The sequence below is a fragment of the Rhododendron vialii genome, chromosome 3a (genome assembly GCF_030253575.1).
Source record: "Rhododendron vialii isolate Sample 1 chromosome 3a, ASM3025357v1".
Lineage (NCBI taxonomy): Eukaryota > Viridiplantae > Streptophyta > Magnoliopsida > Ericales > Ericaceae > Rhododendron > Rhododendron vialii.
Window position 1 is genome coordinate 21,569,886 of NC_080559.1, and position 72,089 is coordinate 21,641,974.

Below are 72,089 nucleotides of genomic sequence, written 5' to 3' on the forward strand. Positions count from 1 at the left end.
ACTTTATCAGTTACCATTTTCCCATTACTTAACATCGTCTACGTGAATCGCTACTCGTAATCACCCACTGAATCGACATCCATTCTAGCACATACAACATGATGCGATCAATAACAGCTCAATTCATAGAATGATATATTTCAATGAGATAACAATATAGCAATCTATATGTGCAAATAATTAAACACGTAAGGGATTCGGATTTGGCCAATGCCTTTGGGTTTGCTTAAAATTTTTATCGAGCAAACATGTTCATCAGTAATTCTATCAAATTTCGTAAGCCTTGGGGTATTAGGAGTAAGTCTAGGGTAAGGGTACTAATAAGTGAATTTAGAATATAATCTGTAATAACTAAATTTGTTAAGGTCTATGTTCAAATTTTGTTGCACTACAGCTACAACCTTTAGCCGTTTATAGTTCTAACTTTTGATAATCGTATTTTCATTTAATCAATTTCTTAGCTAATGCAACACTTTATTTTATACGTTGTTTCATTCATAAACAATTAGGTCTAGTATTACTTACTATGACAAAATATATCTATTAAACACACTAGACAACAACAATGGATCATAAAAATATTATTTTTATTTTTATTTTTGTTCAAATTTGTTATTAGCACTTATTCTATCATATACTTTATTATGTTCATTAGTTTACTAAAAATAATATTTACTTATTTTGTTCACCGTATTATAATAACTTCATTCTAGGCAAAGTAAATGATCATAAGCATATATTCATAACATCCAGGAATTTGCTCTCATATTTTGAGTTCAAACAATTGAATACTAAACATATTTGGGGCTAAATCTGCAGGCATACAATTTTCAGGGTTGAAAGTGTAATATCAGTGCAAAGTTTCTACAAACTACCACGTGTAGTATACACGGAAAAAAGAAAAAAAGAAAACAGAGTATAGGGTCTGATCTTTTCGTTTCAACATGGATGTTGATTCTCGCCACTTTTAATTAATAGAACTAATATATAGGGGTAAAAATATACTTAAAGAAAAGTAGGGAAACGATTATTCTATCTCGATTCCGGCCAAAAAAGCGAGTAACGATTCTGGACAATTTCAGACCATCGGAGAAGATGATAGTGACAAGGGACCTCGGGGCAGCCGTGGACTGTAGTGGTGGTGATTTTGGAATGTTTTTTGATGGGTGGAGTGATTGGAGATCCGAATTTGTAGAGTGGTAGAATGTAAAAAGGATGTGAGAGCGAGGAATTCAAGAGAGTTGAGTGAGAGAGGATACTGATAATAATAAGAAGGATAGGAAAAAGTGCCACATTTGGTGGGTTTTCAATTCTAATTTATGTGGACGCGTGTATGAGAGAGAGAGAGAGAGAGAGAGAGAGAGAGAGGGGAACAAAATCCCTTAAAATTTGGGGTGTAAGTTTGAAGGATAAGGATGGAGGTGGTAGAGTATGGGAGGGAAGTGGAGAGTTAGTTTGAATAGGATTCTAGTTAGGGTTTAGATAAGAATGATAGGAAATGAATATGGATGAATGTTTATCTAAAGTATAAACATCATATATATTTAAATGGATAATATCAATTATATATGTAATCATGTATTTTAATTATTCAATCTAATTAGTTATTGATTTAGAAATTTAACATTATAAATTTGTATTTAAAAAATGGGTCAAAAATTCGGGTCGTCACAAATCGGGTATAGTGAAAATGATTGGAATCAAGTACGAAGAGAAGCTTATTGAAGAGATTCAACAAAATTATTATCTATACAGTGTGATTTATCCAGCGTATGATTGAACAAACCATCTACTACACTTACGGGATTGCTTCGAGCCTAGGGCATTGGAAGCACATTGGATGGAGGTTATGACTTTGGGAGTTGTCATTGCAACAAGGTACAACCTTGTACTGCATACATTTGAGGAAAATATTTTCGGTTGTTTTACTCACTTGCAAGTGAGATCCCCTCCAGTTCCAGTCAAAAGCCGCCTGAAAATTGCTATTGCCCGCGTTGACCATCACTTCGTGCAAGTTTTCTTAGAACCTCATTACACTGTACCACCCATCCCAACATGGAAGGAGGAGCATGCATCAAACGTAGATAAAGGATGGACTGCTAATTATGAAACACGTATGCATTTGTGGTACGAAGTAATAAGTATAAGCGCGACGAGAGCAGAGTTTGGAGGAAATATTGATTAGAATTTGTGTTTTTATGTATTTTCATGTTTTGACAATATATACTCAATTATAATAAAATGAAATTTTTTTTAAATTTTTTATTGCCTATTAGAAGTTATTTTAATTATTCATTATTCAGACAAATTAATTAACTAATTAAAATAATATAAATTTATTAAGTATAAAGTCAATTTTAATTGAAAATAGAATTTGAGTTAACAAAATTAAGATTAAAGAGTGGTTCTTAAATAAATAAAGATATGAAATTAAGTAAATAATTAAAGTAACTAAACAAATAAAAAATTAAAATAGAATTAGGGGCAGGGGAGGTGGGTGAGGTTAAAATGGGAAAGGAGAAGGTGGGCTCGGGGGGATTGTGTGTCGGGAGGAAAGGACCTCTTTTCCATCTACTCATGAATGAAGTAGAAAGGTGGAAAAATTAAAGTTGGCCAAATTCGAATCAATATTGCTCCACACTCACGTGGATGTTTCCCACGAACTACCAACCACCAACCCAAATTCCAACACATCTCATGGTACTTCTTGGATCCTCAATCCATGCGTCTCACCATGTAAGAAAAAAAGCAGCATCATTTAATGCCACGTAGGATCCAAATCATCCCCCTAAATAGGAAAAATTTTCAATGCCGAGCAAGTACCACGTTATACCCGCTTGTGCATCTGAACCGTCCATTGCGTGTTTGAACAACTCATATTTGGAGAGAGAGAAAGTGTTGAGGTGAGAGGAGAGAGAGAGTTTCAATCCGAGTCGTTCAAAAATGTGCCGGATGGCTCAGATGCGCCGAGCGGATACCACGTAGGATATACCCGCGCAGCACTGAAAAATCACTCCCCCAATTAACCTAAAGGGCTTGTTTGGATGAAGTATTGAGAAGGAGTATTAGTTTTCCCCCTTCCTTAGACTGTGGATTTGGCAACTAAAAAACATAGGGGTATTAGGTTTTTCTCCTCTTCTTTTGTACTGGCTAATACCCCCTGCGGGGAGATTATTTATGAGTGGATTTTGAGGTGTTATTAGTTAATATCCCCGGATAAAGCAGAAATAATACCCCATCCTCTTCCATTTCAACTACAAAACAACCTTATCCCTTCATTTTATCCGTTATTCAAATCAAGTACTATTTTATTTCCCCATTTTTAATACCTCATCCAAACCAACTAATACTATTTAATCCTCCCTCCATAAATATCACATCAATATGGATCATCCTTTATTAACCAATATCTCCTACTATTTTATCCTCATTTATAAATAATACCCCCAATCCTTATCCCGCATCCAAATGAGCCCAAAATTACTTCCACAACACGAATATTTTTCAGTGCCAAGTGGGTATTAGTCTCTCTCTCTCTCTCTCTCTCTCTCTCTCTCTCTATCTCACCTGTTTCCATTGATGCATCTAGCATGACAAATTTCCTTAACTTCTCTAGATTTTGCAAAGAGCTAAATTAAAGAAAACAAAGGAAGCTCAAGGTGCGATGGATGATGAAGAGACCAATGGCGATTCCACAAGCAATTCTCAAGCTTCAAGACCCATCCATGAGAGAATTTACTCTCCGCAGCCTCATCAGTTTTTTCATTTGGGTTTTTTTTTGGATAAATGTGTCATTTTATGACCAACCAAATTGAAAAATATAGGGTGCAAAACTCACTATACAGACTACTTTACACAAAAGAAAAGCATCCTACTACAAGCTACCAAACAACTATACTAACTCCTCGGTAGAGATTTGCAGATCCAATAATTCTAGTAGAGATGTTCCAATGAGCACAGAGTCTCATTTGGGTTTGGCAGAGTCATATTTTTTGCCTCTGAGTTTCTTGTTTACTTAGTTCAATTTTTAGATTTTTCATGCAAATATTGGGGACCTACGTTATGGGTCTGATGCAGTTTTTTTATTTACTCAGCCAAGTGCGGTTCTAGCAAAAGGGAAATCTGTTGTATTTGTGTTCTTGCGTGATGATAATGGAATTTGTTATTAGATTTTGTTTTCTCAGTCAAGTGCGGATCCTGTTTGAAATTCACACCTATGTCCTATGTTTTTTTTTTTTTTTTTAAATTTGTCACTCTTTTCATGCTTGAACGCAAGTTTGCATATGTTTTCTCAATGAGAGGGAAGCTAACTGATTTCATGTAAGAAGAAGTTGATGGTAATGCAAAAGTAGAAACTTAAGAATTTGAGGACTATATATCCGCCCTATGAACCAAACGAGAAACACGTTGAACTGTTGGAGGTCGACTTGGTAAAAGGCTCATTCAAGTTTGATTTGGATACTAAACGAACTGAACCTGAGTCTCAATTTAGGCTTGCAAACCTCGACTAGGCAAGCTCAGGTAGTCCAATTTTCCTTGAGCTCAAGCTTGACTGAAATTCATTTAAAAACTTAACGAACGAAGCCGAACATTCTAAAACTTAGCTCGATTCGGCTCGTTTGCAATCCTAATAACAAGCAGTTTTCGAAAATCCGAAACACAATCAATAATCGGAAACAGTGGATGCGAAATTAACTAAGCTAACAAATCAATATGAAAAATGGTAGTGATGTCTTCAATTGGAAATTGAAACTGCAAACAAGCATTACAACCACAACATTGGCTTTAGGAAGCAGCAGTTAGACTTTCTGAATTGATAATGCATACGAAAGTGTTTCCTGCAAATCTATTTCGGCAAAATTCAATGCCTTGGTGTACAAAAGCTGTGTGATATCTAACCTCTTCAGCTTGATATTTCAACAAGCAACTTATGCACATACATTGACAACTTATAAAAATGTAATCTGCAAATGCTTCATCAAGATAACTAAATTCACATATACACTACAATTTCTCTAAACAATAAATCAGGAAATTAAGACTATTCCGTAAAACATAAGGCAACTGATTTCAGAAAAATCAAAGAAATTTTAACATATGGAATAAAATGAAGAATGAAAATTAGGGCAAAATGAGTCATTTTCCGTTGTCAAGCTTGGGAATGCAGTTCCAGATCTCCCTTTGTAGACGGACGACAGTGGCAATGCTGGAGAGAAAGAAAGAGAGAGAGAGAGAGGATGAGTGGCCGTGGGTGGCGTCGTTTATGAGGGACAAGCCAGAAGCGATGACGATGTTGGTCGGGGATAAGCTAGAAGTAGGGCTGCAAACGAGCCGAGCCGAGCTTTACGGTATTCAAGCTTGTTTATTAAGTTTTTAACGAACACGAGCTCGAGTTCAGTGAAAACTTAACGAGTCGAGCGGGCCTTGGCTTGACTCGAGCTCAAGCTTGTTCACGAGCCTCAACGAACCAACAAAAAATGTATATATATATCTTCGCATAGGCCTAATACAACTAAAAATATTTTGATTGTGAAGGTATATAGCTTTCATTTTCCTATGGAGCAGGGATGTACTGGCGTGCGTGTGCTCTAGCCTCCCTTGGTTGACTAGAAAGTGAAAACGAAAAAAATAAATTATGAAATACTAACAATAAAAATCCTAAACTTAAGTATATATACCCCGGCTCGCTAGCCGACTTGAGCCAAGCTTATCCTAGCTCGAGCTCGGCTCGTTTACAAAACGAGCTGAAAAAATCGGCTTGAGCTCGTTCGTTTAACTTCTGAGCCGAGCTTGAACAAGCCACTAACGAGTCGAACTGCGATCCGCTTGCAAACGGCTCGGTTCGTTTGCAGCCCTAGCTAGAAGTAGTGGCAGTGGGTGGCGTTGGCGCCTTGCTAGTATTTGGGGAGAGAGAAGTATGAACCTTTGAAAAAAATGGGAATCGCAGAGGAGATCGAGGGTTCTTTCCTCCCATGGGTAGGGGATGTTAAGGAAATGAATCTCACATTGCTTGGGAGTGGAATGAATGATCACTTAATAGCATCTGGGACCTCTCCACTCATTGCCAATTAATTTTGAAATAGATATAAAGTTTCTACTGTATTCTTGTGGGTTTTGAATATCTTGATCTTCTTTCGCCGTCACTCATTCATCCAAATTTCAGGTATCCATCTTGAAGAGGGAGAGAGGGAGAGAAGTAGTGGCAGTGAAGTTTTATGAAGGAAAATTAGGGATTTTAAAATTTGGAAAAGTAATTAACGGTTAAATTTTGGAGAGTAATTTGAATGAGAATAGAGCAAGTGGAGAAGTGGGGGCCACATGATAGGACCCACAGTACCAAGTAGGATCTTTGTTGTCTTCTTTGTGCACTTCTTTGCTAATAGCATTTCTAGTCTACATAAGTCCAAATGCAGCTTCCGGAACAAGCCAGAGTCCACCAACTTCAGACCACCTTATTTTATTCAATTCTACACAAATTTCATACAACTCCAGTATACATAGTTACAGTATACATGGGTTGGGTATATATAGAACTAACTAGTTTCCCATTTTATCACATACTGTTGAAATACTACTATAAACAGACCTCAACTATATATATATATATATATATATATATATATATATATATATATATGGAGGGGAAAGGTGGTTGTTCGGGGGTGGAACACGGGTGGTAGGACTCCGAAGCACAGAGGTTCTCAGATTCCGGTGACATTGGAATGCCCGCTGGCGCCGAGGAAGACACCAGCGTATTCGAAGCGGCAGAGTACTCCGCCGAAGCAGGGCTATTTTCAGCCGCCTGATTTAGAGGTTTTATTTGCAATTGCATCGAGGAGAGAAGCTTATGCAGACTAGAGCAGCTTTTCTAGCTAGGCCTTGTGTTTCTGGCTGTGTATATATATATATTATATTAGAAAAAGCTAATTCTATGAATTCTGGATGTTTTGTGTATGGTTTAGGTTCCGTTCGGGAACGATAAATAAGTACTTATTTTTTAAGAAAGCAATTTCAAGCTCAAAAATTATGTGCTTACTTAAATAATTTTCCTATCACTATAGATCTTGTTTGATAGATCTCATTGAGATCTTTAATATGGTGTAAAAAAAATTAAAAAATTATTTTTCATTTACGTTATTTTTGAGTTTGAAAATGTGAAATAAATATTTATTTTTTAAGAAGGTGTTCTGGAACGGGGCCTTAGTATTCCCGCTTTTGAAACTCTATAGTACTACTCCTATATTAGAAAATAGATTGTACTCTTGTTTATTAAAGTATTTTAAATGTTTGGAATTTATAGGAAAAGTTTCTAACGAAATTTAATTTCCGTTCTTACCTTCTGGTAATTGCACACAGTTGGATTTGATTTCTTTCGTTTCTTCCTGTCCGTTTGTTGCTGTAGGCTTTGATTTCCAAATTACTGGAAAAATGCGAGTATAATGCACGAAAGTGGGTTGGAGCGATCGAAAGTGGGTTTGACACTTCTCTTTTGTTTAATTGTTGGTCTTCCATGAACTGGGTATAATGAGCGTAGTTAATTCAAAGGTTATTGAACAGAGCACCCATAACAATCAGAGACGAAGATATATGTATGTTTGGATCCTGGGTTAGCAAATAGAGTAGTAGATTTGTAGATCCAACGAAACATGTAAAAGAAAAGATATACTCCTAATGAAGCGGACCTTTCACTTGTGTACTGTTAGATTTGCCAAAGTGGGTCATGTTTTTTAGTTTTTGAAAATAATTGAATATTGAAACCTGCTAGCTATTGCTCCATTCCTATTAGATATGCATGTCTAAATCATCATGGAGTGGAAAGGAAAATTGCTTTCCCCCCCCCCCCCCCCCCCCCCCCCCGACACACCCCCCGGCCCCACCTCCTTTTTCCCATTCTACCCCGCCCCCCCCCCCCCCCCCCTCTCGCTCTCTCTCTCTCTCTCCTTTCTTTCTTTCTTTTTTTTTTTCTTTACCGTTTGGTTTTTTTTTTTCTTTTTCTTTTCAGTTTCAGTTTCGTTTTTTTTTTTTCATTTTATTTTCAGTTTCGTTTTTTTTTTCATTTTATTTCCTTTTCTTTCTTTCCAGTTTGAATTTTTTTTTCTCTTTAATAATAGGTTCAAGTCTAATTCTAGGCTTTGTAAAGTAATTGAGAGAAAAAAAAAAGTGTTTTAATTGATCATGTTTATCCGACTGTTTTATTTTTATTTTTTTGACCTTTATAGATTAAAAAATATAGTTACTAAAATAAGTGTTTCAATTTTCAATCCGTTTGAACCGGTGCAAAGTTGTTATTTTTCTGATCATTTCATCCTAAATGGATCTAGTAAATTTTTGGCTCCAAGGCCTTTCAATGGACACCCTAAGAGAGTTTTGAAACTAAATAATGAGTCTTAGAGTATTTGTTGAAAGGCCTTAAACCAAAAAATTCATTATGACCATTTAAAATAAAATAATAATAAAAACGATCTTTGCTCTGATTTAACTGAATTGAAAATTAAAACACTTAATTCTTGAATTATATTTTTAAATATACAAATGGTGTATTTATAGAAATTAAATAAATAAGGTATAAGTAATTAAATAAAAAAATAAATGAAAAAATAGGTGGGACCCGGGGGGCTCAACTGCCCTTATTGGCACAGTAGCCCCTACGAAGCCCCTAAAACGTTTCCGTTTTAGTTATAAAAAAAAATAGAAACCAGCCATTTGCAATCCTATGGAGTAGAGACGTGATTTGAAGCAACATACTACTGAATCAGTTAAAAGGATTTATGCTAAATAATAGTTAACAAATTTATTAAATTGTACTATAGTTAAAAAAAAGTAATCCTAAATATAACATTTGTATTTTGGATTAGTATGTCGTTTGCAAAATACATTTCGTAATTAGTTCCCGAACACTAATTGTAATCTTAATTGAAAATAGAATTTGAGTTAACCAAAAAAAAATAAGAAGGGAGGTAAATGGGAAAAGAAACAAATAAAGAAAATAATTGAAAAAAAAAAAGGTTCAAAGTGGAAGGAATAAAAGGAAATAAAGAAAAAAAAACGAAAAAAAAAAATCCTGCCGAAAAGAAACAAAAAGACAATAAAGAGGGAAAAAGAAAAAGAAAAGTAAATGGACGGATGGGGGAAGCAGGAGCAGAAGGGAGGAAAAAAAAAAGTAAATGGGAGGAAGGAGGGGCAGGAGAAGTAGAATGGGGGGAGGGTAGGGGGTAATATGGGAAATGGGGTGTGGGGCCGGGGGGTGGGGTGTCCGGGGGGGGGGGGGGAAAGCAGCCCTCAGTGGAAAGATGATTTTTTGCATGTCGAAACTAAAAGAAATTGGATGGGACTGTTGTAGATGGTTAATCTCTAGAGAGAGAGAGAGAGATAGGTCCTCTGCCGCTAGCCCCTACGTTGATGGAAGCAAGATTAGCGGAGGGAGGAAGTGAAGGATTGGTTGGGCTACCCAATAATGTGAGAAAAGAATTGTATGTGTGTGAGAGCAAAACTTCTCTGATGCTCCCAAGTGGTATGGGAGCATCATACTCCCAATGAATTACAGCCCTTGGATTGAATACAGATAAATCACAACCCTTGGATTGAAACCAAAAAACTAAAACTAGGGTGATTTTGTTGAAAACGAGGTGGTTTTGACCAAAAAAAAGGAGGATTACTTACCACAGAACAGGCAACTTATACCATTACTAAGGCAACACTTACTATTGTATAAGGTAACATTTACCATACAAACAGGCAACACTTATTACAACCGGTTGGTCAGGTAACAAGTTGCCATTAAGTAAAAAAAAAGAAAAAAAGAAAAAGAGTTCCCGATTTTTTGGCGGAAAAATTTGCAGATTTTAGGGATTTATATATTAGAAGAATTATTAAAAAATAGTGTTCATTTATAAATATAGTCCAAAATTTTAATTGGTTATGAAAACATAAAAATTTGAAAAAAAATTTCCATAATTTTTAAATGGCATTATAAATGTATTTAATTGATTAATTTTTAAATAATAATTTAATATAGATATATTTAAGTAACTTAGTTTTAAATATTATGAAAAAAATAAGATATTTATTAATATTTTTGTAGGGAGGTATTCCCGAACAGATACATTTAGTTACCGAACACAAGGTTTATAAGGGCACGTGGTAAATATGGTAGGACTTAGCCGGGAAGGGCGGTGAACGGCGATTTGGATTATTGGCATGAGGAGTCATTAGCCCATATAGTCTGTTCGGCAAGTGTAGATAAAAGACACGAGAAGTCATTTACCAAAAGCATAAGAATGTGGACCAGTGACATGTAGGGTCATTAGTCTAGATTCACTGTTCGGCAATGAGATGGCCGAACAGGGAAAGAGTTATTAAGTAAGCGGTCTCGGATGCTAAGGCGGTGGGAACGCTCTAGAAGATTCCAGAACAGTCCTATCCTCTAAGGGATGAGATCCTGAGAATATAGGATCTGGAAAAGATACCCAATGAGAATGGAATGTTCGGCTGGTAATGGAAAAGAATCCTAAAAGGACTCTTTTATAATAAATTGATAAGGGAACGAGATTCCAAGATGTCCTAGGTTTCTTATACGAGATAGGAATTCTAGGGCAACAGGGATGCTTGGACAGCAAGCATACACAAATTTACAAATACGAGGTAAACCTAGAGGTAAAAGGTACATAATTTTTAGCATTCATATGACTCTCCTACTGATAATTAGGGTTTATTGATTAGTACGCGACACTAACTTTGGCATCGGAGGGCCTTTGCCACGAGAGGCAGAGGTGCTCTCACCCCTTATCTGTTTTGCAGATTAGGATTCCAACGACGAATTAGGGTTCCGGTGAAAAGGCACGTATAAGCCGTTCCAATCCAAGGTGATCCGAAGCATCAATTGTTTTCATCCCCCTACAATTGGCGCCGTCTGTGGGAAATCAAACCATTTTTCTGAAAAATAATCATGATGGAAGAAGATCCAGTCACGCCATTTAATCCAAAGGACCAGTTGGGTGGGGGAAGAGATAAATCCCCACCAGGTGCTCCGAGAAAGCCCACTGGTAGACATGACAGAGATAACTCCAAAGAAAAAGGAGACAAAACTGCCACTGCCTCCACGAGAAGGAGTAAGTCTCACCGAAGAGAGGAAACAGTCACCCATTCAAGAAGTATACACAATGACAACGATGTCCTCGATAAAAAGAGAAGGGAAATCGAGGAGTACGCTCGTTTGATTAAAAAACGAGAGTACGAGATACAAGAATTACAACGGGTACGAGAGCACCCAGAAGATTCCGGACTTTCTCGAAGGAATTCCCAGAAGGACAGACGGACTCTAGTAGTCCATAAGCAGGCTCATTCACGAGAGAGAAGGAGCAGGAGTCTTATCATAGGGCGATACGAAGCTTCTCCACGAAAGAGAAGAAGCAGAAGTAAAAGCCGAACACCGAAAAGAAGGGCTTCTTCACGAAAAAGGAGGAGCAGAGACCGAAGTTACACCCCAGAAGAGGAGGAAACAAGGAAGCATCATCGGGACAGGTACGAAAGGCCTGATGATGATTGGGTCAAGGCTACGGCTCACAAGTCGAAGGAACTCGAGGATGGGACAGTAACTGCACGAGAAGTAGCACGGAAGGCCCTGAGTAATATTTCAGCCTCCCCCTTTGAAAGGAGGCTACAAGAGGCTAGGTTGCCGAGCATAGTGAAGCACGGTACGTTCGTACTATACGAGACAAATGTGGACCCCGTAGCTCACATACAGCACCATCAACAGGCTATGTTCATGCACGAGGGGGATGATGCCATCTTATGCAAGATGTTCCCCTCCAGTCTTGGCAAGGTGGCTTTGTCTTGGTTTCATACACTGGCCCCACGATCCATATGAGGATGGAGGCAGTTGGCTGAGGAATTCACTGGTCGGTTCTTTACAAGCAGAAAAGCCCCAAAGACGTTTGAAAGTCTTTCCACCATGAAACAGGCGGAAAACGAGCTGATCAGGGATTATGCAAAGAAGTACTGGGAAACTTTCAACGAGATTGAAAGCTGCAGTGTGGAGTATGCAATTGCCACCTTCAAGATTGGTTTGCCTGTTCGGGGAGAGCTGCGTCGCTCATTGAATAAACATCCGGTAGCCATGTTGGCTAAACTGATGAAACGGATAGCGCAACGCGCCAGAATGGAGGATGACATACTCCGCGAGGATGGCAGGATTGTTGCCGAATAGCCAAAGGCACCTGTCAAAAAGGTGGATAAGCCAGAGCCCAAGACTTATAGAGAGAGAAAGGAGTATGGGAAGGCTAAGAAAGAACCGTACAAGGATAAGCAAGCTCCTGACCCCAAATCTTTCTTTTCTATCACTACGGTTTGGAAGGAACCAATTTATAGGATTCTTTATCGAATAAAGAATCAGCCATATTTCAAGTGGCCCCCAAGTCTAGGCGGAGATAAGGACGCAAAACGTGCTACGAATCAGCACTGCAGCTACCATAAAGATTGGGGCCATATGACTGAGGATTGTGAGATGTACAAAAGACACCTTGACGATTTGGTCTCTCAGGGCTATCTCAAAGAATTTATCCAGGAGGATCCAAAGGAGAAAGGAAAAGCCATGGAACTGGGTTACGAGCAAAATCCTAAAAGAGTAATCCACATGATACATGGGTTGGCAACACCTTATACGATAAATGAGGTTAGGCTATTACAAAGGCAAGTCAAGCACGATCAGCATGTAATGCGACTGAGAAACAAGAGAGGGTGAGAGAATGATGTGTGCAATGAAAGCATAGCATTCACAGATGATGATCTGGGAGAAGTCCAAATACCCTACAATGATGCTTTGGTCATAACCCTACGAGTTGGGGAATACGACATTGAGAGGATTCTAGTGGACTCAGGGAGTTGTACAGAGGTGATGTACTACGATGCGTTCAAGAAGCTGGGGCTGGCCCAAACAAACTTAGAGCAATCTACAACACCCCTAATTGGGTTCGCTGCGGGAGCAGTCTGGCCTCTTGGAAAGGTAACACTATCTGTTCGGTCTGGATCAGTGGTGTTGAGGACAAATTTCTTAATTGTTGATGTTCCTTCTTCCTATAACGCGATTATAGGGAGGACATGGCTGCACAAAATGAGAGCTGTCTCCACAACTTACCACCAGATGTTGAAATTCCCAGGATCGAATGGGGTTGAAGTAATTAGAGGCAATCAGAAAGTGGCCCAACAGTGTCTAATCTCCATCATTAAAAGAGCTCCAAAGGCCCACCACGTTCATACATTAGAAGTACCAGATCAACCAACTATTGAGGGTGTTGGGAGAAGTCCGGCAAAAAAGGTGGTCGAAGGCCTGGAGAAAATTCAGATCAACGAGACTGATCCTGAAAGATATTTCTTAATTGGAGAATCATTGCCAGCAGACGAAAAGGCTGAACTGATAAGATTTCTGAAGGAACATGTCGATGTATTTGCTTGGGTGCTAGAGGAAATGCCCGGAATAGATGCAAGTGTGATCTGTCACCATTTAAATGTTGATCCTCAACATAAATCGATCATTCAGAAAAAACGGAGGGCAGCCGTGCAGCATGTGAACGCAGTAATTGAAGAGGTTGATCGTTTGCTGGAGGCCAAAGCAATACGTGAAGTTTACTACCCAGAGTGGTTATCCAATACCGTGGTGGTAAAGAAAAAAAATGGGAAGTAGCGTGTCTGTGTCTGTGTAGATTTCACAGACCTAAACAAGGCATGTCCAAAGGATAGTTTCCCTCTTCCAAGGATAGACCAGTTGGTTGACGCAACTGCTGGGTACGAGCGAATGAGCTTCCTCGACGCATATCGGGGATATCATCAAATTGCCATGTTCGGGCCTGATCAAGAGAAAACTTCTTTTATTACACCACGAGGGTTGTATTGCTATAGCGTCATGCCATTTGGGCTAAGAAACTCTGGGGCAACGTACCAAAGACTTGCGACCATCATGTTCAGAAAGCTTCTTGGCAAAACTATGGAGGTTTACATAGATGATATGGTGGTAAAGAGTCATGCTAAACAGGGACACATAGCAAATTTGAAAGAAGCTTTCGGTATCCTGAGAGAATATAAACTGAAGCTCAACGCCTCAAAATGTGCGTTTGGAGTTGGTTCTGGAAAGTTCCTAGGCCATTTGGTGACCATGAGAGGGATTGAGGCCAATCCTGATCAAATTGCAGCCCTGCAGAGGCTACATAGTCCCAAAACTACTAAGGAAGTCCAAAGGTTGACTGGAATGGCTACAGCACTAAATAGATTTATCAGCAGGTCAAGTGACAAGTGCAGACCCTTTTTTCAATTATTAAAAAAAAGGGAGGGATTCGAATGGGGAGCAAAGTGCGAACAGGCCTTTCAGGACTTGAAGAAGTATCTGGCCAAGCCTCCACTCTTGTCAACTCCACAGCCAGGTGAGTCTTTAGTTTTGTACTTAGCTGTTTCTGAACATGCTGTTAGTGCAGTCCTGTTAAGGGATTTGAGAATCGAACAAATCCCTATTTATTATGTTAGCAAGACACTACTGGATGCAGAGACGAGATATCTGCCCTTAGATAAACTTGTCTTGGGACTTAGGACAGCCACAAGGAAATTGCCACACTACTTCCAAAGCCACAAGATTGTGGTTTATACTGAGTTCCCGCTGAAATCACTGCTTCGAAAAGCAGACTTCTCGGGAAGGATCTCAACGTGGTCCGTCGAGTTAAGCCAATACGATATCGATTATCAACCACGCACGGCAATCAAAGGCCAAGTGTTGGCTGATTTTATGGCGGAGTTTTCTCCTACGGTAGCTCCCCTACCTCCTACGAGAAAGGAACAGGCGACTAAGACATCACCCATGAAGAATCAACTCTCAGCCGAACAGAACCCCATGGAATGGAAGTTATTCGTTGATGGATCAGCTTGTAATACTGGTTCAGGAATTGGGGTTGTCCTTCTTCCTCCTAAAGGAGTAATGATCGAACTATCTGTTCGGCTTGGTTTTAGTGCATCGAATAATGTGGCAGAGTATGAGGCACTCTTAGCTGGATTAAGGAGTGCAAAGACTTTGAAAGCAAAATGGGTCAGAGTGTATTGTGATTCACAGCTCGTAGTTAATCAACTGTCCGGGGAATACTAAGCCCGGAATGAGAAGATGGCAACGTATGTGGAAGCGTCCAAGGATTTACTTGATACCTTCGAAAGGGTTCACATTGAGCAGATAAGTTTAGGACAGAATGCCCATGCCTATTCTTTAGCGCGGTTAGCCGCAGCTGTTCTAACTGAACTCAAACGGAGGGTAGCAGTTGAATATTTGACAGAGCCGAGCATTGGGGGGAGTGTTGAGTTGGTCTTGGATGTGAACCAAGGACCAAGTTGGATGGACCCAATCGTGGAGTTTTTACGAGATGAAACACTCCCCACTGATAAAAAGGAAGCTCATAAGATTAAAACTAAGTCTGTAAGGTTTTGGCTGTCCTTAGAGAGTAAGTTGTACAGAAAATCCTTCACGGGCCCGTATTTGCTATGCGTACATCCCGAGATGGTGCAGAGATTTCTTCATGAAATCCACGAGGGAACATGTGGGAGTCATGCTGGAGTAAGATCCATCGCCCACCGAGTAATTACTCAAGGCTACTGGTGGCCACACATGCAGGAAGATGCAAAGGTGTATGTGAAAATTTATGAGAAATGTCAAAAGCTCTCACCAATGATTCGAACACCAGCCGAGGATCTAGTGCCTTTGACAAGTCCTTGGCCGTTTGCTCAATGGGGAATGGACATCGTGGGTCCACTACATAAAGCAACTGGGAATCGAAAATTCCTGCTAGTTGCAACAGACTATTTTACTAAGTGGATTGAGGCAGAACCACTGGCCAAAATCACTGAACCTATGATAGAAAGGTTCGTGTGGAAGAGCATCATCACTCGCTTTGGGGTCCCTTATTCATTGATTACAGACAATGGATCCCAATTTCAGAAGAAATTCAAGGCTTTTTGTGTTCGGTACGAAATACGAAATTATTATTCAACCCCAGCTTACCCTCAGAGTAATGGGCAGGCAGAGGCGTCTAATAAGACTATCCTTGACGGGATCAAGAAGAGGCTGGACAAAGCCAAAGGGAAGTGGCCTTGTAAAGACCCGGTATTTTTAATAAATAATTATTATTATTATCAAAACAAAAATACTATTTTTGTTAATTTATTTAATGTGAAAAATTATTTATGTCGTCACGCTAATTTTATTTCTATAATCGATCGTGTGCGCACGTATTAGACAAGAGATTTTTCTAGTGTGTGCGTGTGTTGTCCCGAACCAAACCCAGCCTTTTTTCCCATTTCACTTTCGGCAGAGAAGGGAGACAAATTCCCCCATTTTACTCCCTAATTCCCTCATATTTGGACAACACATAAGTACCCATGGGTCATTACCCCATGCAACCCACTCTTATGCCTCCCTTTCCCATTTTTTCTTTTCTGTCTTCCAGCACCCTTCGGCTGAGAGAGAGAGAGAAGAGGAGAAGAAGAAGAACCAGCCGGCACCACCCGAAGCTCACCTCACTGCCGTAGCTCCATTCCCCAAACCTCCTGCAGTTCCACTGGACACCATCACCTCCTGCCGTGTTCAGCATCGCCATCCGACCGACCTCCGCCACCACTCCGACCCGCCACCGAATCACTCCGAAACCCATTTCGCCGGACGAGAGGTAGTTCGGAACTCACCTCCCTAAGTATATGTCGTGTTTCTATTATGATTTTAGTGTTACGGTATGATATTAATTGAATTTGACGACGCCGGTTGAAGTCCGGCAGGAGCCCACTGTTTTCCGTTGAAAACAGTCACTGGAAAATCGAAATGATAAATTGGTTTTAGAAAAATTACAGTTTGATCCCTCAAGTTTGTTTAGCTTGTAAATCTAACCCTAGTGTATTGGAATCTAAGATTATAAGCCCCAAAGTTAATTAGTTTTGGTTAAATCCTAGTTTTTATTGCGATCATGAATTATTTTAGTACTGACAATACTCCATGACGATTAAGAATAAACGTAGACTTTAGTTTTGATAAAGAAAAGAGAAAATACAGGAACCGCTTAATTTATTTTTCTCGCAAGATTAATTTTATCGATTGATTATTTTTATGGCAATATTAGATGTATCACAGGATTATTTTTATGGCATTATTAGTGGCATCGCATGATTATTTTTATGGCATGATTAGTTCTATTGCGAAATAAATTTTATCGCTCGATTAAACATTATTAACATGTTAACCTGTATCGTGATAATGTTGAACTTGTGAAATGTTGTTGTACTGTTAGATTGGACAAATAGGTTCCCGGGATTGGTTGCGATGTACGGATTTAACATATTAGACGTGAAAGTAGGTTTAATGGATAATGTGAGAGGATGTGATTTTGGATTCCGGGCAATCCTGGTTTGGAACCCGTGGTGTCGTATTATTGATGAATGATTGGTGGTGATCTGTTGAAAGTATGGATTTACAAACCCTGGCTACGGCATGGTGGTGATCGGCTCTCGGATGTTGGGACGGGTCATAAGGGAGGTATTGTGCTTGTGTCACAAACCGGGACAGAGTGTGCTCGCGTGCGCACCCGGGAAGTTTTATCCGAACTTATGATCGCGGATGGGATACCGGGTATATAACTTAGGTATCTTTCATCCGGATCTGGAAAAAGGGAGTCGGACCACACCAGTGTTTGTGCCAGAGGTTATAGATAGAAACGGATCTGTGGATAAGATCCAAGATTTCACATAGGTTAAAGGATAGTAATGAAAGAAAAGTTGATTGTTCTCTCTTTATGTTATGTCAATGCACTTCAATTATATTTTCTTGTTGCTTGTAAGTTATGGGTTCGGGTGGGTTTTGGCTGCTAAGCGTCATCGCTCACGGTACTATGTTGCCCTGGTAACTCGAACGCCAGGTACCGAAGATGGAACAGAAGTGTCGTACGATTCGATCGAGTTAAATCCTAATGAGGAAGAAGCTGAAAACCTTGGTTTCCGTGCGCATAGTCGCTCTGATTAATTTAAGTCTACTTTATTTTGGAAGCTTCTAAGTTTATTTGGATATTGTAATATTTTGATTTATTCGAAACGGTTGTAAAATAATGACATTCGCTTTTGAAATGGTGACACAGTAAATCTATGAATTTCTTTTGTGGAAATAATCTTTTCATTATTATTTTTAATGTCTCCGAATTTTTGGGACGTTACAGGCCTGACGAGTTACCACTAGTGTTGTGGGCTCACCGAACAATGCCTAGTAGGTCTACGGGAGAGACTCCCTATTCATTGACATATGGAACAGAGGCTGTCATACCTCTGGAAATTGGTCTTCCAACCAATAGGACCGCACTGGTTGAAAGTGGGGGCAATGATAGGGCCCTCGAGATTGAGCTTGATCTCGCCGAGGAGAGGAGGGAAAGGGCCCTGGTCCATCTGGCTTCTTACCAAGAACAGCTGATGAAGAGCTATAACAAGCACGTTCACCCTCGAGAATTTGGTGTTGGGGACCTCCTACTATGGAAGGTGCTCGGCAACACCAAGGTGACCAACGAAGGCAAGCTGGGGGCCAACTAGGAAGGCCAGTATCGAGTAACTGAGATTGTAGGCATAGGGGCCTATAGATTGGCTGATCTGGATGGTAATCCAATTCCGAGGCCTTGGAATGTCCATAATCTGTGAAAATTCTTTGTTTAGAAGCATTGAGTTCTGTTTTAGATTGCACTATGTGATGGTGTGGGAATTACGAATATAATTTCCTTGTTCTAGTTTATTATTTTATTATTTTAGTTGCAAGGGTACGAATAACGTCCTCTTGAGTTTCACAGATTATGAATAAAATCACTTTTTGCAGTATAAATATTGCGTTCTTGGTATTTGTCTTAAAAATACAAACTACGGGCTTGGTTTCCCTCATTCGTATTGGGGAGCAGGGAACAGGCACCTATACACTAAGTACGTGAAACTTAACGAGTACAAGTATGAAACACTTGTATGGTCTGTAAGTACGAGAAACTTAAAACTACGTGAAACTTAACGAATACAAGTATGAAACACTTGTATGGTTTGTAAGTACAAGACACTTACAGTTTGTTAAGTACGAGACACTTACAGTTTGTTAAGTACGAGACACTTACAGTTTGTTAAGTATGGGAAACTCTAAGCTGTTAAATACGAGATATTTAGATTTATAGCATATGTTAGCTACAGTATTTAAGCATGAGAAGCTTAAAACAAGTATGAGATACCTAACCTACAGTTTTGATATGAAACAACTCATGCAGAAAGCAAATATGAAACACTTGCTTGTTGAATACTTAGATTTGTTAAAAGCACGAGAAGCATCAAACAAATACTGATAAATTTGCATACGAGGACATGCATAAAGCCTGTCACTTGGATAAACAAGATATATGTACAAAGCGAACAGTTTGAGAGCAGCATATAAGAACATTCAGAAATCAAGTACGAAATACTTGGGCAATAGACATAACGAAATATGTCTAAAATACATCTGACTAAAAACAAGATCCTTAGCCAGAAATATGCATTTGAAAATATGCATCAGGAACGTACGAGCATATGCACTACGAATGTCAATATCAGGTCACGCAAAACCAAGCAAAACGAGATAACCACCCAAGAACGAAGAGTTATGCCATAAGGGGCCGAATACTTGTATCATCAAAAGTAAAGAATGTACTGATGCCTCGCAGGGCTGCAAAACTACGGTCACGCAGGACCTGCAAATTGTTCTGAGGAGTTAAGTATAAATAATCATACTTACCAAAGTTAGTCCAAAATCTCTGGGGGAGATTCGTTTGAGGCTCCTGCAGCGCCTTCAGTACTGGGACCGCCATCAGTAGTATTTTCTTCCAAGATAATGGGGTCATTGGTCTCCTCCCGAACAGGTGAACGTTCGGCCGTGGATTCGTTGACTATGTTCTCTTCAGCATCAGCAAAGTTTTCGATTTATTGCTCGATATCTTCCTCTGGCTGCCCCACTGATTCATGCACATTCGCTGAACGGGTGCTTGGTAAATCGTTGTATTCCCAGAGAGGATAATCCTCAGCAACCCCCACCTTTTTCAGACACGCCTCCCAGCTAGCAATCCAGATCTGGTCTTGAATGGCTGGCATCTGGTCCACATAGCTGGCCGTTGTTACGTCAAAACCCTTTTGATAACCTTCTTCATACGCAGCCTTTTTGGTACTGTCAATCTCTGCCAGAGCTTGACCTAGACTATCCTCGGTAGTCTCAAGCTTGCTTTTTGTTTCAACAACCTCTGCCTTAGCCTTGTCTCTCTCTCTCTCTCTCTCTCCAGCCTTGAGACTGTTCGGAGCAGCTTCGTGTTGTCATTCAAGAGTCTAATTCTCTCGGCATCAGCCTCTTGAAACTTTTGGCCTAGTGTCATCATTTTTTGGATAAACTATACAAAAACCACAAATAAGTTAAACGATTTTTTAACTACTACAATCAAGGTAAAGCTAAAAAAGGTTTTAGTTACCTTGATTCTACTGACGAGACCAGTGGACACAAGTCTATCTGCAGACGATGAGGATTCTTTCTGCATGTCGATAGGAAGCGATAGGCCCTGTGCCAAGGCTAGTGCAGTTTCCGAGGAGCTGGCACTATCTCTTACGTTTACAAGCTGTTCCCCCCTCATGAGTTAAGGGGCCCAGACATCAGGCATGATTAGGATGTTCGGCGGAGGAATCTCCAATGGAATTGAAGGAGCTGGAGCTTCAGTATCTCCGGCTTCTTCGCTCCTGGGACGTTTGTCCTGATGAGCATCAACAGCCTCAAGGGAACTATCGTGTTCCCGAGGAGAAGAAGATGATCGTGTTGATCCCCCCCTATTGCAACGAGATCGTGGGGGGGGGGGGGCGCCAATTGATGCCACCGTACTGGCCGCACCACGTCCCCGCGTGGAGACAATGAGAAGGGTGCTAAGGTTAACAGGTTGGCGAGTCATCGTACCTGGGGCTGGGGGAGATCGAGAGTAGCCGGAAGAAGACGACTGGCTGGTAACGCAGAGGGGAACGGGTTGTTGTTCGGAGATGACTTGCCTTCGTTCGGACCTTCTGAGCACCACGCGTTTCTGAGGAACGCCTTCAGGGATAGTAACTTCACCTAGCTGTCTGGCAAGGGTAACACCAGCCTGCAATCTTGAACTCCGTGGTTGGGGAGCAGTGGAGGTAGAAGCAGTACTGGTACTTGGATGGGCAAGCCTTCTGTCGATAACCCCTCTGTATGAAGGGTCGTATCCCAGCAATACGTCAGCGTTACGACCCCGACCAGCTGTTCGGGTACCAGGTTCGCCTGTATACTTTAAGATCCTGTTGATGTCCTCTGTTCGGACATAACTCGGTTCTCGTCTAGGACGCCTGTTAGCGTTGTCAGCTACAAGATCGAAATTCAAAGTGAAAATTAAAAACATAGAAGAGCTACGAGAAGGCGGTAAACAAAGAATTGCAAGTCGAAAGCGAGAGCATACGTGGATAGCCCCATATGTGGGGGCAATGGAGCCCCACCACTTGGCCATCTTCCCCTATTGGCTCGAATGCTCCCGTTACATAGAGGAAATCGATCTCGTGGTCACGAGCAGAATCTGGCAGATTTAGCACGAGACGTTTGTCTGCCCTCCTAACCTTGAAGTAGTACATATTGTACTCGGGGTTTAGTACTATACTATACCACCATTGGATATCCCAGATTCCTAATTGGGTCCCCAGAATCCCATTTAGGGCTATAATCCCCATCACCAGCCTAAAAACATTTGTTGAAACTTGCATGGGGGTGAGGCGGTACCAGTTCAGAACCTGACGGAATAGTGGGTGAAGGGGAAAACGGACTCCACCCTCGACAATCGCTACGATGGGAATGCACATTCTGTCCCACGAGCCACCATCCCTGTCCGCCCCCAAAGGGGCGAGTTCGAGCCCCACATTGTCAGGGATGTTGTGTTCAGCCCTAAAGGCCGCCATGGCTGTAGGGCTCTCACAGAGTTTTCTAAACTTACTGGGTTTGAGAGTATTTTCGTTTTCATCCGCCATGGATGACTGTTGGGACTCAGAAATGAAAGGGGGTTTCTAGAAAGGAAAACAGATGAAACTCCCAGAGGAAATGCTAAGATCGAAATCCCAGAAACTGAAATGGATTAGAATGAGAAGTGAAATGCTTACGGAATAAAAAGAGCAATTTCCTGGGACACGAACGAGTTACAGACGGCGGCGATGGCGGAGGAGTATGAGTTTCTTCGTCTGGGTTGTGAAAATAAAAAATAAAAGCCCTAATAAAAGCGTCCCTTGGAAGATAATAAGGGAAAAGGGACGGAGACGAAACGATGGGTCTCACGCCGTTACGAGTTAAAGTAACAGAAAGCAGGTGCTGTTCTGACGTCGTTGGGTAAAACGTCAGTTCGAAATTAATAACAGGCGTACGAAACATACCACGTGAAGTCATTACCCCGAAATGATATAATGACAAAGGCGCCAAAAACATTAATGAGTATTAATACAATGACTGCTCAGGATCAGAGGAGTTCGGTCTAACGTTTGTTTCTAAGCTTCACCTATTGCCCCCGAACAGTGGCAAATAAGTAAAGCTGGGGAGCAATTGTAGGGAGGTATTTCCGAACAGATACATTTAGTTGCCGAACACATGGTTTATGAGGGCACGTGGTAAATATGGTAGGACTTAGCCGGGAAGGGTGGTGAACGGCGATTTGGATCATTGGCATGAGGAGTCATTAGCCCATATAGTCTGTTCGGCAAATGTAGATAAAAGACACGAGAAGTCATTTACCAAAAGCATAAGAATGTGGACCAGTGACATGTAGGGTCATTAGTCCAGATTCACTGTTCGGCAATGAGATGGCCGAATAGGGAAAGAGTTATTAAGTAAGCGGTCTCGGATGCTAAGGCGGTGGGAACGCTCTAGAAGATTCCAGAACAGTCCTATCCTCTAAGGGATGAGATCCCGAGAATATAAGATCTGGGAAAGATACCCAACGAGAATGGGATGTTCGGTCGGTAATGGAAAAGAATCCTAAAGGACTCTTTTATAATAAATTGATAAGGGAACGAGATTCCAAGATGTCCTACGTTTCCTATACGAGATAGGAATTCTAGGGCAACAGGGATGCTTGGACAGAAGGCATACGCAAATCTATAAATATGAGGTAAACCTAGAGGTAAAAGGTACGCAATTTTTAGCATTCATACGACTCTCCTACTGATAATTAGGGTTTATTGATTAGTATGCGACACTAACTTTGGCATCGGAGGGCCTTTGCCACGAGAGGCAGAGGTGCTCTCACCCCTTGTCTATTTTGCAGATTAGGATGCCAACGACAAATTAGGGTTTCGGTGAAAAGGCACGTATAAGCCGTTCCAATCCAAGGTGATCCGAAGCATCAATTGTTTTCATCCCCCTACAATTTTGATAGCTTACAAATTTAGTTCATATATATATATATATATATATATATATATATATATATATATATATATATATATATATATATATATATATATATATATTAAAATGACGCTACAAGTTGATTGTTACAACAACATTGTAAGATAAATATATTTTTGTTTAATAGCGATTGAATAATTTTGTAGAATTCTCTAGTATTTAATGAAATTAGGCTATTCAAATTCATTAATACAGTTTATAGTGATCAATTTGATATATTTTACAAATCTAACAACTAATAGTGTTGATACTAATATATTTGGCAGCGATCAATCAACGAGAATTGATTCATTTATAATTGATTGATCTGGTTATATGTTCAGCCAATTAATCAAACAATTTGAATCGATTAAGATCATATTTGGCAGATGTGGTAGTTAACAATGATGTTGAATGACAGTGATTAGTGAAAATTAATATAATTGGCTAAAGTAGGCTGACTAATTTGTTTAATTGCTTAACCATGGACTTATCTATTTCAATCCTTTAAGTTACACAATTAGCAAATTTCAAAAATGGTTATTTGATGGTTAACATTGATCATTTAACAAATGAAGGAGTATGAGGTTAACATTGATCACTTTGCTAATTTAAGAATTACCACTAGTGAACCAGTTAATTGAAATATCTCATTTATTTGATCATTTTTTAAAAGTAATTTTATTAATATGACTGCTTTTATTTAATTTATCATAAAAGTAATACAATATATCTAAATAAAATTTAATGTGGTAGGTAATAAGACATTAATGGTGATATACATTATTGTATACTTACCCGTCATTAATGTCATACTTACTATAGAATAAAGTTTACTTACCAAAGAATATGGCTAGAGATACCACAAAAACTAAATTTTTACGATGGATTAATATTCGTTGATAAAACTTACCACATGGTTGACAATACTTACCATGAAATAAGGGAATAACGACTATATACTTACCATGAAATAAGGGACCAGTTTTACCACACAAACTTATTAACGTTTCACCAATTGCCATATTCACCTACTACCAATTATGACATTAATGGTACTAGGTTTCTCCATACCTACCTTAAACCCTGCAAACTTATCCACTCTAATTCCTCTAGCTCCCATTCACCTCTCCTCTTGTCCAAAAAGCTTCCATTCATCTCTTCTCTTATCCAAAAAAATGAAGATTTAAGAAGAAGCTCCATAACAAGTTGAAGAAGCTCACCAAGTAAGTTTTTTTGAAGAATAAATTGAAATTAGTTGTGATGATTACCTCATACCAACTTACCAAATGATCATAAGTTGAAGAATCTCGAATAAGTGTTTCACAATAATCTAACGAAACTTCCCAAATTTTCACGTTTTTTATGGTTATACTTACCATTTACTACGGCTTTTTTTTACCTCTTTTTATGGTATTTTTTACTATTGATGAAAACCGTACTTAGTATCAGAAGAATATGTTCTCTATATTCGTGGTAAGTATATCTAGAATTTAGTAAAAAATCTTTTGTTATGGTAAGTGTGATTATGAAAATGGTAGGTAATCTCCGTAGGTAACATAGTTTTGCTTGCCATACCGTAGGTAATATAGTATTTATGGTTAACATATCTATGTTAGTTTTTACCATTAATTGTGAACCTATTTGTCTAGATCAGATTTTGAGAGATGGATGATAATGTTTAGCGAAATGGAAAGAATGTAGTGATAGACATTTGTGATGACTCCAGCAATGATGACGAAAATGACGAAAAACGGTTGGATGAATTAACGAAAGAAGAAGTTTATCAAATGACATTTGACATGCATGAGGATGGAGAAACATTCTATAATGCATATACCAAAGTGAACGGCTTTAGTATTCGGAACTATAATATGCACAAGGACGATGCTGGTATCGTGAAGTCAAGAAAGTGAGTATGCTCAAAAGAAGGATATAGAGACACTAAATACTTGGAGAGAGAAGATTGAATAAGAGGGCTGCAAGCACTTACTAGAGTTGGATGTCCTGCTGTATTTAGTGTCACATTGGAGAGAAGTTCTGGCAAGTACTTGGTTAATAACTTTGTGAGTGTCCACAACCATCCCATGATAAGGCCTTGTGGTGTCCCTTTTCTCCGCTCCCACAGGAAGGTTAGTAGTTTTGATAAAGCCTCGACCAATACTATGCATAAAGTAGGTATTAAAACAAGTCATATAATGGATTTCGCAGCGCAACAATCCGGTGGATATGAGTCTGTCGGATACACGCAAAAAGATCTTTACAATCATTTTACAGCTCAGCGCAATATAGAGGTTGCGGACGGTGATGCAGAAGGTGCCTTAGCCTACTTGTGTGCGAAAGCCGAAAATGACCCCTTGTTCTATTTCAAATATGACGTGGATGAGCAAAATCGGCTAAATAATTTATTTTGGAGAGATGTAACATGTAGGACAGATTATATGTGTTTTGGAGATGTGCTAATATTTGATTCGACTTATCGGACGAATGCGTATCGGAAGCCATTGGTGTTACTAGTTGGAGTTAATAGTCACTTTCAAACAACAATTTTTGGTTGTGCATTGTTGACTGCTGAGACAGTTGAGACTTATACATGGGTATTGGAAAGATTTCTTGATTCCATGGACCACAAGAAGCCTGTGTCGGTAATGATCGATGGGGATAAGGCTATGCGGAAAGCAATAAAAACTGTGTTACCTGATGTTAATCATCGTTTATGCAAATGGCATCTTAAAAAAAATGTTGTCAGTAATGTCCATGTTCCCGAATTCTTAGCTCACTTTGAGAAATGCATGTCAATGTCAACTGAAGAAGAGTTTGAAGTTGCATGGAAGAATCTTTTGGATGACTATAGCCTTCACCAAAACCAGTGGGCGGTAGATGTTTATAAAAAGACTTTATGGGCAGAGGCATACCTGCGAGGTATTTTTTTGCGGGTGCAAAAAGCACACAACGTGTTGAGGGAATGAATGCATACATGAATCGATTCTTAAAACTACGTCTCAAGCTTTTTGAATTTGTACAAGCATTTGATAGGGCTCTTGCAAAACTTCGTCATAACAAGGCTAAGGTACAAGTTGAAAGTGTGAATAGTACTCCGGTTCTTTCTACATGCATGAAACGAATTGAAAAATATGTGGCTGATATATATACTCGAGGCATATTTAACAAGTTTCTCAAAGAAATTAAGAAAGAGCAATCATTGTTTAAGGTGGATAAAGTTGAGATTTTCGGGTTTACTACTTATCTCGATACCAACAGTCAGACGCCACGTGGAGTGTCAACTATCAGCCGAATGATGGCATCATGAAATGCTCTTGCTTGAAATTTGAGTCAATTGGGTTTCTATGTCAGCATATTATCTCAGTTATGAAAATGGAGCATATGAGAGAAATTCCCTCTTGTTTGATCTTACAAAGGTGGACAAAACGACGAAATCCTTCCCCTTACATGGCAACACACCAATGCCAGAATGGGTCACGCAAACGACAAGGTTTGGGGCATTCTCAAGCGCATGTGTTGAAATGTGTTATTATGCTTCGCACATAACGAAGGGATATAATGAGACCAAAAAAGAAATTACCAAGTTAACATCCAGAATGAGGGAGCTCTATGTGTTACATATTGAGGAGGAGCAAAGAAATATGAGACAAAACGACAATGTTGAGGGGACATCTATGCATTTTGGTGCTGGCGACCCAGTCATTATCAAAGGTAAAGGGACCCATAATTTGGCCAAGGACTTCATCCCGAAAACAAGAAAATGTGACAATTGTAAAGAACCTGGTCACATAAGAACCAAATGCCCCAAATTAGTGCAAGGAGATAATGTGGGAAACATGAATGAGGATGAAGACACATATGAATCAAATGTGAGCGTTATTCACCAACAATCATTTACCGGGGGAGACTCATCGATATATCACCCATCGTTTATGCACACTGATTACACAACCAATGGTTGTGAATCTAGTGTTAACCCTAATTTGATAAGCCTCTTACTATCTAGTTAGTTGATAGACTTTTATTTATTTGTCCATTCACTAATTTTCAAACTTAAACTTTGTAGACTGCTAACTGGTCAAGAAATCCCGAGAGTGTGCAAGCCCAGTTCCATGGCAGCAACGTTGGAGAATGGGAAGATGATTTCAGACAAGGATTGTGAAGGATAAATGTAACATTTATTTGTATTAAGGCATTGAGTAGGGACAAGAAATTTATTGTAATCTTTTAATTCATTAAAATTAAGGCAATGATCTGGACAAGAATTTATCTGTAGTTATGGTAAGGCAATGAGTACGATTATTGAAATGGTAACAATGCCCAGATTTTAGCAAGCATACCCGATTTATATGGTAAGTATTGCTTTGGCAATGAGAAGTATGCCCAGATTTCTATAAGTTATCGAGATGGTAAGAATCCCCATATTTTAATAAGAACACTCTGTATAAATTGTAAGTAATGCTATGGAAATAAGAAGTACGCCTAGATTTTTGTAAGTACGGTTATTGAAATGGTAAGAATTTTCAGATTTTAGTAAGCACACCTTGTATAAATGGTAAGTAATGCTATGAAAATGAGAAGTACGCCCAGATTTTTGTAAATACGGTTATTGAAATGGTAAGAATTTTCAAATTTTAGTAAGCACACCCTATATAAATGGTAAATAATGCCATGAAAATGAGAAGTACGCCCAGATTTTTGTAAGTACGATAATTGAGAGCATAACAATCTGTTCATGGCACACCAAACAATCTGGTACAAAAGTGACATGGGTAGCAGACATAACCGAATACATAACTTAAACCAAAGCTTATACATAGCTTATACCAAAGCTTAAACCAGTTGGTGGACTGAATACAAAACACCTGAACACCATTGCTGTACATCAGATTGCTGCCTTGGCTACCATCAAATAGAAACAATCCTAAATGTAGCAACTATAGGAGTATAGCAGCCAACAGTAGTTCAATAGCAAACAGCAGTCATAACAGAACAGAAGGCAACCGTAGGAGCATAGTAGCCAGCAGCACAACACCTAGATAGCAGCAGCAGTTCAATAGCAGAACAGTCATCCAACAGATTACCCAAAGGATCAACAGAAGAAATAGCAGCAAAAATAGAAAACTGTCCAGAATAGTCCCATAACAGAACAGATCACCATAACAACTGGCCAATTGATCAGACAACAATAGCAAACAAGGAGCATAACAGTCACCAGCTACCATTAGAGCGAGTTGTTACCATTACATTATCAATAGAACAATAGAATGATCTAAACTGAAAGCACCAACTGTTGTAATGAGATAACAGTCAGCTGCAGCAACAGCAAAGCAGTATCACAGCCATAACTAACAGCAGAAAACTGAGAAGCAGTAAAATAAAAAAAGCCAAAGAAAGCAGTATTTGCCATATCAAGTTTACAACAAAAGCCACAAAGGCACATCACATTCATCAAGTTTACAACATGATTGAATTTTGCCATATCATCAAGTTCACAAAAATGCAGCATTTGCCATATCATTGTTAGTGTCCATAACTGAATTTTTAACTACATTGTCATAAAAAAGAACTACAATTGGTATCAAATTATCCTTCTAGTGTTGCGGTATTTTTCTTGAGCCTTTCGGATGACTTCATTCCTAATTAAGTTCTCGTCACAAAGGATCAAGTCCAAATCAAGCTGTTCCTACCCTCTTCAGAACTGAATCTCAACTACATTTAACAAAATAACCAAAGATTAAAAATAATGAGTGGTCCAAATGAATTGTAACAAATCATTAATGCCGCACATGGCTAACATTGAGCTCAAAGCACAATAGCTTTTGTTCAAAATGAGCATCAAATTGCCCACACTACTGAAAAATTTTCCAAAACAAATAAATGCAAGTACATAACTTGACCATTGACTTCCAACATCTATAGCCAATTCTGTTTTGCAGAAACAGAACACATATATGTACATACTTGATAATATCAGCAAAGTGTGATTTCAAAATAGCATTTTGTTCTATCATTGGCCATGTCGATCATCAAACCTATCAATTACCGAGAAATTAACTTCAAACTACCCAATATTTTCAACATTTTGTCCCATGGCCTTTGGTAGAGGAAATTTCCCAACCCCAGGTCAAACAAACTAAACAACTGAAATTTGCAATTACAGACTATAATGAAACGTGTCGAAACTTGAGCCAATCATGTACAGATCTAGTTTTTCAACTAAAATAATACAAATCAGTTCATAGAAGAACCCACAAACCCACGTTAAAACAAAACAAGCCAACAAACCCACGTCAAAGCTTAGCAACAATATATATATATATATATATATATATATATATATAGTCAAAAGAAGAAGGAGGCAGAGGTGTGGTTTTCTGTTCCATACTCCCGGATGTTCCAGAGAACCCACAAAACCCTATGTGCAGGGGTGTTTGTGTATTGTAGTGGTGGCTGTGTTTGAGAGAGTGAGAGAGAGAAATACCTTGCACAATGGAGAGGGCTTTTCGTTGTGACCTACTGTTGAGGACGAGAGAGGGTTCGTCGTTGTTTGTTTCGAGGCTATGGAGGTATAAAGGTGGAAGAGTGGTGAGGGTTTTCGACGACTGTGCAGAGAGGAGAGAGATAGAGGCGTTTAGAGTTGTGGAGGTGGAGGCGTCTGGCTATGGAGGCGTTGGAGAGGTAGATGACGATTGACGAGAGGAGGAGGCGAGGAGAGCGACAGTGAATTAGGACTCAAAAATTTTACCTGTGATACAACTTTTTCTTTTCTTTTACTCGGACGTGATGTAACCGGAATAGGAGGTAGTGAGAAAAAGAGAGGAGAGAGATGAATTACATTCAGGGGATTTGATGAATGGCCAGGATTAAAAGAATCACATCCTACGGTTCAGGTTTGATGGGAGTATCATGCTCCCAAAACCAGCGGTTTTTGATGGGAGCATCATAGCCGGACGCGTGTGAGAGAAAGAGAGCGCTCTGGATCCCCAGTCCAATTACCCCCTATCCCACTCTCCTACTCCTGACCCGTTGGCTCTTGGTCTTCTCCTTTAAATCTGTTAAAATCAGTTAATCTTTAATTTTATTTGAAATCATGAGAAGTAGAAACTTAATTATAAAAGTCTTAGAGTAAAATTTTAATTATGATCTTTTAGGATAAAATGATCGGAAAAATAAGATCTTTTCACGGGTTCAAACGGATTAAAAATTGGAGCACTTAATTTTTTAGACAGTTTATATACTAAAAAATATGGTTAAAAAATTAAGTGTTCTAATTTTTAATTCTTTTGAACTAGTGCGAAGATGTTGTTTTGCTGATAATATTATTTTAAAGGATCATAATTAAATTTTGTCTCTAAGTTTCTCATAATTAAATTTCTGCTCCATAGGGTCTCAAATAAAGAGCAAAACCTTAATTATAAGAGCCCTAGAGACAATATTTAATTTTGATCATTTTTGATAAAATTATCAAAAAACATGATATGGGAGTTACAAAAAAGAACGCCATGAGCTTGTTCGGTTAGGGATTTGAGATTTTGGACTCAAAATTATTAATACTCCAACATCCACTCATTATTTCTATCTCCAACCACTACTTTTATTTTTATATATCTATCTCTCTCCAATTATTACCCTATCTTCCTACCATAATCATTACAAATTCAAATCCAAAATCTAAATTCAAAAACCTTCAACTGAACAAACCATTATAGTTTGCATGAAACCAGACCCCAGGCTTCCAGTATTGCAACCGGGCCAAGCCCAAGTTTGCTTCGGAAGCCCATTGGGCGCCTTCAACTTCAATTTGTAGGTCACTCACACTGCCACTGCCACCCAACACACAGCCGACTAAGAGTGCTGCCCTTTGAAAGTTATACTGTACATAGCACAAGGAAGCACCCTATAAATATACATTTATTTACTGATCTCCTATATATACGTACAGTTGCTTTGAATTTTTCATAGCAAAATTAAGTAGTAGTGTATTTCTCTAATTAGACGGAGTATTTTTTGGGCAACATTATTTTTTGAGGTGTCTGGGACAATTCTTAATTTGGCTTTATTGTGGGGTCAAAAGTTTAGGAAAAAAACTTCAACAGTACTGTAAATGACAGTACTCCTAAGTATTTTGAAAAAATCAGCGTGGTCAATTAATTGAATCAACTTGTCTCTCACGCCCACCCCCTCTCCTCTGCCCATGGCCTTACCATTCTTTTGGTGCATGAATCGAATCATGATGTGCCCTTGCTCGATCGGATTGAGGTTGTTTGCGAATAAGTTCAGAGAGGAGTATAATTTAGCTTCTCGATCTAGCTACTTCCGATTTTATTCTATTTTTTTCAAATTATTTTTACCACAATTTTTTTTTTCTTCCCGTCTCCTTTACAAAGTCATTCTACAATTACTCTGTCTAAACTTCTGATTTGCCACTATAAGAGCTCCTTTGGGTTGTGTGATTAATTTGATGAGAAAATAAAGAATTATGGTTTCTCTCCAAATCTCACCATTTTTTTTTTATTAGATTAGAAATGGTGGAAAAAATAAGCCTTACATTTATACACACATTTCTCCGATATAAAATACTAATATTCAAACAAGCGGTGAGAAACTGTTCTCAATTCTTTTTCTTTTTCTTTTTCTTTTTCACCAAATCTCTCAATTCAAAAGAGAGCTACTTTTCCCACCCCCTCAAGTGGTGGAGTGCAACTGATTGTCTGGGTATTTGGTGTTTTTTGTCCTTAACTTTGCACTTTTTTTCATTTGAGACTCCTAATTAGATGTTAGGCAGTTTAAAAGTGTCGCTATTGCGTCAAACCATGTCTGGGTTAGGATGAAAGACATCAATTGCCTTGTGATTTACTTGTTTTCTATTTGTTAGACGATTTTGGCTTTGTCGAAGTTCTTTGTAACGATCTCCGTTTTGTAAATGCCGCTGGGCGTTTATCAATACAATCTTCTCACTTTTGACCCAAAAAAAAAAAAAAAACTCCGCCCCCTTCTCTCTCTTGCCAAGAAGACCAAATACTATTTTAACTAATTTTTTTAATTCCTTAATTCTATTATCTTATTTATTTAATTCATTATTTATTTATTTAATTACTTATTTAATTTTAATTTCGTTAACTCAAATAATATTTCAACTAAAATATATTTTTTACATTTCAATTTGACTTTATATTTAAGGCTCCGTTCTCTTGAACTTAACTTAAATTTGGAAACTTTGTCCTTATTTAAATTTTTTTTCGCATTTGTTAGTTTTGCGTTATTGATTCTTATCGACGAGAAGAATTGAAGAAATAATCACTTTTTAGCAAAATACTTAGGTAAAAGTAAAAAAAAAATTACTTTTTCAATTCTTCTAGTCTAAATGAATCAATAACCCACAAAAATTTGGCGCAAAACTAACAAATGCAAAAAAAATTCAAATAAGGACAATTTTCATATTTAAGTTAAGTTCAAGAGAATGGGGCCTAAGAACTTTATATTATTTTAATTTATTTTAACAATGAATAATAAATAAATAAAATATACACCGTTTATCTAGCTATGAAAATTGGAACATTTTCGGTTCAAACTGAATAAATACATCATTTATATATTGCTCCAATTTTCAATTCAGTTGAACCGGTGCGAAGACCTTACTTTTATGGTCAGAAAAATAAGATATTTGCATTAGTTCAAACAAATTGAAAATTGAAACACTTAATTTCTTAACTATATTTTTTAATATCTAAACTATGTAAAAAAATATCTGTTCCAATTTTCAATTCGTTTGACCTGGTACGAATATCTTATTTTTATCATTTCATCCTAAATGGTCATAATGAATTTTTGGTTTTAATGCCTTTCAATAAGCACCCTAATGGAGATCAACATGAAACTAAATAAGAAGCCTTAGGGTGCTCGTTGAAAGGCTTTAGAGTAAAAAATTCATTATAACCATTGAAGATAAAATGATAAAAAAAAAAAAAAACAAGATATTTGCGCTGATTCAACAGAATTGAAAATTAGAACATTTAAATAATATTAAATAAATAAAAGAGAAAAAAAAAGATATAAAGATTATTAAAAATTAGAACATTTAAATAATATTAAATAAATAAAAGAGAAAAAAAAAAGATATAAAGATTATTAAGTAAATAAATGAGAAATAAGAGAAAATGGGGTTGGGGGCGCAGGTTGCAAGGATATTTTCGGAAGGGAGTTGGGGGCGCCGGTTGCAAGGATGGTGGAGGGAAATTAGAGCCGTAAATATTGTCCAATCTGTTCAAGTAAAATCGCAATCTGACTATTACTTGAATATACGAAAGGAATATCCTATAAGAGAATAACTTAAGGAAATTGATTTTAGTACTTCAAAAATTGATTGAGGGGTTTTAAAACGACGTTATTTTGTGTATTAATACAGTTCGGTTTTCGAGCCACTTCATTAATTTTTAGAGTGCCAAAAACACAATCCTAACTTATCTACAGTTGTGCTGCAAACACCATGTTTGCAGACAACGAATCAGAATTTGACACGTCGTTAAGATGTGAGCTTATTTTTGGAAACACACATGCACCCACTTTATCCTATCATATTCTTCCCCTTCCACATAACCAATCTGGTTTTCCGTCCTCTTTATCGCCAGGGACGGCGACGACGATGTCGACCCGCATCGGCGATTCCGGTACCGAATGAATGCTCACTCCATCTTCCCCACCTCCTCCTTTCCCCCCCTCCGCGTCCTTCCCCGCCGCCGTCACCGGAGCCGAGCTCGAGTTCCCCAAAAAACGTCGTTGTCATCCAACCCTAACAAGCAATTAACCTACGCCGACTCGAAAAACCCCCTATTAAACGACGACGCATTCATCGCGTTCACGAACCAGTCCTTCGATTTCGTTGAGACTTGCATTAAGGACCCAATCAGGTCCGGAATCGACGGGAACAGATCTTCGTCGGTGGTAACGGAAATTAAAGACTCTAGGTCTGTGTTTGGGAGTTGGTATTTGAGAGTGAAGGGCTAGCCGCTGAGGAGGTTCCGGCGGAACAGCGGGAAGAGAGATGGTGATGGGCGGTTGTGGTTGTAAGGGTCGTAAAGAGAGAGAAAAAAAGGGCCTGAGAGAGACAGATGTGTTTTGAAATGGAGGGAGCGATCAGGTGGGTTGGAAAAATTTGGTGCGCACACATTTTGACGACGTGGCAACTTCTCATTCGTTGGCTGTAAACATTGTGTTTGCAGCAAAACCGTAAAAAAGTTATTCTCATTGTATTGTATAATGAGCCTCCAGTGGATGGTTGACAGCTGGGCAGCTCATGGGATAGGATCAGTTGATGGGGTCAAATCAGATGGAAGTAACTGACCGGAGAGATGCAGCAGTAGTAGGAGTATATGGGATCCAAGAAAATGCTAATCATAATTGAGATGATCAATCATCAAACTGGTCGAATCGACTGGAATGAGGTGTGGCCGGGGGGGACCCAGAATTAATCTATCACTACCTCATACACCACTTGCGTTGCATGGCAGCGTGGGGTACCCTAACGCCAACCAATGTCATCATCCCCCCAGCTAGCCACCATTATTCTGCATGTAGTTCGTGAAAACGGAATCAAACCTCCCGCTTTACTAATACACTACGTTTTTCTTTTACGAAAATTCTAATGGCAAGAAAGATTTGTAAAGAATCATGTAAGAAAAAATACGTTTAGATTCATTTCGAATTCCACAAAAATTTATAAAAATATTCATAAATTTTTGAATGTTATTTTATGAGATCTTGTAAAAAATCAACTCCAACGAACATTAATAAGTATTATTTTTGGATTCGTAGGGTAGAACTGCTCAGTTCGTCCCTATAAATCCAAAAGTAATAGTTACCAATGTCCGTTGGAGCTGATTTTTTTACAGGGCCCCATAAAATAACATTACAAAATTTATGGATATTTTTCTAAATTTTTGTGGAACCCGGAATGAATCCAAACGCGTTTTTCTTTACATGATTCACTGCAAATTTTTTTTGCGAATAGCAGGGCTCTTTTCTTTTACGTGTACACTTGAAAACCAATCAATGCATCAACTAGGAGACAGTATTGCCAAAGAGTGCATTATTCAGGTGTTAGGGAAAAAAAAAAAAGGTCACCAGTTCAAGTACTCTTATGACAAGGTGGGTGCTAATTCAAATTTTGACTTTTGCTGACAAAAAAAAAATGGGAGACTATTTTGCATATAATTTTTGTTTTTTAAGTTTACTTGGGCTATAGCCCACCTTACTTTGAGTGTACTCCGCTAGATTTGGGGGGGGGGGGGGAGAAGTGTAGCGTAAAGCCGTAAAGGGAAGACCCAAAATAGCAAATGTGAAATTGGGGTAGAGCTGAGTTTAATTTTAACTAGTACGTACTACTCCCTCCGTTCCAATTTGTTTGTTCAATTGTCGAAATTCGTGTCTTTTAAAAATATACTTATATCTTACATTTTATAATATTTTTTATAATTTTGAAGATTTTGTGTAATAAAACTAATTGAGATCTATCAAATAAGATCCATATTACATATTAAAAACATTACGAATTGAAAATTATAAACAATTCTTTGAGAGGTTAAACGCTTTCAAAAAATCAAAAAGAGAACAAACGAACCGGAACAGAAGAAGTACCTCATGAACGTGAACCCCACAGATGGGTGTCAAAACCCCTCTCTCCTCGCTCTTTCTTTTACTGAGAGAGAGAGAGAGAGAGAGAGAGAGAGAGATTCTTCCCAAGTAAAAGCCAACCTGTCTTATCCCATCATCCCATCCCATATCATATGATGTGATCAGTTACTAGCTAGGTAGCTTCTTGTCTAAATATTCTTCATCTTCATAACCTCAACACTAGTACACTAGTACGTACGCTACTAGCCAACCCATAAACTATATTTACAAGCCCCAAACGTATACTACTGCATGTATATTTGAGGAAGGAAATAAATAGTAAAGGATTAAAGAGTTGCATTAGACAAATTATTAATGCTATCCCCAGTTCACTGCGAGATGGTTAAGAATCACTCCTACGTACTCATTAAGAGATAAAAGTGTGTTAGAATGCATGTGAGGTAGCTCGCTAGGTGTAAAACTATGTTAGAAATCTCATGAAAATGTATTGCAATGTGATAAACACGTACAACACGTACCAAACAACAAGTGATAAAGCTAAAGGATCCTCCATACGTGACAAGATTATTGTTTCCATCTCCAGGCCAGGGCACTAAACTTTTGATTAATTGAATGGGCAAAAGGGAAAAGAGAACAAGTTTCTTGGAAGGAACTATATTTTGTACAGTACGTAAAGTAAAATATGTAATTGACATGTCAATGAGCGCATAGGATCCGATTCGTTTGATCAGAGATACCAATTGGGTTGGAGTACGTACTACATGTTCAAGAGAACAACGTGTTCGGTATTTTGGTTCAACTTTTTTTTGTTTGTTGTCAAATTAATTTAACTTTATAACAATACGATTACATAAAGTGCATGTGTAATAAACGAATACTATAGGGTGTGTAGGGTCGATCAAAATCTTGACCGTTGACCCCTGGAAAAGTTTGACCAACCACTCACATGGTGACATGTGGAGAGGTCGCAAGAATGACACATGGCTAGCAACTGCCACACAAAGAGAACACCGCGTGGGACAAGTAGGGCCAGCCCGGGAGACAGAGAAGCCCGCAACAGTCATCGAAAGGGCAAGTAGACTAGCGAGAGCCATCACAAGGGTCCCCAAGCTCGCAAGGCCCAAGTAAGGAGCCAAAGACGCGAGAAGGGTCAAGATGTACAAAAGTCACCTAGATGTCGGACACACACCCTTGTCATAAGGCAGAATCAGAGGGGGCCTTGTCAAGGCGCGCTCGCTGCGGGTCACGACCCTGCTCTAGCGGGAAGCGGGATGAGCTTGCGCAGTGACGTCACCCCCACAATTAGGAGGTACGGAAAGGACACGTGTCGGTATTTTACTAGGTCGTCTTGGGCCTAATCAAGGCCCATGTACGTATAAATACCACACATTCCCTCTGATTTGACAGAGTAAGCTTTTTCGAGAGAGAGAGAAAGTGGTGGATACTGATTCTGAAGAAGGAGGATGTTCTTCCCTAAAGTGACCTCACCCAATATTCCATCTAGGGAAAGCTGCCTACACCTCACGCGAAAAAGACAAGGGACACGCTGCCTTTGTCTCTTTAACAACCAATCAATGAGACAATTTTTTAGAATTTGGGAACAATATTGGTACTATAAACTTCATTGACATAGTGCTGTAGAGAATCAGAGATAAGGGCATACAGGTGAAAGAAGACTAGCTAGCTAGACTGCGCTATATTATACGTACGTACGTACGTAGGGGAAGGGCTAAGGACAAACTATGGCCGGGTTTCCAAATGGAGTAAGGCTAAGTAAGAGGTTGCAATTGCAATGCAACGTAGCATCTACTGTGTAGTATGTATGTTCATCATTCACCGAGATTTCTGGGTTATGTTTTTTTGATGATAAATCACTTCAAGTGTCTTCAACCCTAGCTAGCTAGCCGGTAGCCCTGCTTAATCTGCATCCCCTTGCCATGTGGATTAGGGTTCCAGACTTCCAGTGTTACATGGATCCGCAGAACAGGACAATAAATATATCTGGACATATATTGATATGGGTTTGGATGACTACATTTGGCAGACTAGAATAATTTTGAAGTGAGGATTACAACGTAGTACTAATTTAAGAAAACAGAAATCCTAACATAAAAAGGGAAAATTAAGGAAACTATGCAAAGATAATCAGATCAACCTAAATAGTATGTAGATCAGAAAACTAAATACTATAGAATATTTATTTCAAAAAATGTCAAGATTCTTATAAGATGGTAACAACTGAGGATTTAAATATTGGCTACTGCATAGCGGTTTTTGGGTCCTCCGATATTGTCATATCTGCTCTACCAAAAATTTAGATCCTGTAGACACCCTAATTTGGACCTATTCATTATCCTTAATTTGTGGCCTTGAGGCTCCCCAATGATGAAACGGAATCAAAACAGGACTTGGCTAAAGCTTGAACGATGCCTCTTGGACTTTTACAAACCAAAAACTTCTTTTTCCTTGACACCCTGAGGGTAAAATGGGCACACATTTCAGCTTATAAAATATTTTTAAATGAAATCAATTGGGTTAGAAAGAGGACTCAACGAGCTTTCCAACGCTTTGAAAAACACCTAAAACCGAGTTCGAGAGTGTCCGTGGCGCCCTTCTGAAGTTGGGCAAACACTCCTGAGCGCTCGAGACCACTCTTGAGCGCTCGGGAGTGCTGACAGACCAATGGATGACGAGCTTGACCATTGACCACATTTTTTTCAGGTTTTCAAACCTGCAATTCAAACCTGAATATAGCATAGGCCTGCCTGAGCCAGCAGGGCATCTCATCATGCCTGTTTTCCCTCCCAAAACCATTTTCTCTTTATTTTTGATTTATTTTTCAAAATTCAAACATATTTTCTCATTCCCTATAAATACCCCTTTCATTCTACACACAAAGGACCACGAAATTTAACTCTCTCACTCCCTTATTTTCAGAAAGCTCTAGTTCTCAAACACACTCAAACATTTTCCAACTCAAACATTTTTCAACTTCCATCATCAAATAATTTTCAAAGAAAATCCAAACTTCACAAAAGCATTTGAAGTCTTAGACTTCATTTTTCTACTATTTTTCAGCCCTTATTCAAGCTACCATATCCATCCAAGAAGTTTTGTTCAAGCACAAAAGGTATAAAATCTGATTTTATACTTAGAAAGCCTACTGTTTTCTCCTGTCTGAGGGAGATTAGTGGCTCATACTAGTTCCTCATACTGGTTGTGAGCCACCTGATCTTGGTTTAACAACAAGAGCAAAAGGTTATAAAAAGTTTTTCAGTACATTGGAATCACTCCTAAGCGCTCAGGAGTGTTCCTGAGCGCTCGGGAGTACTGTTATTTTGTTGCAGCTTGTTTCTCCCCCTATGTTGCTATTCATGCAAGTTTCTGAGTACTGGGTAGGCTCTAGACCTTTCAGAGCTCAGTTAGGTTTACTTTCAGTTGCAAGGAAGCAGAATTTGGATGGCTCGGACCAATTGTTGGTTGTTTAAGTTTCTAGTTGAGCAATGACATATGATATGAATAGTGTGTGATCATTCCAAATGTCATAGCATATTTGTCTAACAGAAATTTGCAGGATGGGATGACAGAACTCTTGAGCGCTCAGGAAGCGCTCAGGAATGTAGTCCCGAGCGCTCAGGAGTGTTCTCAGTGATAGATCTCCATTTTTATGCATCATTCTAACATCTTGCATTATTTCATCAATATATACTGTACACCAGCACAGGTATGCACCTCTTTACTTGATATATTTTTGGATATCTGCTAATTGCTTAATGAAACAAAACATTTTCGAAAATCCTGCAAATGTTCGTAGAGATCGATTCCAAATCGGGTGAAGGGGGTGCCGTAAAACCCTTCCCCCCTCGTAACATGGCTTCCGAACCCAAAACAATCTCTGATTTTCAAATTCAAACAATCATTTTCAATTAAAACGGTTTCTCGAGTGGCAAAACTCAAACTCGGGTGGCGACTCCTCAATTTTTCAAATCAAAATATTGTTTTCCGGGCCGCCCCGATCCACCCGGGGTTGTGGTAGCCCACAGATCCGTATTGGTCGATTCCCACTATGTATCACTTTATATGCATTGTTTTGACTGTTTCACTGCCGCTACAGAATCGCCCATGGCCGTTTCAGGTGCTCTAGTGCCAAAAATAATTTGACACTTAATTCTCGCTATACATATCTGTTTACACCGATTTTTAACACTTTTCGAAAGAGCCAATGATTGAGTGCCACATGGCAAGTGGGCTCAAGGTCATGGTCAACAAAGAGTCAAAATCAAGTGCGCCCGCTTGGTTGGTCAACGAGAAAGTCAAAGTCAATCAAGTCCAAGTGCAAAAAGGATCAACGATTGAAGAACGAATACCAAAATGATATGGGTACAATAGATTTGCCCTACCCTAATATTCAGCAACAAACTTCTATTTTTCAACGTAGTTGAGATTTTTTAGGGTCTGATTGCATTCACAGATAGATTCTCAGGAAGTATTCATTCATTCCCCTGGATTTTAAGCAGTAAAAGATTAAATACGTGAGGATCAATCATGAATTCCACATGACACTTAACGAAGCATGTTTCAGTTGAATATGGTTAGTGGAATGAACAAAATTAGGGAATAGCCCTTGAAAAATAGGAGTTTTGCTAATTTTTGACTTATTCAAAGGGCCACGTGGCAACCATTAGGGAATTTTAGTGGGATACGTGTCACATTCTCAGGGCCTAATTTAGGGGACGGTTGGCAACTTTTTTGGGCATATTTTGGGATTCTTCCTCCACTACAACGATTACTAGGAGCTAGGTTATTGCTACATGAAGTGTGAGTGAGCCATGTTTATAGCAAAAATGGTTTGTACCTGCTTGAAAGTGGAAAAAGGCCCTGAAAAATAGGAGTTACGTCACTTTTTGACCGATTCAAAGGGTCACACGGCATCAATTGAGGAATTTACCATCAATATCAACGATGGTACATGTTTTTAGCATTTTTTGAATAAGTGGGAGCAATTTTTTGTAAAGGACACTTGGAGCACTCTCAAGACCTTATCTGCTATTTTTAAAGGCCTTTACTACTATAAATAGGGGAAAATAGGGCAGGTCCAAGGCTCTCACTTCATCTTTTCAATACCAGTTTTTACAGCTTCACAACATTTACTTTCTAGCACTTTTCTTTTCACGAAAGACTTGTAATTCCGATATTACCAAGTCTTTGTTCTTTCCTTTTCATATACTTTTTCATTTTATTCACAGTAATACAAGTGGTTTCATTTGTTTCTTGCTTCATTTTGTTATTCACTAAATATTAAGTCCTTCACGAATAAGGCAATGCCTTATTCATGAAGGACTTTCCTCAAACCAACTCTCACGGCCTTTTCCAAAGGATTGTGACGCTTTCGATCATCTCAACAAAAGTTCTGTGATTCTCTGTCCGTTTAGACAACATCACGGTCTTTATCACTCGCACTCAACGTTCCTTAACCGCAGGACACATTTGTTATGTTTTCGGAGTGAACAGTATCATTCGATACTTCCGCTATGGCTTTGTCATGGTTATAAAATGTAAGATATAAGTATATTTTTGAAAGACACAAATTTTGATAATTGAACAAACAAATTGGGAAGGAGGCGGTATTTAAAATCTTAAATTAAATAGAATACTCAACAGCATCAATGGACGTTTGGATTAATTTCTCAGGGTTGGGCGCGCCGCACATGTGTAAAAGTGGGTAACGTCTGCAGCAGATAACCCCCAATTTTGACTCTATGCATGTTATTTTCGTTCCATTTTATTTCGTTTCTCAATGCCAGTGGTAGTAGTATAATAGTATTAAAATTGAGTTGGCATTTTTATCTTTAAAAAAAGCTCACATTAGATATTAGAAATAATCCTTTAAAATATAGAGTGATTTTAGATTGAGAAATCACCAAATTCATCAAAAAAAAAAAATCACTTTTACCCAAGTATTTTGAGAAATAATAATTTTTTAGCGCAAAAGTTAAAAAATAGTTATTTCTCAAAACACTTGGGTAAAAGTAAAGAAATTTTACTTTTTCCGATTTTTCTCGTCGAATCGAATCAATAGCCGAAAAAAATTTGACGCAAAATTAACAAATGAGAAAAAAATTTAAATAAGAACAAAATTTTCATTTTAAATTTAAGTTTAAGTTAAGACCAAAAGAATGCACCCTGAAAGTAAACATAAAAATGATTTTGGAAACATGGTTCGCTTATCGGAGTTTAGGCTCTAGGCTTAGGGTAAAAAAAGAATCAAAACCCATCAAGTAAACATATAGCTAGAATACATTAGCTTCTCCGAAAGTCAGAGTCAGGTATGCTGCTCTTTTCACCTTATCAGGGTGCAAACGATCTTCCGTGTATGAGTATCGATCGCATATCACGGCTGAAGATTTTGCAGTCAGAATATCACATGCATGTCATTTCTTTGAGCCCAACTACGTACGGGTACACCTTTGGTCAAAGAGAATAATCCTTTAAAATATCACACACTTTTGCTCTCAATTTTATAGTGCGTTTGCGCTATTAATCCTTGCTCTCGTAAATTTCAATAGGTTGGAATATGCTTCAAAAATATTTTTTCGCTCATGTTCTCGCTCTCGTTCACACACACAAATTATGTAACTTATGGTACACCATTTTAGTGTACACCAAATTAAGTGAGACTCATTTCGGAATCTCACAATAATGATCGGAGCTCTACAATTTATTAAAAAATGTCATTTTAATCTGCGCAAATTTAGGGACAAAAATCAACTAAACCCTTACCGATATCCGAATGAGATGATTTTTTTATAAGAATTTTAAAAAATATGTTTTAAATAAATTGAACGGTTCCGATTATTTGTGTATGACCCACCTAGATCATTTGGATGGTGTACCCATAATTTTATTGTATTTATTCTGCCTAATTATATATATCACATTTTAGGATTAATGTCCTCAAAATTGACTTCCCTGCCAGCTAGTTTGGCCTGTAATTTATTTCTTTGTCAGAAGGTTAACAGGCCTTTTAATGGGTCCTAGTGGTCCACTACTAGCCCTCTCAGAGAAAACTTGATCAGAAGTCCAATTGACTTCTGTCGAAGAAGCCTAACCCTCATTATGTGATCCGTCTTACTAAGTATACTTAAAAGACAAGAAAAATATGCATTTTTATGTACTTTTTATACCATTTAATATACATTCACACATTTACTATTTTCAATCCATTGAGCTGATTTAAGAATTTTCCTTGTGCGATTTTGGTTGACAATTTGAATACTCAATCGTTTAATTAGGTTAAGAACAAGAAGAAAATGGCACACAGTTGAGGTGTTAAATGCGTAATCTCAACCCCTTGGCCAAGCCAAAAATAGTACAATAATACACCGAAAATCAGAAAATAAAATTGTAAGCTGATATATTTCGCCTAATTGTAAAAGTTCTATATGTTATACAAAATGTTTCAATCGGAAATCTCGAATACGAATTCTATACATTTACAGAAACAAAATTATAACAGAATGGAAAAACAAATACATAAACTGCAAACCGAATATGTAATACAGTTGTGAACTGAAACCCGTGTTTCACACGATGTCCTTAAAATAGATTCACCGCCTACCGGAGGGTGTTGAGATTACTCTGCGTTTGTCTCCCAAGATTGATCCGGCTCGAACCACAAACGTCGGAACACCACCGAAGAACGTCTAGGCGAACTAACTCAGCGTCTGTCTCTCTCTCTTATATCAAAATACTTGTGAAATTTCGTGAATTGGTGTAGAACTCTGTAATGAGATGCTCCTTATATATATAGCTAGAACTTGACCCCTTAGAGCATCCAGAATGGTATAATCAAAACAAAAATGTTTATAAGGTTAGCAACATTTGCTTAAAAAGAGCTCACATTGGAATAACCAAACTTAAAAACTTCTTAGCAACTCATCAAATTTTGACCCTTGGATAATCAAAACTATCAACCTTTTGCCAATAATCAAATTTAATTGTCTTCACATTTCTCCAATCAAGTATACCACAATTACACTAAAACCTTCTTTCTTCCATTTTCAACATGTTTATAACAAAAATACTTTTAAAAACAGTTTTTATTTTTTTTGCAAAAATAATTTTTTTACACATTTTTTTTTATTAAAACTGTTTTTCCCAATTTTTTTTAAACGGTTTTATTTCAAAACAGTTTTTTTATTAAAACTTTTTTTTCAAAAACTGTTCTTGTGAAAGAAAAAACTTTTTCTATTCAAAAACTGTTTTTTTTTTTAACTTTTTCCCGAAAACTCTTTTTTTTTTTTTAATCAAAGTTTTCAAAAAACTATTTTCTCTTTTTCTAATAACCTATTTTTATTAGTTTGAAAACTATTTTTAAAAAATTATTTTCTTTGTCACAGTTTCTAGATTTTTATAAGTTAAAAAAATGATGTAGCAAGTTTTGGTTGTTCAATTTTGATTATACCATTGTGGACTTCTACATTGCTAACTTTAGCAACCCCTTAAATGGATAACCAAAAGATGATGTGGCAACTTTTGATTATTCCACTGTGGATACTCTTATAATGCTGCCTAGCCTTTAATACGTGAAATGAATGACAGAGATGAATAGGGAAAAATCCCACAATGAATTGGAGAAAACCTCCACCATGAATATGGGGAAGTTAATGGCTTGAGCAAGCCAAAAGTCACCCCAATCTATTCACTTTTCCAACACTATATGTAGCATATATACACACCTGTATATATCTCTAAATATTTAAAATAAAGATGTAAAATTCATTTTTTTCTTCAACTTTCATTGTATGGTTCAATCATAATTATTGATTTTTATAAACTGTTTGTCAACTTGCTTCTTTTTAAAATAAAGATGTAGAAATGGAGCTTTTGCTTCTTGCTTCTTTTCATTCATAACTGTACATAGAGAAGAAATATCTTAAAAGAAAATTATAATAAGATTATCATGATCATTTTTAAAACTTGATGATGTCAATGTACAACATACTCTAAAATTTTTGTCTAAGATTAATTCATGTCCATTCATGACCAATTATATCAAAAGTATGCATCATAAACTTTTGCAGTTAGTAATGTATGTCTTAATATAGTAGGATTTTTTTTTGTGCTTGGTTAGGGAAATAATTTTTTTAAGACGATTAATTAAGTGCCCCCACTAAACTACTATATTTTTTTATCCGCCCTTGCAACCAGGCATAGCGAACTACTTTTGGGTGTGACCACAAAGCTTCCAAACCTGCAATGGCCCCTGGTAGGAAACTGAAATCCAAATGTGAATTGCCCCACCTAGAGCCAGAGCATTTCGCAAGAGGTCGGAGGGGTCCAAAAATCCAAGTCGTGAGGCAACCGAGTCAGGGTTCAGGGGTGCGTCGATAGCACACTTGAACCTTTGATATAATACCTACCCTTGTCGCTTTTCATGACTCTCTCTCTCTCTCTCTCTCTCTCTCTCTCTCTCTCTCTCTCTCTCTCTCTCTCTCTCTCTCAAATACGACTCTCTACCTTATTCCTAAAAATGTCTCAACGATTAGGGTTTTCTAGGCGGGGGGTGCGCCTCCTCCCACACCCCTCATCTCTCCTCTCCTGTCCTTTTGTCTTTCTCTTTCTCCTCTCTCCTCTCTCCTCTTTCCTCTCCCATCCCTCCCTCCCTCCCTCTCTCTATCTCTCTCTCTCTCTCTCTCTCTCTCTCTCTGTGTAACGACCCACTCCAACTGATTTGCTTAATCCTTAGCCTAATCACGTGGCTCAAAGGGTTAATCTCAGGTTATACAATAATTAGTCAATTTTTACTTATATACCATATATTACTTCATTTCTTTTCCGATGTGGGATTGATTGCCCAGGGATGGGCTCTCACAGTCTCTCTACCTTCATGATACAACGTTCTCGTTGCATTGGCCCAACAACCTTCTCCTGATGGCTATAATGTGGCACTAAACTTTGTACAATACAATCAGTGTGCTCATACCAGATTTTAGAGGTGACCCCCACCATGTAGACCTAGGTTGTGCTCTAATACCAACTGTAACAACCCGACCTAGCTAACCTGCCAACCCTTAGTCTAACCACATAGATCAAAAGGTTAACCTCAAGTTATACAGTAACTGGTAAGCCTTTACTTATATACCATATACTACTTCATTTCTTTTCTGAAGTGGGATTGATTGCCCAAAGATGGGCGATCTCTCTCTCTCTCTCTCTCTCTCTCTCTCTCTCTCTCTCTCTCTCTCTCTCTCTTTCCTCACTTTCTGATCTCCTATGTTTCTTCCTTATTCAAAATGATCGGCGTCTGTAACGTGAAGATTGGAGGCAGCGGTGATGGTGGTTGGTGCCGGTGATGGGGTCAGAGGGGTCCAAAAATTTGAGTCGTGAGGCAACCACGTTAAGGTTCAAGGGGGCGTCGATAGCACGCTTGAACTTGCAACCTTTGATATAATACCCACCTTTATCGTTTCTCATGACTCTCTCTCTTTCTTAAATATGACTCTCTACCTTCTCTCTAAATACGTCTCAACAATTAGGGTTTTTTGGGCGAGGGGTGTGTCGCTATTGCCTTTCCCCCCCCCCCCCCCCCCCCCCCCCCCCCCCCAATCTCTCTCTCTCTCTCTCTCCGATCTCCGATCTCCGATCTCCTCTGTTTCTCCCTTATTGAAAATGATTGGCGTCTATAACGTGAAGGCTGGAGGCGGTAGTGATGGTGGTCGATGTCAGTGTTATGGATCTTGACGTATGGGCTATCTCCTGATTGTTTATAAGGGTCGAAGTGGCCCTGCAATTTTTTGGCGATCAATGATGGGGTTTCGAACGACGACAAGGTTGACCTCAGTATGGTTCTCGTCCCTTTCCCTCTCTTCTCCTTTTTTCTAACCCCTTTCCCTCGTTGAGCTGTACCTTTTCTTCTATTTGCCGATCTTTTTGTCACTGCACCCTTCTTGGCTGCATCTTTCTTCTCCGGCCATTCTTCCGATCGGTTTACTCCTGAGTATTCGACCTTTTTGCCTAATGCTTAGCCAATAACCTTGCCTTCAAATAAGGTTGAAAACCCCAAGTGTAGGGCTAGATCATCGATAGCATAATAACCGAAAAGTTCGGGATCGTACCTACAGAGAATCAAAAATAGCTTAATCAGATTGTAGATTTTATATGGTGGAGCGTTTAAGACGGCCAATTTGGTTTTGCTTTAAATAGTGGAAAACTAAGGCAAAAAGACTAGAAAAATGCTTAATAAACTTAAAAGAGGCAAGTCTAAGGATCGTCCTACCCTTGATAAAGGCCGCCACCGGTTCTCAATTATAACTCAAACGAGAGACACAACTGTGTGCTCACGCTCGGAGGATTTAGCTTTAAAGATCAAAAGATGTGATTAGTCAGAACTAAACAAACTTATTTTTGCTTATGAATCTAACACGTAGGAGGCCACGAGCCCTCAGTATGTTACTTGCCAAGACTGCTTGACTAACTACATATCAAGGAGTTAACATCCCTCACTTAGACTAAAATGGCTAGGTTAATTTTAATTTCGAAAACCATGATTTTAAACTCGAAGGTTTGAGAACCAAATAACCACCTAAGTTATTGGAAGAGAATAACCCAAGACTTAGCTAAGAAACTACTCACACATATTGAAAGGACTAGAAATTATGCTAAATATTGAAAACATGTTTAACCGATAGAAACGGAAATAAACTTGATATTAACGAAGATCCAACAAGTAGCTACAACATTAACAAACGTAAAATTAACGTACGAACTAAACTTACTTGAGTTATTAAGAAATTAAGCTTGAACAACAATGGAGATCTCTCCTAGAGAGAGAACTAAAACTAGAACATAAAGTAGATCATTGTAAAGTGAGAGAGAGATGAGTATTTCTACAAGAACATCCTCTCTCTATTCAAAATATCCTAAAAGTATACTACTAATGGAAACTTTCCATAAAAGAAATGTTGAAAAACTACAAAAAAATCTGCCCAGAAGCCATAGGTATCGATACCCTTTTGAGTGGTATCGATACCTCTCTGATTGGGAATCCTCCGTAAATGCCTGGTATCGATACCTTAACAAAGAGGTATCGATACCCTCAGGGCTGGACTGCTTCAGGACCAAAATGGACCACAAGTATTGATACCTTTCAAAATGGTATTGATACCAACGGAAAAAACTGCAGATTCCAGGTTGAGGTTTCAGCTTCAGCAAACAACTCCCAGCAACTTCACAGCTCGTCAGCATCTTATTTTTATTCTCTAAACTTAAGTAAATACTACATTTTAAATCTTTCTTTTACCTTTTCTTTACTTTAATATTTTTTAATGAAAATAAGAAAGTACCTCACATTTGGAAACAATGACATTACCAGCATTTCAAGATTCTAATTATATCAAAATGCCAACCCCCTACTTTTAGTGTAAAATGAAAAACTGCACGTTTTTCTTTAGAGGAAATGACTCAAAACATGACATTGCGCTTCAAATGAAACCTTGCAACTTTGTAATTATTTTTAGAAAAATTCTAGGATCAATTACCGCCATTTTTTATCTTGAAAATCGATACTTTTTCAAAAAGTCATTTTTCCATACTTAGACAAATTTTAAGGGGCAGACAGAATCTTCGGGTATTTGGAAGCACTTTGGCCATTCATGGCGTCAAAACACGCCTTATTTGCACGATTTACCTGAAAACACTAAAAACACACCTTACTTGCAATATCGCTATAAAAGCTACATAAACGCAAGATAAAACAACATAAAACGGGACTAGTCGCACCAAATATCTACAATATTAGGTGTTCATCACCTAACAGTGTGGTTGTCCTAGCGGAGTTTGGAAGCTTGGCCAGTGTAGCCTCCTACCGAGCTCACTACTGTGTGTCTCGGTTATCGCCTAACGGTTTGGTTGAGAGCTCGCGACAGATTTGGGCTTTGCATCAATGCCTCTTATCTCCAGTGGTGTTGGCATGTGGTGGCCTGGTTGTTCTGGAGGTGGTGATCTATCTGATGTGGTAGTGGCGGCGGGTGGTCGGTGTTGATTTAATTGTATAGAAAATTAAGATTAGGTTTAGGGTTTTTCTTGGGCTGGGTCTAATCTGCTTTATTGTTAGTCTTTTTGTGTGTTTATTGTCTGATTTGGGCATTTTAGACCTACAGGTGTACTGGGCTTTATCCATTTAGGAGTGTTTAGGCCAAGTACAACAGGCATGTAGGATCTCTCTAATCTCGGCTCTTGGGTGTTTTTCAGATTCGCCTAACGACTTGTGGAGATCTCGATTTCTGCAGCTATTTTCTCTTCTCCAGTCGCTTGCTTTTAATGGCTGAAGCGTGGATGGTGTGTAGTGTTTATGAAGGCGGTGTTGTTGGCAGCCGGAAGTGGGGGTGCTATCGTCTAGGATTTGGTTTTTGTAGGTGGTGAGCTAGCTTTTGCTGGTGGGTGTCTGGTTTTTGGTGGCAACATGATATTCGGCGGCAAATTTGGGTGGTGTTGCGAGGTGTGGTGATCCAAGCTAGGTTACCTATTCAGTCGGCGATGCTCTGATCATTTTTGGGATTAGCAATATACGACAGGTTCACGGCGGTCTTTGGTGCTTCGCGACGGTGGATACGGAGTTCGGATTCTAGATTTTTGCTTTAGGATTTGGGTGTGTCTTGGGGCGTGGGCTTTAATTGCTTGATTTATCCATTGTATTTGGGCTTTTAGGCCTATTTGAGTTGCGTTCCATGTGCATTTTATTATTTTATCTGAGCTTTAAGGCCTATTGGGTTCTGGGTTTTCTCCCTTGCGTATTCTCTTTGGTTGGCATCTTACCAATCAAGAGCTTGGGTCTCGGATAAGCACTTATTGCCCTTCTCCTTTTTTTTTGAACAGCAAAGAAAATTTATTAATCTTTGAAAACAGATTACAAAGATTCAAAGAATCCATAGCACGAGGCATCAAAACAGAGCAAAGAAAACTCCGACAATCATATGTCATGCCGCTAAGAACCAAAAGGGAAAATAACCATCCACGAATGGCAAGAAGCCAACCCGGCCCAAAAATCCAAAAAAGAGACAAACACACCCAAGATCCAACCACCTGCCCCTGAGATGACTAATGATCGATCATGAGATTACTTAAGACTTCCTCATCATCACCCAAATAATCTTCGCCCAAGATTTTCTCAATAGACCGAGTAGCCTTTGCATCATCAAGATGTAACCTGTTAGTGTCTCTGAAAAAAACGGATAAAGCCGCAGCAGCAATCGCAGATCTAAACATAACGCATTTTTTCTTCTTTCTTCCCACTTTTTTCTTAGATTTAGGAATGCCCAACATTTTCTCATTCGACTTATGCTTCAAATTTCCTTTCTCCATTTCTTTAGTCTTCTCAGTTGGGTCAAGGTCCACAACTAACTGGATACCATTAATAGATTTAACATGGGTCGAGTTAAGTTCAGCCATTTCCAAATCAGATTGATTTAAAAAACCCACTTCTTAGAGGTTCCAGAATCCTTTATCAAACACCCCAACATTCAAAACTGGATCATGAATCAATAATGGGGTTGTATTCTCAGCTGCAATTTCGCCATCTTCCAAGACCAAATTGCTAGAATCACCCATCACTGAATTCACAACCTTGGGACTAAAGTCATCCCCAATGAGTCTAGAGTCAACCCCACCACTTGCTGAAGAGTTTTCACAATGGGTTCCACTCTCTTGGACAACATTAAGCTCCACATCAGAAGATGACCCCTTGGTTTCACTAACGTGTGATTCCAACAGAGGGAGCTCACAACCTGAAGAAGAGCCGTCACTCTTAAATACATCGCTGACCTCTTTATCAACAGTAGTATTCTGACCAGACCTACTCCGGACCTCAACACCAAACGCAAGAGGATCTTCCCTAACCTTGACTTTGTAGAGAATACCATCAATGTCGAGTTGAATAGAATCGTCAATAGTGGGCATGATCTCAGTAGCAACCAGAACCCTCCCATTTGTATGTGATAGACAATGAAGAGTGGAGTCATCAACCTTCATGAAAGCACCCCATTTTTTACCAATCTTCCTAAAAGAATCCAAGTTCCAGACATTTAACGGCATCCCTATGCAATTTAATCAAACAAACCTTTCAGCCATTGCAGCTTCACCTTTCCAAGGCTTATTTTCACTAAACCACCTTTGAAAGCAATTACCTTTTTTTTTTTTTGAAAGGGGAAAAATTTATTAATCTTTGAAAACAAATTACAAAGATTCAAAGGAACCTAGACAGCTTCAAGCTGGAGCAAAAGAAAACCCACAAGGGGAAACAACAACTCCAACAATCACAAGCCAACAAAGACCCCAAGGGAAAACAATAACACACCAAAGTTGGCAAGAAACCAACAAAGAAAACACCCAAAACCCAAAGCTAAACCCAAAAGTAATCAGACAATACCTTCCCCCATGCTTCTAACCAAAGACTCCTTAATATTTTCCTTTTCCAGTTCCTTCATTAGCTCCTCAACCTCCATAAATTTATGGAGTTTGGCCACCCCACTCCTGAAGAGCCAATCATTACCAATTGGCTTAAGCTTTAGAGAAACTGACTTGACACCACTTCCCAAACCACCTTGGTTGTTGCCTTTCAGCATTTGGGCATATGAAAAGTTTCCACCCACCAACTCCCCTCTTTTGATGGATTCGGCAATCGGAATATTAGGTTTCCCAATCAATCCGGGATCTTTTCTGAAGCTTTCCAATCCAGTGACAACCTTGGAGGACCCTTTGTTCAATCTCACATTCCTTTCCTTATCATTCTGATCGAAGCTCACAATTTTAACAAATAGCTTTCAGTCCTCCATCCAGAGACCGTTAGCTTTGGATATAGCAACATTAGCAGAAACTGCACAATTATATCTAACAAAACCAAATCTTCTCCCTGTCACCTTTCTTCTTTTTTCTGGAATGAAAACATCCCTAACAATGCCGAATTTCGTGAAGAATTTTTTCAGCCACGCATGGCTGGTGTCTTCTGGTAAGTTATCAACAAACAGAGTAACCCATTGAGCATCCCCTTATTGCCCTTCTCCTTGCACTTCCTTGTACTCACATTCAAAGATTAATATAAAAAAAAAAATTCGCCGTTAAAAAAGAAAGCTATAGGTAATCTGCAGTTTTTTATTTATTTATTTTGACTGGTAGATAATCTGCAGCATGAAAAATCTAAAAGATAAGTAGATTAGACCTCACATCAAAACTTAAAGAAGAACCACAATTGGGCAAAAACTTAAGTGGGATACAATCTGAAAAGGCCTAAAAAATAGTCAAAAAATGGAAAATGAGGGATGATCACACGGAACCGCTCTGAACCCTATTTCTCCTTGATAAATGGGGAGGATCCTATCAATTTCCCTCCCCCCAATTGAAGTTAATGAAAATGCTTTGTGTGTGGAGGACGCAACGTATCCTACGAAAACCTAAAATCGCACCGTTACTAGGTGAGTTCATGTTTTCCTTTCTAAGTTATTTTTTTCCGACGGTCAGGGTGTCTGGGCCGGATCTCTTGGCCAGCTTACGCGCATCACAATTAATACCCTCTCAGCTCCGATCAAAAACAAGTCATCCACGTTGGGATTGAAAATTCACAGAAAATTACTTTTTTGCAGTCTGACCTCAAGAATCGAACATTGATCAATTCTGTGAAGAGCAAACCCACAAACCAACCGGACCTACCCTTGGGACTTTCTAAGCCTTTTATTATTAGCCGGGTAAGTGCAACAATGTAGAAAAAAAAATGATGCCAAAAGAAAAATATGGTATGCACCGTTGCAAAGCATGATTAAATTCATGTGATAATATAAGACTGAGATTAAAAACAAGTGGGATGCGCACAAGAAGCTGCCCCGAAGTTAGTCAAATATTATAGATAGTGGCGGATTCAGAATTTTATATTAGTAATGGCACATATTAGTAGTACAATAATGAAATCTTTTTCACAAGAAAAATGGTAGTGAATTTCATGCATCATTTTACACTTTTTCGTATAAGCATTCAGGTTTATATTTGATTCGAACTGTTATCTTTTACAAGACATTACGAAGCAAAAACATAAGTTAATCAAAGATGATTACCACTAGCATAGGAGTTGTCTTGATGCGTGCGATTTTCCAAGTAATTAAACCATCAATTTTCAAAAAACAAATGCAATCGGATTGTGTAACTTTTAATATGGTGCTGATAAAAAAAATTCTGATATTGTGTAACGTGACTCAACTCCATTTCATTTTATTTTTCAATCAGGAATATTATATTTTGCATCTAATATTGTCTGTTTTGATCCCTCAATAGCATTCTTAATTTGCAATAAGCTACTAAAATTTAAAATTGAACTCATGTCTAAATTTATTTATTTTTTATCAGTAAAAAAATTTCATTGATTTTTAAAGTTGTTACAAATACGATTTAGATCATCCAGGTGTCATTGAAGCGGGTCTACAATCCGGCCAGTAACTGTAACGCCAGAACAAATGATCAAATCTAGAGATGCTGAACCACTAGTATAATTATAACGCTGACATTTGTGGAATAGGGCTAAGCCCAGAGAGGCTTAAAAGATCAAGGTAAATTTGGTACCTAGGATTGTGATGGCTAACTGTTTTGAGAGAAGTACACACCACTCACACACTCTCTGTCTCTCTCTCTTAATTACTCAATACTCCGGGAGCTTTGTCCCTTGTTTCGAACCACTTCAGAATCATACATTTACGTGAACTCTGTACATTTAGTCCTGAACCCTACAGTAATGTATAATATGGAGTGGTTCGGAGCACCACGTACTGGTACTCCCCTACTAATAAATAATTTCGCAACTCTCTCTGTCTCTCTCTCTCTCTCTCTCTCGCAAATCTCCATCCTATCCCACATATCCCGTATTCACAACTCATCCTTTTGTCACTCCACCTATTTAAATACTCTAAAAAAAACCCCTACGATCCTGATCAGTTTCTCATAAGCAGCTCATACCCCTCTTTTCCCTCTGTTTGAGCCTAATCCACTATTAGTCCTGGATCGTAGATGGCCTTTCTTTACCAAGTGGCTTTTATAATCTGTACAGAACCCACAAACAGTTTGATACCCTTTGCTCTAGGGTTAGGGTTGATATATATTACTAGGGTTAGGGTTGATATATATTACTAGGGTTTCTTTTCCCCATCGCGAGTAAAGATCAGAAGACATCAGTCAGTTTTTGCGTTTGGAGCATCATCAAGATTCACATTAACCATTTTTAGACCATTCACTGCAATGGCTATATCTTGATAATGAGAATCCTGATGATGCTGCAGCGGCAATGAATGGCTTTATTTAGTCTGACTTTTTTTCCCTCTCGACAAACTCATCTTCAGCCACTGGTGAGATCAATTATAGTGTTTTGACAGATGAAGTTTTGTACTTGAAATATATCTATTAGTACTTGTCTTTTCGTTAAGTAGCTATTATACATAAAAGCCTGGATATCGGTTAAGGAAAGGCAAACTTGATAATCTACAAATAAATATTCCATTAGGGTTCTGATCGAGGAGGGGAAAAGAGGGAGGGAGGAAAGTGAAGGGATGGAGGAAGAAGCCTGGGGGAGGAGGATGAGGCGCCGCTCCACCCCAGGCGGTGGCTCTGAAGAGAAACTAGGGTTTCTGGTTTTAGAGAGAGAGAGAGAGAGTTTAAAGGGTTCTGATCGAGCCAGAGTAATTTATGTGCTTTTGAGGAGTTTTTATATTTTCTGTTACAGAGGGTTTGAATTCTTTTCTAAAATAAACAAACAAACATGATAGTATGTGGAGTTTTATTTTCAGTTTTATATATATATATGCAGGGTTTGAGTTCTTTTCTCTCTTCTATTTTTCAGTTAGAATGTCTGTACGTTATACTGGAACTTCTTGTACAAACGAAAACTATGTCATGGCTGTACTTCATTTCAGGGGTTCTCACTTTTCAGGTTTGCTGATCATCCTCAGAGTTCTACTAATCTTTTCCATCTTTAGATCGATCTTCATCCATTGTTTAGCTTTTTAATCGGTTACTGGCTTTTCTTCCCACTAAAGTTTCATACCTAAATGTTAATATTACACAAAGGGTGTTAAAGTGAATAAATTATTTTTTAGCTTTACTTTTTCAGCATTTGAGATTTTCTTTTTTTCTTTTTCTGTTGATATTTGGTGCTTTAGAAATTGTACTTCCGTATAAGCTCAAAAAAAAAAAAAACTAGAGTGCACTAATAAGAAAATGAAATCCAAAGTATCAATCCCAGAGTATTGATTTATATTTATTACTCCTACTTATGTTGATATATATTGGCAGAGATGATGCAGTCAAGTAGTACTGTCTGTAATTTGTTTCCAAAGATTAATAAATTTTTCGCCTTTCAAAAAAAAAAAAAACTAGTACTGCCTGTGGAAATGGTCTCGATCGCTCCTCGATCTAGTCTAGTACTGTACGTCCAGGTTATCATGCGTCTTGGCAGGTGCAAACTCGATCAGCTCCAGAAAACTGGTTGAGAATGCATGTGGATAATATTCTGGACAAGAGACCTTCAGCCCTGTGGTTCAATAAGCTCCTACCCAAACCCTTGTTTGTTTATGCATTTCGTGTTCGTCTATGAGCTTTAGATTTCCTACAAGCTTGGAGTAGATTATTTTGTTATAGTTTCCAGGAAAGAGGTTTATAATTTCTGCACCAAAAATATGCCGTCTTGTCTCTGATAATATAAGGTTATACATGGTAGTGATTTCACTCTCTCTCTTTTTCTTTTTTCTTTTTGTCGTTCCATATTTAAATTTACAAAATTAACTTTTCGTTTGTATACTCTTTCAGACTTTGAACGACAATGTTGTAAATTCACGTTGCAAGAAGACAAAAATAGAGTGTGAAAATCAATTATAAAAAATAGTCACAAAAATAGAATTCAGTGATTGATTACTCCCTAGACCGTCAGTATTAGGAAATAGACACAAAAATAGTGTTCTACTTAACATATATATGCTTCCACTATATGTTACTATACACTTTTGCACATTTTTTCATCTTTATTGACAGCCTCCATAAACTAATTTTTGTTGCTTTCCTATACCTTCATATCTTTGTTTTTTGTTTTTGTTTTTTATCGGCAAGTAACATTGTGCAATGAATGCATGCTGCCATGCTGGATGTATCGAGATATATCCAATTTGTATTTTCATGTTTTCCTTTTATTTTCCTTCACAGATTCAAGAAACAAACACTCATGTTTTATTTTTTCCTCAATTCTTCATTTTCCATGGTTTTTTATTGGATCACAGGATATGAACACTGCACTGCATATTGGATAATCCCATAAACCAACAAGATGCAAGGGCACATAGAAGGCCAGGAACACCAGAGGCGACGGAAGATCTTCACCTCTATGACATTGTACAAGTTAATTACATACTCCATCTGTCCCCAAATCATAGTCTAGTATTCTATTTTGTGCTGTCATTTAGTAAGTGTCCATTTTGATTAAAAGTTAATGGGCAAAAGTATGTACAGTTAATTATTGTTTTGTCCTTTCGAAAAGTAAATGGGTAAAAGTAGAGGATAATTTTAGAAAGTGAATGTGATGTAAAAGGTGCAATGATGATATCACTTTAATGAGTTGGAATTACGAAGTTTGACAGTTAAAAAGGGACGGAGGAAGTAGTATCTATTGACATACTTATATAATTTTATACTATATAAAATGACAGGTTATTCTACATATATATATGTTCTGCTTTAATTTCTTAGTTTACTCTTGTCACACATCCCCTTCAATTTGTCTTTCTGGTATTTTTGTAGTAGATAAGTAACTGATAACAATGCGGAGTAACGAAATGAATGAAGATGACAAAGAAGCGCCCAATATTGTAATTTACCCATGTTTCTAGTTACAACACGCAATGGGTACGTAACTATTAAGCGTTTTAGTAACAATTAATGTTGCAGTACTGTACGTGCTTGTGTTCCTCCAGATAGTTTTTTCTATTCTAACTAGCTAGCAATCCAGAATCCTGTAATTACCCAAAAAATAATAATAATAAATCCAGAATCTTGTGATTCTCTGAACGGATCACTTGATGAGGTGAACGATGCCGTACGTAGGTCTATAAATATAACCGAAATAATTTTCTTCCAGATGAATCTAAAATAAATTGCACACTATGTAATTTTAAAAGCACACTAAAAAGATAAATTTCATAGTACGTACGTACATTAATAAATAAAAACAAGTGGAGTGCAAAAAATCATTTTTGCAGACGTTTTGTGATAGTGATAATTTATGTGGCACCAAAGTTCCTTTCAATACTCTCCCGCATGGGATATGATATGATATGCTAGCCTATACGTGATCTAAAATCTACCCCGTGGCGTGAAACCTCAAATTGGGACATCTCAAATGGTCAGCACTGCAGTAGTATCAGGAAGGGAGGGGTATATATTGAGATTATTGGGCCATTCAGCTATGGAGGCCCAATCATAATTCACTGCGTTGATTGGCCCAGTCGGCCTTTTATCCCTGCCTCGAGTCTCTGCTCTGAGGCAATGCGGTTTTCTGTTGGGCCCTAACAACGTGCTTTTTTTGAGAGGTGCGCAGCCTTCAGGCCCAGGTAGAAGAAACCCCTAAGCACATGAGACTGCTAGGCGTAGATCTCTACTTTAAAGTTAAATTGTAGGAGTACTAGTGCTAGCCTGTGCCTACGGCACTACGCATCTCGGTTGAAAGAGGATGGTAGTTGTGTGATTTAGGTGAAAACCATGGACACTTAACCGGGAAGTGGGAAGATGCACTACAGCCTTTGGATCAAATGAATCTGAGCCGTTCCAACAACTTGTCCCCACACCCTTCTGTTTTATAATAGAGATTGGTTTGCATTGGAGTATTGTATTGTGTTTGAGGTTCGAGTCCAGCATCGAAAGCTTTGCACGTTCCACGGTTCCACTGGTGTGGTGGTTTCTTGATCTGAGGAAAATAGCAACAAAGAACTCAAACGACTTTTGGTTTAATCTCAGTGACATAGACTGCTCATTTCTTTCTAGTTGGCCCAACAAATTTGTTTTCCGACTTCGTTGGGCCCTTGCCTCTTGGCCCATATAGTTTAGTATTGATTTCTACAGTACAAGAAAGAAATAGAAACTTGAAGAGCTTGACCCGATGGATGATCAAGTGGTCCCTTCCTAGACATAATGCCTGAATTGCTTTCTTTGGAGCAATGCTACGCACACAAACAAGATTGCACAAATCCAAACATATAAGATGTTCCTGAAACAGTCTAATTCACGTGGGTTCCACGTAATAGATGTGTGGTTCTGAAAACTCTCGTTTTTGACAAAGGCGTGAATGCGTTGAGCGCAGGCGTGCCAAGACTTGTAGCACCTAACTTTTGGTGAAGATTCCCGTGAATCTTGACTTCTAACGTAAGAGCAATTGGGTGTGACCCAAAGATTAAAGATCACAATGTGGTTCGTTACTTGCCACACGGTCGTGAACTTAAAATTTCCTAGTCGTATAGGAAATGGACGTAGAAACGTGAACTTTATTACTCCGGGATAATAAAGTTCGATTACAAGAAAAGTAAAAATCCAAACTACTTGAAGAAGTGAGTTTGAATGAGGTTTGAGCACGAGGTACTCGACAAACTACTTTGCTTAAAGTAGGAAAGTATGCTTCGCTGGGAAGACTTTGGTTGTAAGCGTTGAGCTTTGATTGGTGTTGCACATGTTTTTCATCTTGTGAACTTGTATTTATAGGTACAGCAGTAAGCTGATTCAGGCCTGAATCCGATATCTGCTTTGCTCCCTAAGTTGACATGTGTCCCATGATACTCCACTTTTCATGCATGTAAGATCATGGCCAGTTTCTGGCAATTAACAAGTCATGGGTAATGTGGCATTAACTTTCCACTACTCCCTCTCTTCATGCATTTGACACATGACCAATTGAGTAAGTCAATTGGCCTTTGAACTTTGAGGGAAATAACCACCACCAATAGCAACTGAATCCCTAAATCCGTGGGCTGCTCCATGCGGACCAAATCAGCATTTCTATAGTGGGCCCAACCATGGGCTAGCTTTGTGGGCCAAGCCGTGCTGATTAAAAACCATGGGCTGCGTGTTTCTTAAACCCAAATGGGAAAAATCCATGGCCCAATACTTATCCCATGATCAATCATCCATCTGCGGCCCAATTTAATTAAGAAAATAATTAAATGCCCAATCACGGCTAGCCCGATCCATGGTGCCAAAAACGGGTATAAACAGATTCACACACATCCAACGATTGCAAACACATATATGTTTGATATGTGCAGTTTGTGAATGCATGTCCGTAGCATTTTTCTAACCCTTTCGAATGATGGTAGAGTGCGTAGGAATAATTAGCATGAAAAATACTGTACACCTTTCACTCACTCTAAGATATTAATTTGAAGATACATACAGGCTTAAGGAAAGGGAACATATCTAATTAAGATCAACTCCAATAATCATATTAATCACATTCTATTCCATATCACCAAAATTGAGTCAAAAAGGCTGAAATACATTATCCTCTTAGATGTCCACCAATCAAGTTTGGGTTTGTCATAGATTCAGGGCATGTTTGATAGCCTAACTATTTTTGTATTTTCCAATTTGGATTGTGAGTTATGGATTATGGCCAAAATATATTATGAATTTGATAGAGTACTTGTAGGGGTGTTTAAGGAAATCGTTCAAACCGTAAAATCAGTCCGATCCAGACCGAACCGTCCTATTTGGTCCGGTTCTGTGGTTCTGTGGTCTGATTATGGTTCCAAAAAAATAAAAACCGTTAATTTTGGGTTCGGTTACTGATTCTCAATTAAAGAACCATGGTTAGAATTGGACCGGACCGTTTAGAACTAATATATATAATTATATAAAAATAAATATATGTGTAGAGATTGGTCTACTTTTTGAACATGGAAGAAGGTAGTGCTACTTATTTAAGTGATGTTTTGGGTATTGGAGCTGTTGTTCTTTACTTCAAGACGTGTTGTTATATTTTATAGTTTATGATATAGGTTTGATTTTAGTCCTAAATATAATGGGTCATTAATATTTTTTTGTCGCTGAATTTAATTATTTCATAAGTGGTTTTGGCTACTTTATTGGTGGTTTTTGTCTATGTTTTTCGGTTGAGGGTCAAGTATTTCGTGAACCATATTGGATTTTGATTCTTAATAAAATGTCTATTATTATTTTATGAGTTATTTGATGCTTTAAATTTTATGAGTTTATATTTTGTGAATAAGTGTTTGGATGCTAATTAGATAGAACTGGAACCGAATCAAAACCAGCCCGGTTTTGCGGTTTGGTTCTGATTAGGTTCCACGCATATATTGGTTAGGTTCTGATTCTCAATTTCCTAGAACAGTTGGAAATGGTCCAGTTATTGATTTTCTAGAGAACCGGACCAATCCGGACCGTATACACCCCTAAGTGCTTGGGAGTTATATGAAAATAGATTTTATTACATAGTAGTGTTTGGGAGAACAATGCTCAAAATATATTATAAATTGATTTTTTACCGTATTGTCCTTCCTTATTATTATGGTATTATAGTTTGACGAATAACCATTTTACATTTGCAAAAAGTATTAAAATAGTACTAAATAAAATTTTCTCTACAAATGTCTTCAAATAAGAAAACAATAAAGACTGTAATTCCCGTAGCGGAATAGGGCCAAAGTTTTTTGTGTTTCTGTTACTCTATTTTGATCATTTGAAAAAAAAATTATTTATTTCTTGATTGTCTATAGTAGGGGTGTGCACGGTTCGGGCGGGTCGGGTTCGGCCCCGAACCCGACCCGACTGGTCAGGTATTGAATTTTTGGGCCCCGAACACGAATCGAAGGAGGGGAATAACCGTCCACCTTTCCGATTTTTTGGTCAGGTCGGGTTTTTGTCGGGTCGGGTTTGGTGGGGTCGGGTAAGAAAAAACAGCACCCCCGAGCCCCGAACCAAAAACTAATTTTTTTCAAAAAATTAACCCTTACCCGACCGAACCACATGTTCAGCCCCACCCGAAACCCTTCGGGTTGGGTCCGTCGGGGCTCGAGTTTTTTGCACACCCCTAGTCTATAGGCTAGAGGAATGTAACAAAGTACATCTGGAGACTAACTACAAATAATGCACCAACGATACGAAGTCCGAAAATTTAAATTCTTTAACTTTTTCTATTGCTTATAGTATAAAGTTGTCAAAAAATAAAATAGTGTTCTATACTTGTGTTATGCTGATACTAAAATATATGAGGTACTGTAGAGCATGAGAGGTCAATGCAAATCTAATGGGCAAATTTCACTGACCTCCCCTGAGGTTTCTGACACGAACAGAAACCTCCTCTGAGGTTTCTGAAATAACACTGCCCTCCCCTCCTTTACCTAAAAATACCAAGGGACCCCCCTCTCCGTTAATTGGACGTTAAAAACGGATGGAAAAGGTTATTTCTCTCTCCACCCACTACTAAAACTAAACTAAACTCCCAACCAAACAAAACCGATGTTATTGTACTATATTTTTTACAATACCTATACTACCCTCACCAAACTCTTTACCCCTCTTATTTATAAAATATAAAATACAAAAATCACTACACTTTGTACCTGTTTCATTTTGAGATTTTGTCCTTATTTAAAAGGATTCACATTTGTTAATCTTCTATCAAATTTTTGTGAATTATTAGTTCGTCTTGATAAGAGGAATTGAAAAAGTAAAAAATTAAGATTTTTTCCAAATATTTTGAGAAATTCAATATTTTGGGTAAAAATAATAATTTTGTACTATTTTAATTCCTCTTGTTGAGATAAGCCAATAATCCACAAAAATTTAACGCAAAACTTGCAAATACGAAAAAATTCAAATATGAACAAAAATCAAAAAGCCTAAAAATCCTACAAACAAACCCCGTAAAAATCAAAAAGCCTAAAAATTCCACTAACAAGCCCGTACCCTCCATTGCCAATAGTTTGTTTTTTGGTTTTTACGGGATTTGTTTGTGAAATTTTTAGGCTTTTTAGTTTTTGTTCATATTCGAATTTTTTTCATGCGGATCTGTTTGTGGGATTTTTAGGCTTTTTTTATTTTTGTCCATATTTGAATTTTTTTTGTATTTACTAGTTTTGTGTTAATTTTTGTGGATCATTGGTTTGTCTCAACGAGAGGAATCAAAATTGTTACTTTTATCCAAAATATTTCTCAAAATATTTGGTAAAAGTTTTAATTTTTTACTTTTTCAATTCCTCTTATCAGGACGAACGAATAATTCAAAAAAGTTTGATAGAAAATTAGCAAATGTGAAACCTTTTAAATAAGAACAAAATCTCAAAGTGAAACGGGTACAAAGTGTAGTGATTTTTGTATTTTATATTTTATAAATAAGAGGGGTAAAGAGTTTGGTGAGGGTAGTATAGGTATTGTAAAAAATATAGTACAATGACAATGGTTTTGTTTGGTTGGGAATTTAGTTTAGTTTTAGTAGTGGGTGGAGAGAGAAATAATCTTTTCCATCCGTTTTTAACGTTCAATTAACGGAGAGGGGGGTCCCTTGGTATTTTCAGGTAAAGGAGGGGAGGGCAGTGTTATTTCAGAAACCTCAGGGGAGGTTTCTGTTCGTGTCAGAAACCTCAGGGGAGGTCAGTGAAATTTGCCCAAATCTAATTTATATGTGTTGAGGGTTTAATCATCAAAGTTAACGCTGATAGTACGTGCTATTTCAACAGCAAGGGAGGTATATGTACAATAATTTGTAAAGTAAGGGAGATGGTTGAGGTTCAGTGTGTGTACACACACGTATATCGGGACTGTTCAAGAGACACCTAAAAAAACACTCCAAATCTCAATCTCATAGTTCCCAATCAAATTTTTATGATCCGAACCGTTCAATGTGTGCAGAATGTGATTTTAAGGGTGTCCGCGAAAAAATTAGCAAAAAAAATGATCAGGAAAGACTTTATTTGAGCAGTTTTTATTTGAACCGTTCAATAAAAAACTGTTCAAAACTGTTCGGATCAAGCCCTTCCAGGTCATTTTTTTTGCTGATTTCTCGCGGGTACCCTTAAAATTACGTTCTGATCACATTGAGCGGCTCGGATCATCAAAATTTGATATGGAACTATGAGGTGTTTTTTTTGGGTGTAGGGGCGATTCCCCTCATACAAAAGTTGATACAACTTTTGACACAAAAATTTGGTGAGACATATTTTGGAGCCCCACACAAATGATCGGAGCCGTTCCATTCGTTTTAAACATATTTTTAAGGGTTTTCGTAAAAAATTAACTCATTCAGATATTGTAAGTGCTTAATTGTGTATATATATACATATACACACACACGCACACTCACTCCGCTTCTTATGCGGACACCCTTAGCCAACCAAAATGCGGACGCGCATGCCAGCCGTTGGATTGTGTTCTGAATGGTCAGAATCCGCGGACCATTCAAAACACAATCCAACAGCTGTGGCTGAACATCCGCATTTAACTTGTTGGAGAACGCTTTTACCTGAAGTTGTGTGTGTGTGTCTATATATATATATATATATTATATACATTTTTTACACCTATAATTTGTCCAAGGGAAAAGTGGGGCCACAAACACACCTTCATGTGAAATGGACCCTTGAATATTAGCCATGCATGTGATCAATAGGCCAGAGGAGGACAGACCAATTTTTCTAGTTATCGATGGGACAAGGAGGAAATTAGCATAACAAGTGAAAATTGTTATGCTAATTTACTGTGAAATCAGTGTGAAATCAGTTTGAATTCATGTGCAATTCATAAAAGGTACTCCGCAACACATTACTTTACTGTGAAATCAGGTCCTGATGTGTCATGTGTGAGTCTGTGACCTCAACTCCTCAAGATATATTTTGTGAAGGTTTCACAAATGAGAAAATCTTTTTTACGGTTCCGCCCTCCGCTGTGAATAGTTATTTATAGTTATTTATGATGGTCTGAATGTTAATAAAAAAAATTCAAAAAAATGTTAAACTTTTCTTTAAAAAAATTTCATTAAAATATGTACCGTCCAAAATACTTTTGGACGATCACAATTAATTACGGCCGTAAAGAAGCCGTTAATTAAGTTTTTGTCTTTCACACTTGTGTATGAGCGATTGAGAGGAATTAAAAAAGCATGTCCTAGACCCGGTGAATAATTTCTCTTTGGGTGTGTCAATGATGCGGCCATTGACCAAATGTAGACCATGTGGCTCAGGCAGTCGGGCTTTCTTGAAGCAGTTGAGGATTTGGTTCCTAAAATAATTGTTGGGTCTAGGGTCTAGTGTGAAATCTAACCTACAACTTTTATTTTGTTTGTCAATTGTGGGCTAACAACAAGACATCAGGCCACACATCTTCCTTTTGACCGTGTCTAATTATTTTTTGAGTAAATTTCATAGACCCCCTCCTGAGACTTTTCTTAATGACATATACTCCCCTCATATATAAGAAATGACAACGAACTTCTTATGGTTTATATGTGTAATAATAATAATAAAAGACTATCAACTCGTACTTGTTTGGAATCAAAATATATTTTCTTCCCACTTGTTTGGAATCAAAATATATTTTCTTCCCACATTTTTTGGTCATAAGATATACATCAGCGGGGTGTTAGTATGTTAGTCAACAAGAGGGATTCAAAGGCTATTCATAGCCCTGAACCCCAAACCTGCTCCACGTGGGACTCGAACTCAGGTCACCACTGGAGAGAGAAATAAAACAATCAACTTGATAAGTTTGGTTTCTCTTTCTAAGTTCAGTATCTGAAACTCGTTCCTCTTAACTTTTTGGGTTTTTTATTCTTGTTTTGCTTTTATTCAAAAAAAATTCGTATTTGTGAGTTTTACGCCAAACTTTTACTGATTTTTGATTCGTTTCAATGAGAGAAATGGTAAATTAAATTTTTTTTATTTTTATCCAAATATTTTAAAAATATCCAAGATAAAGCCCCAAAACAAGTTATGGCATAAACAACTTCAAAAATTAATAGGAGTACTATGAGTCAATAGCCATTCAGAATGGCTTGAGTGACAGTTGCCCAAGAACGTGGGTGAAGATTGAGCCTTGTACAAATGCGGTTATATTGCAGTTGGGCTTTCCATGAAGTACGAATTCAGGGTCCATTTTCATGTAAAAATACAATTGGAGGGAACATTTACATGATATTTGACGAGAGACAAGGTACACAACTTTTTACTTTCTCCACTTTATATGTATAGATAAAGATATAGACATAGACATAGATATAGATAACAAGTGTACCTCAAAAAGAAAGTACAGTAGCATTGGAAAATTCAGGTGATTTTTCCACTTTTATCTTAGAAAAAGGAAATTTCTGCCTTGTTTTGATGGAGATTTGAAATTTTTTGAGTTTGGTTTTTAGGGTAATAATTGAGGAGAAAAATTATGGTAATAATTATAGATATGAATAATGAGTGAAGAGAGATACGAAGATAAATGAGAATAACGATTGAAGATGGAGATAATGAGTAGAGAAAGAAATGAGAGTAATATTGAAAATAGATGTAATGAATATTTTTGGAGTTGAAATTTTTTTTTTTTTCCAGAAAGCCATCCAAAGCATCATTTGTTCAGTTTTTTTTTTTTTTTTGTTACAGCTTTACAAGGCTATTTGTAACCCACATTGCAATTATTTCCGCATCTCGGGGACTGGGAGAATGAATAATTTATTGACAAATATTTTTTGAATTCTTTTTGGAAATTGATTTTCACACTTTATTTTTTATTGATGACGCTCTAATTTTAACGTGAAATTACTAATAACTTCATGAGCAAAGTGAAGCGCCATCGATAAAAAGTGGAGCGCGAATATCAATTTTCCTTTTTTTTTTGGTGCTTTTAGGCCCCATTTCAGAACTCGTTTTAAGTACTTATTTTTTAAAAAGGCAATTTGAAGCTCAAAAATAATATACTAATGCAAATAATTTTTCTAGCAATATGGATCTTGTTTGATAGATCTCATTGAGATCTTTTGAACAGTACAAAAAATTGAAAAACTATCTTTCATTTATATTATTTTTTAGTTTGAAATTGTGAAATAAATACTTATTTTTTAAGAAGGTGTCGTGGAACGGGTTCTAAATGGCCTAGTTCCATCTTTGCCAGATCTCCAATTCAACTGAAATTAACCAGAAATCCAACATAGAAAGCTACCTGAGTTCATTAAAAAATTGTCGGAATATGCAAATCTTGCCAGAATAAAAAATAAAAAAAAAAACCATTCAAAAAATGACCGTTCAACGACTTTTTTTTATTTCTCAAATTCTACTATAAATGTTAAAGTGGGTAAAAATTACTCACTGCCAATTTTGTTGTTGTTCTCCTTCACTCTCCAAATCAAAAAATTAATCTACCAATTATGAAAAAGGTAGGTAGTTGAAAATGGCTATAGCCGTTTTACATTTACCATTGGACTTCATGCATGTTTCTATTTTGCCTCTTCATGTTTCTATTGGAGTAGTATTGTACTGGAGAAGCCAAAACACAAGACCAAACTTTGTCCTCCAGTTGAGTTTTGCAATGGCGGCTATAATGTTGGCATCGCGTAAGAAACTGCCTGCCTAATTACCAAGACCTCGCAACTCGGTTGGTTTGGTGACTTTCTCCCAACCCAACCCAGAGCATGGAATGTTTTTTCCCCTCCGTGACCTGTTGGCTTTATCAATTAATAGCCTTGTGGCCCTTGTGGACCGCTTGGACAACTTTACTCTTCCAACCCGCAAGTTTAAGGTGAATTTTATCCATGACATATTTGAAATCAGCTTTCTTAGGTCTTCCATCCAAGATGGGACAACCAAGATAATCACCAAAATAATGGGCTATGTGGGCATTAGAAAAATGTTAGCCATGTCCACTCTATCAGCCTCACCAATGTTTTTGGTAAATGTAATTTTGGACGGGTAAATTGAGTAGGAGGACATAGTCTAGGTGTTTATGCCACAATTAGTCCATCAACTTTTTCCTTTATAGTCTCGAGGACAATTGGCACTCGGTCTCTCAAAAATATACCCTTTGGAAGTCGCCAGGCGTTGACCGGCGTATCTGTTCATTTTTTGTGTATCTGTTGATTTTTTAATTTTTTTAAATTTTGACCATTGACCGGCGATTACTGGTGTATCTGTTCATTTTTGTTGTATCTGTTAATTTTTTATTTTTACCTCCACCACTTCTACCACCACCACCACGACGCCACCACCACTGCCACCATGCCACCACAACCTCCACTTCCACCACCACTTCTACCACCACTCCATTACCACCACGCCACCACCACCGTCACCACTCAACCACCACTTCCACCATCACCACCACCATGCCACCAAACCCTCCATTTCCACCACCACCACGCTACCACCTCCACCACTCAACCACCACCACTACGACGCCACCACCACCGCCACCATGCCACCACAATTTCCACTTCCACCACCACTTCTACCACAACTCCATCACCACCACGCCACCACATCCACCTCCACCACCACCATGCCGCCACAACCTCCACTTCCACCACCACCACCACCATGCCACCACAACCTCCACTTCCACCACCACCTCTACCACCACTCCATCACCACCATGCCACCACCTCCACCTCCACCACCACTACGACGCCGCCGCCGCCACCACAACCTCCACTTCCGCTTCCACCACCACCATGCCACCACTCCATTACCACCACGCCACCACCTTCACCACTCAACCACCACTTTCACCACCACGACGCCGCCGCCACCATGCCATCACCACCACCACTTCCACCACCATGCCACCACAACCTCCACTTCCACCACCACTCCATCACCACCATGCCACCACCTGCACCACCACTACGACGCCGCTGCCACCACCACCATGCCACCACGACCTCCGCTTCCACCACCACCACCTTCACCACTCAACCACCACCATGCCACCACAACCTCCACCACCACCACTACCACCACTTCCACAATCAGATACAGATATACCAGATACAGATACGCCAAAACAGATACAATAGATATACCACAACAGATACACCAACACAAAACAGAGGTTGACGGTAGATGTACCAAAACAGATACAAATATACCAAATATACCAACAATATCTGCTGGGGTTTGCTCCAGCTTCTCTCTTGCAAAATTGGAGAGAGAAACATGTTTTTCGTTTATTTTTGGACGGAGGTTGAAGGTAGGAGTTTAATTGATGAGTGTTTTTATTACGTCAAACGTTTATATGATATTTCGTTAGAGTCAGGTGTCTATGTCTACCACCACCACGACCATGTCTACCACCACCACTCCACAGCCACCGCCACAACAAAGTTTTTTTTTTCTTAAAACAAAACAGATACAGATATACCCGATACAGATACACCAAAACAGATGTAATAGATATACCGCAATAGATACACCAACACAAAACAGATACAGTTATATTAATAGCAGGTGTACCAAAATAGATACAAATATACCAACAATAGATACACAAAAATAGATATAAATATACCAAAACACATACACCAACACAACACAACACAAACAGATACAGATACAGATATACCAATACACCAAAACAGATACACCAAAATAAAATAGATACAGATATATCAACATCAGATATACCAAAACAGATCCACAACCTCCACTTCCACCACAACCTCCACTTAAAATACAAATATATCAACAGATACACCAAAAATGAATAGATACACCGGTCAAAGTCAACGCCGGTCAACGGTCAAAAAAATAAAAATGAACAGATACACCAAAAATGAATAGATACACCGGTCAACGTCAATGCCAATCAATGGTCAAAAAAAAAAAAACCAACAGATATACCAAAAGTGAATAGATACACCAGTCAACGCCGGTCAACGGTCAAAATAAAAAAAATAAAAAGAAGAGGAAATTTTTGTGTTAGCCAAACAAAGCCCTTGTCTCATTAAAGTCAATTTAAATGAAAAAAGACATTTTTTTTTGTGTTAGCCAAACAAGACCATTGTCTCATTAAAGGCAATTTAATCTTTTCACGGAGCTTAAACTCTAAAACATTTCAGAAATCCTATTGGTACCGACGGTACCCATAGGGAAAATGCACCGACGGCCACCGGACGGCCGTCTCCGGTCACCGGACGGCCGATCCGAGCCGTCCAAAAATTTTAAAAAATAAAACCGAGTGGCCTTACGCGAGAATCAATGGCATCCGAGGTGTGTAGGGTACTTGATCCGAGTACCCCTTTTTCGTGTATATACACGTATATACAAATATACACGAAAAATGGGTGCTCGGATCAAGTACCCTACACACCTCGGATGCCATTGATTCTCGCGTGAGGCCACTCGGTTTTATTTTTTAAAATTTTTGGACGGCTCGGATCGGCCGTCCGGTGACCGGAGACCGCCGTCCGGTGGCCGTCGGTGCATTTTCCCTATGGGTACCGTCGGTACCCATAGCAGTACTCAAAACATTTTCATTAATGGACTTTAAATATCACTGGAACTTAAGCTAGACTAAATCTGCTTTGGGACCTCTTCTTTTGGACTTTAGACCAATTTGTTGATTTTGGATTTGGTGGTGCTAATGCGCTACGCTGCCCAAATTGTATACAAATATCCGAAAGGATATCATGAATTACATGGCAGTTATTTCTAGTGGCTTTCCCAAATAACACAATACCATCCGCGAAGAGGCAATGAGACAGATAGGGACCCTATTAGCAACTTTGATATGTTTCCATGATTTGTCCTGGACCCAAACCTACCCCTTCTATTTTATACTCCAGTTCTAAGGATTTCTTTAATTGTCCTACCATATTGGATCACCCCCAGAAAATTGAAGATACTTTACTATCAAATTAAATATTTTATGGTACTTGATGAAGCGGTTTTTGGTCACATCCGGAAGAGGGGTACCTCAACCGTCCATCTAGTCCTTCAGCGGATGAAACGGCTTCCTGCATGCTCGATTAACGACCTGCAATACAAAATAGAAAAGCTATGGGCACCGGCGTGGCTGTCGCCATCACCCCTCCGATGCCTAAGTCAGTCGATCTGCTTTTAGAAGAGAGTATGGTGTGATCTTTATATAGGCATCTTTGAGAGGAATCCCTTGGGACCGGGACTCTTAAGTCTCATCCGTTCATGGCGGGAATAGATAGGTGTCGGAGTGTCCTCCTCATCTTAGGACTCCCCTGACCCTTATCAGGCTTGAGAAGTCCCTTCACCTTTGGACTCTGCGATTGTTATCAAGGTAAAGAGTCTTTACGGTGCTGGGACCTCTTGGGCTTATCCGTACTTGACTGAAATAGGATGTAGTGTCCTCCTTACCTTGGACTTCTTTGGTCCTTATCAGTTTTAGGACTTCTCCATGGTGGATGAATCTTTGTGGTTATCCTCTAAGACTCGCGGCCTAATCTCTTCTGATGAGATAAGGTTCTGGTTGTTCTATGAGTCCCATAGGCTGTATGAACTTCTGATGTGGAGTGTTTTATAAGTCTCTGGCTGCAAGTTTGTCATATTTGTCAAGCTCGCCTGGTGAACTGAGCTCGGTATCTTTCTATGAGCTGTGCTCGTGAGCTAGCCTCCATCCTTGGACTGGTTTAATAGAGGCTAGCTATTATAGGCCAGATTCCATGTTCTTGGAACTCTAGCTTGAGCCCTTTGGGTTGTGCTCATGAGCTCTTTGGTTTGAGCTGACCTTTGCCCTTGGGCTGGTCCACTGAGCTCAGTTCTTCAAACTAAGCTCCATGTCGCTAGGACCCCTACATGGCCCTTCGTTTTGAGCTAGGCATCCTGGTCTGGACTGACCTTGGGAGGTTATTTTATACTTATCAGTACTATTTATGGTTTCCAAAGACTTCCTCTTTCCAAAGAACAGTCAGATTAAACATATCCAAAATTCAGCTACAGAGAACCTTTTTGTTTTTTTTGGGTACAACGGAATTTATCTACAATATCAGCTATTATTTTTTACTGGACAAAATTGTCCGTTTGCATTCACCGGTTTCAGACACAGTTGCTCTTATGCTTAAATGACAGCTGAGTTTGGATTTAAATGATAACCTCAGGAATTAGCAATTATTCAGTTTCAGAGTAGCTTCAAATTTCAGAAATATTTGAAATTACTTATTCCAATAAGCCGATTTTTGATGATTTCATTCAGGAACCAAAATTTTAAAAGTATGCAGTTTGATTAAACTCTCAATAATTTCAGAATTGGGGAATAGTATTTTGTTATATTATGCTCATTACTACTACTTTGTCGGAGTCATGAAATGTGAGATTACTGGATAGCGGATCATATATTGGGGCATTCAGAGAGAGGTCCAAAACGCCCTTAAATGAGAAAGGAGGTCAAAGTGGTCCCTCGAGTAGTCAAAATGCCTGAAGGAATTAGGATAAAATTAAAATTGACATTTCACTGGGACTCACATGGCAAGTCGAGCTCAATTACTTCTCCAGCTATCTCAGGCAATCAGACAATTTGCAGTGACAGCATACAAGTGGGAGCTTTACATCTCCTCCTCCAAAAATTCCACACACATCCAAGATATATATATCATAACAAACGTGTTTCTCTCATCTTCTTCTTCCTTTTATCCAACATTATTTCATTAGTGTTTGTATTGATGTTCGATTCGTTTGATTTTTCACGTATGAAAGACGGGATGACGCGATCCATATAGACAATTTGAACAACTTTTTTCGCATGAGATAAGATCCATCGATGAGCAGACCTACTCTGCTCCAAGCACAACGGCCCTATTGATTCAATTTATGCACATAAAGACATATTGGAAATAGCTCCTCCAAGTAACTGTCATGTATTGTTGATGGAACTATCCTGAAGTGTCAAGTGTTGATTTCGCAGCAAACTCTAAACCAACTTTGTTTGTTTTGGAGTCTCAAACCTCTAGGCACAGTATCCAATAAATATT

The 72,089-nt window shown here is 38.3% G+C and overlaps 1 protein-coding gene and 1 long non-coding RNA gene across 2 annotated transcripts; both read left to right on the forward strand.

The window, feature by feature from the left end:
- The first annotated feature begins 16,623 nt into the window (after positions 1–16,623).
- On the forward strand, positions 16,624–18,136 carry LOC131320420 (uncharacterized). The gene is made up of 2 exons (XR_009198231.1): positions 16,624–16,688; positions 17,925–18,136. It is a non-coding gene; the product is annotated as an uncharacterized LOC131320420 (long non-coding RNA).
- Positions 18,137–25,001: 6,865 nt separating this feature from the next.
- On the forward strand, positions 25,002–26,777 carry LOC131321206 (protein FAR1-RELATED SEQUENCE 5-like). The gene is made up of 4 exons (XM_058352209.1): positions 25,002–25,021; positions 25,197–25,379; positions 25,488–26,389; positions 26,494–26,777. Exons 1-4 carry the CDS (start codon positions 25,002–25,004, stop codon positions 26,775–26,777), a joined length of 1,389 nt encoding a protein of 462 aa, XP_058208192.1.
- Positions 26,778–72,089: the final 45,312 nt, after the last annotated feature.

What these genes read in the sequence shown, in the direction of transcription:
- LOC131321206 (XM_058352209.1), top strand. Translation starts at nt 25,002, where the DNA reads ATGGTAGGTAATCTCCGTAG. An exon ending in ATGGTAGGTAATCTCCGTAG is followed by an intron (nt 25,022 to 25,196) that starts GTAACATAGTTT and finishes TGATGACTCCAG; the next exon opens with CAATGATGACGAAAATGACG. An exon ending in GGCAGAGGCATACCTGCGAG is followed by an intron (nt 26,390 to 26,493) that starts GTATTTTTTTGC and finishes AATTTGTACAAG; the next exon opens with CATTTGATAGGGCTCTTGCA.